Source organism: Zonotrichia leucophrys, chromosome 3 (genome assembly GCF_028769735.1).
Source record: "Zonotrichia leucophrys gambelii isolate GWCS_2022_RI chromosome 3, RI_Zleu_2.0, whole genome shotgun sequence".
NCBI classification, from domain to species: domain Eukaryota; kingdom Metazoa; phylum Chordata; class Aves; order Passeriformes; family Passerellidae; genus Zonotrichia; species Zonotrichia leucophrys.
In genome coordinates, this window is record NC_088172.1 from 86,802,735 (window position 1) to 86,867,167 (window position 64,433).

A 64,433-nucleotide genomic window follows, 5' to 3' on the forward strand; every position below is an offset into this window, starting at 1 on the left:
CCCTGTCTTATTTATGACAGTAGCAAATAGCTCTATTCCCTTGCTGGTTATTGCTGTAGGACAGCAGTGGTTCTACAGCAGGTGAAATAGAAACAAGCTGCTAATATTTATGTCACTGGATCAGGCTATGGATACAAGATTTATGCAGAAGTTCTATAAAAATATCCAAGTAGCTTTTATATCTTCTGCAGCAATCCTTTTCCAATAGCAAACTAAATATCTCTTTATTAAATATGATCCTATGCTCTAAGTTGTACTGAGGAAAAAAGGCAGCTCTCCCACTGCTGAAGATGAGAATGTATTTTCACTGTAAACCCAGATTTGTTCACTCTAAAACATAAATAAAATATTTTAGCTCTCAAAACCACTCAGTTATTTGCAAATCCAAGCTAGACTTTGTCAGTGTGGAGTGGGATATGTGGTAGCTTGGTAAGAGAGCTGTTTGCTGTACTTTGAAAAGCCTGTGCTTTTAACAATATGGAAAGCAAAGAAGAAAAACAGCTTTCAGATAAAACCCTTGCTTTACTAGAAAATGTCATTACCTCCTTTGATATATAAAAAAAAAAATGTTAGTGGGCAGATTTCCTAAAGCAGTTTTTTACCCCACTGCTTTAATCACTGTGCTTACCACACCTAATCGCTCTTCTTACTCCAACTAACTGCCCATTAAATAATGACTGAAAATAAAATTGTCAATAACAGGACAGAAAATAAAGCAAGTAGGATGTTGCATACTTTACTGCTAACCCTTTTACCCTCTCCCCGGCTCAATACCCTCCCTCCTCCCATTCCCCTCTTGTTTTGATGTTGCCTGCACTCTCAGCTCCATGGTGCACTGACACTTGCTCACTATCACAGCCCCTACCTGCACCCCCACAGATCCAAACCCCTTTATTTCTCCACCCCTCTTCCATTATGCACCAGGAATTTGCTCTCTAAGTGCTTGGGTCCCATGGGGCCAGACTGTCTCTCAACAGCCCTTGCCTTCCAGGGGGTTTGGGCAGCCCTGACATTCCTGCCAGAGGAGGTCATCTCCTCCACTTACCCCATGGATCCCACACACAGTCACAAGTGGCAAACTAGGTCCTGATCCCTCTTCTAATGTGAGCAATATCATGTGCCAAAATGCTTCTTCCCACCCTACCCAAAATGATGCTTCTCCCCTTCTTCCTGGTTATTTGACCTAAGGAGCATCATGAGAAGCCAGCTTCTGGGGTTTGTCTATGCAGGAACACCTTTACGCCGCTGTGTCACCATCCTCACGTAACACAGGAATAACGGAACAGATGAATTTGGGAATCAGACTGATGCAATATGTCTTTGTGTCCCCCATCTGCTTCCTGCTTTTTTTCTTTTTTTTTAAATATTTCTCCAAAATCCACAGTATTGATAATGTTCCCTTGAATTTTTTGGGCCTGTCTACAGCATATCCAAGCAAAATGCCATCAAGATGATCATGAGGGTTTCAGAGGAAGGTAGAAACAAATCTGCCCTTTTTCTACCACAAGATATGTGGTTTCTACAGAGATATATGATTCTAAAGGGTTCAAGACTTTCTCCTCTTTCACTTTCACTGAAATTAATATGCATAAATTGTCTGAATAACTACAAACTAATGTGTTTAGGGACTTAGTTATGCATGAGCATAGAATGTGGTGAGTTTTCCATGCTGTCTGACCATTACACCTTTACTTGACCTTTTTCACCTGTCCATAAGAAACCACAGGCATCAGCTCTCTTTGTGGTTGCCTTTAGCATCTCAACTAACCTTGAAGACACTTTTTGATCCTTACTCTTCCAGTGATTCATGGTAGAGAATACAGGAGTGAATCCCTGGATCTGACAAGGCTGTGAGCAAAACTCCAGCTGGCCTCAGCTGCACTAAGGTCGGGCTGCTGGCAGCCCTGTGGGCACGTGCACAACACACACATTAAGACTACTTGGCACTTTAACACTAACACTGAGCTACTGATTCCAGCTCTTCCACAACCCAGATGTTGTTTTCCTCAATCTGGAAAAAAAAAATTATCCAAGTTTTGAGTAGCAGTGGTAATAGCTGCAGATTTTAACTCGCAAAGGGACAAATTTTGCCTGTGTTTACTTCCTGCAGAATGAAGAAGCAGCTCTAGATGCTCCTAGAAAATAAGAATATAGTAAACATACTTTCTAGCCTTTTTCTTAGGCAATGAAATTACTCATTCCTGCCTAGTACAAAGGCTTAGCCCCACAAGTAATTTATGCAAGCAATCCAAATTATGGAAGTGGTAAAGGCATGGATTTGGACCACAAATAAAACTCTCCCAAACCTCATTGAGATCCCAAATGATTTCCCTGCTTCCAGGAGAGACCCTGCATTTCTTGGCTCTCAGCTTCCCTGCAGCTGCAGCACCATCCCAGCTGTGAAGGCCACACAGTGGCCAGCTGTGCTGGGAGGGCTGTGCTTCCCACAGAGCCATCCCTGTGCACCCTGCTCAGAGAGCTCTGGGACAGATGAGCAGAACATCCCGGGAAGCCACAGCCACCTGGGGCCACTTGCTGCATGGTGTCACTGAGAAGACTCAAGAGTGGGGTTTTTCATTCCAGCTTGGGGGAGATGGTCAGATTCTAAAGCTTGTTATGGAATTCCATTTTTGCCTCCTCTGAGCGAGTTATTTTTCTGTAGGAAATCACTTTCAGCTCTAGCGAGGTGTCACTCTGCAGCAGCCCTCAAGCATGGCAAAGCACAGAAGAGCCAGAGCTCAGTGAAACCAGAAATGGTCAAAAGCAGGACAGGGTATGAGGGATGCTTCACAGGGCATGCAGCTGGCAAGGCTGGATCCCTTTGGATCTTGGCTCAGGAATGAGTTGTAAGGGACCTGAGGCACTTGCACAGAGAGGGCTGGTATCCCTCAGGATTAAAGGAGCCTTGTACCCTGTTGGACAAACATGTAGGAGCACAGGACAGCCAAGGTTCCTCAAAGGATGCCACAGACCCAGGTCTGGATTGCTGGATCAAGCTCTGAGAGCTGACAGGGAGTCCTGGACCACTGTACAGGAAAACATCCTTCTCTTGCCTTCTGCTAAGGGCTGTGCCAAGCCCCAGAACATGGCTGACATGGTAATGGGAGTGCTGATACTGGAGACTTCATCTCTGCATCTCTCTATTTTTTTAGCTTGCCAAGAGCATGATTAAAAGCTTTCCTCTATTATAGTAGCAAAATCAGATGATCCTGACATTTACTGATGAGGAAGCATATGAGGCTACACACAACCAGTACCAAAATAAACAAAAAATAATTTTGCAGCCTTAATGACAGATTCACTTATTCTGGCATATCTTCCCAAATTTGGTCTATAACTTAAAGAGAGGCGATGTTTAAAAATTCAAAACAAGAAGTGCAGGCTACCCTAGGACAATTCTGCTGATCTTTCAGCAACATAATCAAGAGAAGAATGTAGTCTATGAAGTATTAATATTTTTAGAATTAAATATTTGTTGCCTTAAAAAAAATATGCCATTTGATACAATTTATCCAGAGAGTAGAAATATAATAGTACTCCAAATCAAAACACCAAAGCTAAGAATAAAACTTTAAAAAATACATTTAAAACATACTGTACTTTGTTAAAATAACAGCTAAATGCCAGTTTATCTTTCTGTATAGGAATAGCTTAAACCAGCAAAACACTACAAAAATATTTTGTCTTTTGTATAGGGAACTATATTAACTCTACTTTGTGAAGGGAGGAAAAAAAAAAGATTTTTAATTAACAACTGGAAATTGCTTATTAACCTCAAAATAAATTAATTTCTTTATCTGTCCCTAACCCACATCACTGAGATGGCAATAGTAATTAAAAAACAGATAAACTGTTAAAAAAGTCCATAACTTAATGCACACAGGCAACCTGAGTTCTTAAGTGTGCAGCGATAGAGATATTAAAAACCATCACACTGATAAGATTCTGCTTTAAAGATGAGACCTCATATGCCAACTTTCAACAGAGAGTGATTTCTTAAAGTCAAGCCATAAACCCTAAAACTGGGATTTCATGGCGACACTATAATTTATAATACTTCTGCAGTTTTCAATTATTCAGATGCTCATGGCCCAACAAATTGAATAATGAATGGAGTAATGAATTGAACCCTGACAAGATGATAACAGAAAATATTATGAGTAGTCAATACACAGTGGAAACCACTTATAGAAAGATCCCTCAAAGAAACTACTTGTTTGAAGGACACATTTTCTCTTGAAATCCAAAAGACTTGCGGGAAAATGTGTGCAGGAGTTGCCATTAACAAATAACCACTGAAGGCATAAACCTGCAGAACTGTAGTATATTTCTAGTGACCAAACTGTGAATCATAATCATAAATAGACCAGTTATATTTTCAGTGGATGTAGGTTATGCATTTCATTATTGTTTTTTTTTTTTCCTCCCTCTAATGCCACAGAGAGAGAAAAAGAATGGCCATATAAATTCTTAAACACTTTAGCTGCAGGCTTAGCCTTGGAAGTGTGATGATATTCCACAGATGCTAAAGCACACAGGTCTTAACAGCATTTAATACATTTGCATCTACACTGCAAGCCAGAAACATAAATAATAAAAATGATAAATATACTGTTCAGAAATGGGGAAGGTAATGCATATTTGTATCTCCCAGCTAGTATTTAAAGGAGAAGTGCAGGCAACCAGCAAATGCCATGTTAAAAAAAAATACACAGCTTTTAAAAAAAATAAATTAAAATCAACAAAACAAAAACCCCCAACCTAAAACCAGATTCAAACAAAGCAATATTCTACATTAGCAAAGAGAAAGGCAGCTTATCCCACATAGTGAAATTTATGAGATATTGACAGTTTCAAATGAAAGCAAACAACACTGCCTTCCAAAAACTCCCCCCAAACTTCATGCCAAAAATCAAAATAAGCCTTTTATGGAAGACTGGAAAATACTGGGCTAACTATAAGAGAAAAAAATACTGACTCCATTTAGAATAGGTCTAAACACAAGGCCAGTTATTTGTGGCATGTTTTGCTTGAATCCATGCTTGGTCTTCAGTGCTGGGTCAACACATTTACTGGGTTCACCCCAAAGGCCCACATAGCTGTAAACAGTGTAAAGGCTGGAAATAAACTTAACAGCTCCAGACCCTTTTTGGCTGTACTTGTGGACTACCTAAGTTGATTCAGTAAAGAAAACTAGAAGGTTTCAAAACCCTCAAAAAAAAAAAAAAAAAAAAAGAAAAAAGAAAAAAGAAAAAAAAAAGAAGATAAAAAGGAAATTCAGAAGCCTGGAGGTTTTATATTCAATACTCAAATATTATAGTGGAGAAAGAAGTGTCCTTGTTTCTGTCATGCAGTGAAAATGCCTATTTCCAGCATTCTGAAGAAAACCCCACAACCCAGGAACCATTAGCCAGGTGGCAGAGCCCACCTTTCAGTGACACCTCCAGGTGCTCTGCTTCTGTATGGCCACCTCTAATGTGCAATGACAGTTCACCAAAAAGCTGCATCAGCTGGGAAAAACAGATCCATGCCTCCATCTCCGACATGGGCAGAGCTCCCAGCACGTGCAGCTGCCAGCTCCCAGCCCTTTGGGAAGATCCCACGCCCTCACAGTCGTGTGAACTCAGCCCAGACCACCTGGGCAGTGGGATATGGCTGGGCTGGTGCTCACTCAGCCCAGACCACACAGGCAAACCCCTCCCTGCTTGCTGAACTTAAAAGGAGGAGTTAGTTAGCTCTCAGCATCCAAACAATCCTGTTCTGAGGTCATGGAGAAATTTGGATCTCTGCTGTAATACTGTAAATCCACAATTAACCACATGGATGGAAGAAATAAGCAAATACAAATATGTAAACTGTGTGTATATGATTTTTCTTTATTGTTTTCCTCTCATAATAGAAGGAAAATCAGTATATCTGGAAGTTTGGCCTAGTGCTTTTCATTTCCCACTGAAAAGGCAAGCCTGTTTTAACAATGATTGGGCTTTGAGAATGAGATGCTGTGACAAAATCACAATAATTACACTGAAAAATCACTTACATTTTTATTTCAGCATTTTCAGCACCCTGCTGATACTAAGTGACCTCCAATCATATTATAAACATTAAATTGCACCCTTTGCCTTTCCAGTCTTCTTCAAAATTTGTTTTTTAATAGGTCTGCCACTATTCTTTTTCCATGAGCATTTTTTTCTAGTATTTAACTCATCAGCTGTGACAGCTTGCATTGCTTATCAAATCCAATATCCCATTATTGAAATCATTATCTAGCCATAAAAACACATTGATTTGTGTTTGCTGTTAATATTTTAGAGCTTAAAGCACATTTTCCTCACCAGAAGCATGATTTGGTGGTCAATTCTGTCATCCTTGCTCATCCTGAGCTGCTGCAATGAAGCCAATGGAATGGCAAGACTTAGTGTAGTACAGGGGTATGATTCTTAACCAAAGATAGAACCTTTGGAAAAACTTTGTTTGAATTATTGCTGTCATTCTTAAGCTCAACTTCTATTGAAGGCAGTGGGAGCTGCTCTAGACAAAGCCTAGTAACCAGTTTTATACAGGCTCAAATTGTGCTCACCTTCTTTCATTTCTCTTCCCCTCAAAGCAGCTGTGAACTGGAAAGACATGCAGATTTCTTGAAAAGGATATGGGAAAGCTCTTTGCAAAAAGTCTGACCTGGAAATAGTCTGTCTCACTTGAAAATGAGCCCCCTGAACAGATATTCAGCTGTTCTCAAAGGGATGCTTCAGTAAAGACTTCTAAATTTCAGCCTGGTACCACCAGTATAATTTTGGTTTGGTGGGGCCCTGCCCCCACAAGGCAGGGACTTTAAGGAAAGATTTAAAGTCAGGGATGTAACATTTGGAAAATGTCAGCCAGCTACTAACAGAGAAAAATCATCTAAAATATGTATTTCTGAAGCAATTGCACTGCTAGAACTTCTTTACAATGTCATTTTCTCCAGCTGGGAGCTGTAATAGTCTTTAGAATCTTTGGGTTTTTTAATAGATTTATTTTCTCCCCTAGAAAAAGCGCCTCTGTATCTTCATTACTGGTTTGTATTCCTCACCCCTTGTCTGGTGCCTTTAAAAATTAATTTCCTTCATGGAAAAAAGCATTAGTCCTATGTTGAATGTGAAGAGCCCCAGGGAGGGCTCTTGTCTTTATTTACTCTGAGACACTGGAGTGCCTCCCCTGCAGAGACAGGCTGAGGGAGCTGGGGCTGCTCAGACTGGAGAGAAGAAGGTTGTGTGGAAACCTCATAGCAACCTCCCAGTATCTGAAGGGGCCACAGGGAAGTGGAGAGGGACTCTTCAACTGCAGAAATAGGACAAGAGGGAATGGCTTCAAACAGAGATAGGAAACTTAGCTTAGAAGCTTTCCTTACACAGGAAATTCTTTACTGGGAGGGCAGTGAAAATTGGAAAAAGTTGCCCAGAGAAGCTGTGGATGCCCCATCCCTGGGAAGTGTCCAAGGCCAGGCTGGATGGAGCTCTGGGCAACCTGGTCTAGTGGAAGGCGTCCCTGTCCATGGCAGCAGGCTTGGAACTAGATGTTGTTGAAGTCCCTCCCAACCCAGACCATTCTATGATTCTGTCTGTATAGCCTCTGGTGTCTGGGCTTCCATTAAACAATTTGGGTTAGAAATTACTCAAAACTTTATTATAAAGGTAATTTGTTTCTATGCCTTAGCCCACACATTAGCAGTAATATGAAAGGCACTTAAACAAGGGTAATATTTAAATTCTGTTAAAATTAGTGCTCCAATATTCCACAAACATTTTGGGCTCCCCAGACAAAAGACATCTTACAATTGTAAAATTGCTATTTTATCATAGTTCCAGTACAATAAATCTGTACAACAAATCTTCATCACAAAACCTCAGCTCCTCTAGGGCCTAGCACAACTCGCTGCTGGTGTTTCAAGACACACATCCTGGAGCAACATCAGAGTGGTTCAGTGGTTCTCACCTCCCTACACACCACAGAGAAACATTTATGCAGATGCTAATATATGGGTTATCAGCATAAATCCACTGCTCAGTATGGGAAAAACCTCTAATTCACCTACCAGGTTTCTGAAAGCTCAAAACTGAAACTATTCCTGATATTGCCGCCCTATCCAGCAGCTCTGGCTTCTCCAAGACCTAAAACATTGGATGAGCCTACAGATCAGACGGGGGCAGCACTGCTGCCAAATCCTAGCTATGTGAATTCCATGTTTCCCACTTAAAAGCATGGCCTGAGTGCCTAATCCAGCTAGTTTAGGCATACATTGCACCTCTATTCTCAGCTGGCCCCAGGATGCTCCACCAGGGAGCTGGGCATGGCTGTGCTGACAAAACAAACACTGCCTTTTCTTTTTTGATGGGGAAGTGCTGCAAAGCATGTAGGTATCATCATGAAATGAAAAGGCTTGTAAAATCAGATGTTATTTAGGACCCCTTTCAATATGGTGATTTTTAAATTTCTGTGAGGAGCGGCAACAACAGCTGTGCTGAGAAAAGAGGGGTTTGCTGCAAGTACTGAAGAAGGATACGTGTCCTTGCTCAGAGGCAAACACTGAGGCACCACCAGCAGTGACTCCAGAGGTGGGCAGGGGGACTCTAAGGAGCTCACTTTCTTTGGTCAAGCTCACCCTTTATTTGATCACTGTTCAGTCATCCCTATTAACTATTTTTCTTTTACTTCAAGAGCTCCTGAAGATAATCCAAAGGGTGTAGGTCATGTTATTCACTGAACACACACACATTGATACTCACACAAGACAAACAACAAAATCAGTAACAGCAGTGAACTTCTGGTGCAAAACAAATGGAAGCACGGGTTACAATTTGACATGAGGTAAAGATTCACTCTTCTTCTACAGATCCACTCTCAACCCAAGTATGCTCCTTATCCTATGCCTTTCTCTTCCAAGAGTCATCCTCACTTACTGTGAGTGACAGTTCCTGTAGCCTTCAAAACAAACAGTGATTGTGTGCCAAGCCAAATTCACTTATGCAAAAATACTAGGGTTTTGGGAGCTGTTCTGGTTTTGGGGGATAGATACAAAAAGACACTTTTTGTAAATACTGAAAATGCCTCTAATTAGATTGGTTTTAGCTGCCTACAGACCTAATATGATTCAGCCCCCCAAGAGTCCACTTCTTGGCCAGAGCAGACCTTGGGGTCCTTGCCCTTCAACAGTCAGAAGATATGCCACTGTCCCCAAGCAGTCTACTCCCCTGAAAGTTCCCTAAACTTCATTCAAGCTTAAATGCCAAATAAACCTGGTACTGGTATTTTGTAAAACTATTAATATCATCAGCATCTAACAACCTGATAATATGTAATTGATCACAAATTTTAAACATTTCTGTAGGAATTGCTGCTTTATATTATTGACACATCACTGGTAAAACTTGTTGCTTACATGGCAGAATTAAAAAATGAAAACTACAGAAGCAAAAAGACAAGCATTATTTAAAACTGCAAAAATTATTTCAAGTATTGTGGTAATGCCTTTTGAATTGTTAAAGAAAAATGAAATGCTCAACTATCTTTTATTAAACCATAGCTTCTACAATATCTACTTTTCCATAAGATTGTCTCGTGTTTCATTTTACTAACTCTGAAAACACTGCTGGAGTTAACTAATAAAATAGAAAGCAGTTTGGATTTTCTAAATCATCCTTCACAGTTAAATTTACTAATCCAGTTAAAACTGCCTCACTTCAAAGCCTAATGTGTAAAACATTTTTATCTCACGTGCTAAGAAAGACCAGGTTGAAGAACACTTTTGACTTACAGTCAAACTTGATCTACTAAACACACAGCTCCACTCAATGACAGCCTGGTTTGGAACAGATTTCTTTGTTTTTGGAAATCTAGTGTCACTGAAAAAATGCTTTAAAAGTGTGTATATACCAACTCAAATATGTATATATAGTCCTGCTGGACACAGTGAGATTCCATGTATTTAAAGCACTGCTCCTATGGAGCATTTTGCTGAATGAGAGCTGTACAACAATATCAACATCTGGATTAAAGGATAAACATCCATAAAATTAATATCTAAATCAAAATTTTAGCATGGTTCTAACTGCTTTAAGCACTTAGATAGCATTATGTACTTGGACAGTCATGTATGGGGAACACATATCTGGCATTTAGGAGTAAATGTGGTTGGAATCTGCCTGATTAGGAAGGGGACATGGAAATCTGATGGACAACAAACAATGTTAATTTTGGAGACAGGGGTCAAAAGGATATGTGAGTGTCTCCAGCTTCACTGAACACAACGTGCAGAATCTGAACACCACCTGCAGAATTCTCTTCTCTCTCTGCAATCAGACTACCAAGACAAGGAAAACATCCTTACTGGAGTCCTAAAAGTCACTCTCCTGTAGCTGAAAGCTCTGTGTGGCAGAGCAAGTATTTTGCCCATTGCTCTCTAGCTGCCATTTCACACACCTGTGCCCATCCGGGCCTTCTCTTGTCATGGAGACAAAGCCCAGAGCTGAAGAATGCCAAGCTGAAGAGAGAAGACCACCAGGATTTCTGTGGGACTGGGTTCTGAGCACTTAACCACCTCCCCTGCTGCTCTCCAGCAGGTCAGGCTTCAGGAGGAGTCAACACAAAAACCAGAAGCGTTTGCACATTTGAAAGTTATTTTTTAAATACTAAAATAAACAAGGAAGGTGGGGGAAAGCAGAGGAAAAGCTTCCTCTCTGATCATTAGTGTAAACCTACTTCTTGGCACACTATGGGAAATTAGTAGCTTTTAAGAAAGGGCTTTTAATTGCTTAATCTAAGTAATGTGGACAATGGCATACGTGTTTTATTTTAGGGTCTATCTAGCCCACTCAGAAAATGTAATGGACCTAATTTTCATTTAGTATAGGTCTGTGCAGTTCCTAAAACATCTAAATGGCTATTAATTTAATCAGGTAATTTAACTATAGCTCTAGAAAAGGCCACCAGCTAGTTGTCACGCAATGATTATGAGGATGACATTTCTATCCCATGATGCCAGAGGCAGACTTTGATACATCATTTTCTTTTTGAAGGTTAAACTCAGATAACCTGCCTTTGGCATTTAATTAGCTACATATTAAACACTCTTTTAATAATAAAATGATTAAAAATTTTATTGCTTCTCAAATGAGGCCCTTTTAGATAGATTTAATGACTTGGTTAGAGCACTGTAGTTTGTGAACCAAACCTTAGTTAGACCAGTATATAGTATAATGATATGCTTTACAGCTTGCAAAATCTGTATTTTATTCAAATGACTGCCATAATCATTTTGGGTAAAACTTATAATGCATTCTTCTGTATTTTTAAGTCTAACTGTTAAATGTCATTGAAAAGTAACTGAGAACCAACTGATTTCAGGATTTAAAGAAATGATCAAATTCAGGTAGTTACATTAAGCTGCAGCAGGATTAATGTACTGTATTTTATACAGAAATTGTTTATCCTTTTAAAAATCATTTTTTCACAGTTCAGTATCTTTAAAAATCCCCTCATGTTCACCTAGCAATAATAAAAAAAGCGTGAAGTGGCTGACAGTCTCTACTCTTTATTTGGTATAAAAATATAAGCAATTTAATGAAAACTGACAACAAAAAAAGATAATATTTTTCCATTCCTGCATGGTAATAACCGTGTCATGACTGCAAAATAGCTGTAAAGATTCCATGGGCTGTGCCCACAGAGCAAATAGCACTATGAGGCAAAGCAAGTACATGGCATTTAAGAATATATATATACATATATATATATATATATATATATGTTTTATGTCTGTGCGCATATAGATTTCTCTCTATACTTAAACCAAAAAAAGCACCTCATCTACAGATTAAGGTAATTATTAAAGCTCAAATTTTTGTGGCCAGAACTTTGGCCTGCCAAAATCTCATCACCTTCACAGCCAGAAGTAGGTCATCTCCTCACAGGCAGTTAGTTATTGGCAGAGACGCATAATGTAGGAGTCAGCCTACCATCCAGTCCCCTTAAAAGTGGTCCCTCAGGGAAGAGGCACATTGTCAGGACAGCTGGATAAAGAGGGAAGTTCATCTCCAAGTCTGTCAACCTAGCACTTTTCATGGGCATAAAAACGAAGGAGAAAAAACAAGAGCAAACCCAATGAGGAACTGAAAAGTGATATCTTTTAAGCTGTACTGCCTTGTTTCCAAGTCTTTGAAAGATTTCTCTGCTGGAAAAAAACAGTCTGTCCTCAACATCTACTCAATTTGTGACAGAGCTGGAGCCTTTTTAAACCTGCCCTTTAGAAGCAGGAAAGACAGATTTTTTTCCTTTGCCAAGGTCTATTTGAGAAAGGAAAACTGGGAGTCATCAGGTTTGTGGTTATTCCCTTTTAATTTTCAAACACCTTCATCCCTATCCAGATGTAAATGAGGACAATCTACAAGTTACTCTGCTTACAGACTCAGCTGAAATGTTGCTGGGAGAAGAAATCTACTTTTCCCTGCTCTTCCCATGTTTCCTGTGCCAGAGCAGGCATGCACCAGTGTCCTTCTCACCACTGACATCCACACAGTTTAGCACCTCGGTTTGACACAAGGCACCACAAACAGATCAGGGCAGGTGTTTGTGCCAGGGCCACGAGCACATCACCAGTGCCTGAGCAGCCTCTCAGGCAGGGCTACCTGCCCTGTCCCTCAGTGGTACTTGGGCTTGCTGTGTCCCCTGGTAACCACCAGCCCACCCGGGCTTGTTGGCTGACCCCGGTTGTTGCTGTTGGACCCAATCTGCTCCTCTTGTTCAGGTGCTGTGGGGCTGAGAAAACCTGAGCTTTTCTCTCTCTGCTACCATTGCCTGTGGTGTCATCAGCCCTTGGGAAGCAGCCTGCTGCTGATGAAAGGTGATGAAAACCTTCTGGGCAAGTTGCTGGTCAGCACAAAATGTTGGGCTTTGGTTTTGTGGCATACTGGGGGTTTTTTTGGTAGGTTTTGGTTTGTTTTCTTTATGCCAGGCCAGGTTTGTTTTGGTTTGTTTACTTTTTGACTCCTGGTAACTGTTGAGATCTCCTGTCGATGGTTTCGTGCTGATGTACGGACACTCAGAGCATGCACCCTCAGAGCTTTTGTAGGCCAGACCTCATTTCAGTGTTTAACATGCCTGCATGCCTCAGCATGCGAAATCTGTAAAAGTGTAAGAGGTGCTCTGCACCTCACTTGGTGAGCACTGAACGTGTGAGATGAGATAAAACTTTAGAAGTACTGTCCTGATAACCCAAAAGCAGTATCATGTAGTGCATTTACGTTTTATAATCTAGACAAAAGTGCTGCCTCAGAGTACCATGACAGAAATGTTTCTAGTAGAAATTGTAGTAGATCAAAGAAAAAAGATCTGATTATCTGCTCTTGGGCATCCTTACAAAGGCAAATGGAGAACATGTTAAATACCACCATTTCACTTCACCCACATGTTAGTAAAATGCTGTTAAGCCACTGGAAAGCAGAGCCATTACCAAGAAGTAAAGGTTTTAGAAGCTATTTCTTATACCTAGCAGACTTTTTGCTTAAAGAGACAATTTATCACTGGGGAGATGACATTCACATTGTTGCCTTTGCACCATCCTTTTGTGAAGGGTGGGAGAAAAAAATCCCTCAGTTTGTCTTCAAGCAGGTACAGATTCCCTCTCCAGAAGAATGATGGTGGGGAAGAAGACAGGCCAAGGATTCTCTGAAGTACTAGATCTACAAGCATGTCAGAACAAAAAAAAAAAAAATAAAGTAGTCTTTCTAGTAATTTTTTTTCAGTATAATCCATTTTAAGCATGCCTTCCAACACTGCTACTCTTTCCAAGATAGTTTAGTTTTCTTGGGTTTTTGTTGTGGAAGTTGAACCTTCCTTTCAAACTGCCCAACTCTGCAAGCTACTGTTACTTGAAAGCAGAGCAATAAAACAAGCAGCAAAATCTGCCTTAAAATAAAAATTCCCTCTTCCAGTCATGCATGTGCCTGCTGGGATCATGCCCACCTTCTGCAAAAATTCCTAGGTGTATCAGCTTCCATATTCTCATTTTTCTTTGTGAATAATGGCTATCCCTTTTCTTATGTTACACTTCTGTGCTCAGCTGTTCAGTTTCTGCTTTTTCATATGATCTTGACATCATGGGATGACACTCCAGTGTATTATTTTGCTATGCATCTATGCTGCAGGTGAACTAGTTAGTGAAGAAGGTTCAGGCAACACTCTCTCTTTTTACTCCTGTTTTGAAACTATTCAGAATTTTCACTCTTTGGGTTCTGCAGAAGGACTTTCTAATGTAGTGGATTACATGGCCAAGGGCAAAATCTATACTGAAATACAAATTTTTAGCCTTTCTGTGCCTCTTGCAGTGCCCATCAGGATTAGTCAACTGAAAACAGGTTAGAAGCTGTCTTTCAGCAATAGCACCAAGCTTGGGTAAAGGCCTGAGTGCAGGAAACTACTTCTCTGCAGTGATGATCATGTTTCACCCAATTTATTCAAATACACCAGTTATAGCTAAGCCAAAGATTGTATTAAGGATGCCATATTAATCATTAAGTCAAGGTAGCCACTTGTAGCAATGATATAAAATTTTTCACTTTCTCCTGGGCATGTGATCCCACTCTCCCCTGCACCCTACAGAGTGCAATAAACATCTAACTTGGCAAGGTGGAAGATTTCTGATTGCACAATCAGCAGAGCTGGCTCACTCAGGGATCTGAGAACCCAGAGCTGGCCTAAGGGAACAAAACTGTGACTGGGACCAGGATAGTCTCCTTCAACAGCAGTGAGCCTTCTGCTGTCATCAAATTATGTCCTACATAGGAAATGAGACATAAACACACCTCTCCAGCACTCCTTCAATAGAAAGATAAAACACAGATGTAATTTGTTGAGAAAAGGCAGTGATCCAACTTTGTAAAAACCATAGGGTAAACACCTAACAAGACTGTAAGCGTTCCAGCACCATCACATGATTTTTGATGACACAAAGAGATTTGCACTAGCACCTTATACTTTAACTCCAAGCTACCTGCCAAGTAGTGGCAAATACAAAGTGGACCTGAAAACAATTTCCATGTTTTCTTGTACACTGCACTTAGAAATGGCAAGAATTCCAAATATTCAAAACCACATTTCTAATTATTATTTAAAACCACCCACAAAAACAAAACCCAAAGCTCTGCATATGAAGTTATAAGCTCATCTCATGATTAAGAACGGGCAAACTAACTATTTGTAAGAGAAAGGACACCAATAGCACTGTGCCAGCAATGATCAGAAGTACAAGGCTTAAAACAAGGATGATGAGATGCTTCCATACAAAAGTTTGATGCAAAATATCATGGGGTGAATGAATCTTTCCTTTGACTTCAATGGCCTTTTTGTGAGGAGTGAAATGTCTGAATTTAAGAGGCAGGTTTTTTGCTAAGATAATTAGAAACAGAAAATAGAGCTATTAGGATTCCAAGTTAACTTCAAAAAGCATATGAATTTGGAAAAAAAAGTAATCTTTGAAATCCCAGGATTGGTACCCCATCATTTGCAGAGGAGTATCTGGTTTCCTATCTCATTGTCTACAGATGGAAATATCCCCTTCCTACTCTTACAACACTTATCAGCTTTATATTTGCTTATGTTATTTAGGAAGTAGAAGGTGATGAAAACCACAATTAATTTTATATATTTACTTATGAAGAAGTCCAGTGAAACTATACATATAGTTTTGTGGAAACCGAAATAAAAGAAAAAACACAACTATAAAGAAAATTAGACAATTAAGAAGACTTTTATAATCAGAAAGATACATGGTTTGACCAATAAAATTTTGACATAACTGTTTTAAAAATATTTACTGTTTAAAAAGTTAAATTCACACTATTAGTTTAGCATCACTTTTTGTGATTTGAAATACCAGAAGTCAAGAAAAGATAGTAAAAATACATTTTTACATTTCAATATTCTTTCTAGCTCTGAAACTAACAGCGAATTTTAGTGGTTTTCAATCTCTGGGCTTTTTTATGTACATTTTGGCAAGATGTTATGCAATTTGCATTGCTTTTCTTTTAGAGAATGGTTTTGTGGCCAGAGCTAGAAAGCAGCTGAGCTCAGAAGACAAATACTGGTTTGGAGTTCCACATATTTATAGCATGTAATGCTCCTGGCAGAATGAAAACAAACTCAAGAAAGCATAAGGTTGTTAAGTTTTTTGTCATGTTTTAACCACAGCCAGCACTCAAGTCCCACACAGCTGCTTGCTCACTCCTCCACCAGAGGAATCAGGGAGAAAATTAGAAGGGTAAAAGCTGGAAAACTAAGGGTTAAGATAAAGATAGTTTAAGAGGGAAAGCAAAGAAAACACGAGCAAAGAAAAAGCAAGGAATGAATTCATTGCTTCCCACAGGCAGGCAGGGGTTCAGCCATGTCCAGGAAAGCAGGGCACCCACCATCATACTCCAAAATCCCCTGAAAAACAGAGCATCCCTTTTATGTGAAGTTCTGGTTCAGCCCCTGGTGGCCATAACAGCTTCTATGAGTTAGAAGATCACCATGAAAATAAGAATCAGGATGTGCTTTCTTGGCATGACTCTATTTAACCGCAAAATAAGTTTTTCTCTTCAAATTGGGTGGACAGATTCTACTGAATACTATTTATTTACAAATGACATAAAACTAGTTTATCCATAAGGATTCATATTTAAATTCATATTACTTTTTCTATTCTGTGTATGAACTCAGAATTATGTGTTCAATTTGTTCCTGAGCCCAATGCCTCATGATCAGAGAAAATGGAGCAATATACTCTTCCCCCATATGCTTTGCCCTGTGCCAGAAAACACCTGATCCTTTTGTTTCATTCCTGACTTATTTTTCAAAATAGTAAAGAAGTGATCACTTGTAAGTGTTTTAAATTATTAGGCATATTTTGATCAGACATTAGTCTCATACAGAGTAATGAAAGACCAAATTTGACTGCATTTGTGGCAATAATGACTCAGGAGCACCAAGGAAGTGATTCACTTTCTGCTGATAACCCCACTGCCCAGTCTTAATACCCCTTAACCTCCAATAGTAACCCCAAAGAGGAAAGCTTTCCATACAGGTTACACATTCTCAGTAGGAGTCGACTGAGCTCAGCTGCTGGGCTCAGCCACACATACAAAATTTTCTTTACTAAAAATTCTTTGCCTGTAGGAGTCCCTGTTGCAGAGGAAAAGTTCAGTGTGCCCCGTGGAAGGGAGCACTTGCTCCCTGGAGGAATAATTTACTGATGCAGAAGGCCAAAACAGAAATTGCTGCATTTCTACAGATATAGATAGACTTCCCACAGACATATACAACTCTTCCTGGGTTGGGTAACATCAAGGATTCTTGGTTTTACAGAACCAAGTAAAATCCAGCCCTGCCTGAAAACTACTACCTGCAAAGCACAGGAGCTTTCCTTTCCTTAGGTGAAGTACATGAAACTCTACTCCCTGCCCACACAACCCCAAAACCCAAAGCTGTTGTTTCTCTGCACACTTGCTGCTTTGCTGTCACCCCTCAAGGGCAGAATCTCGGGGGTTTCATGTAATTTGTATGAAAATGTAATGCTTTCCAGCTCTTTCATTTATGTTATGCAAAGTCAGGATTCTCCTCTGCAGAATTTAAAGCATACCCAGTGAAACTTGACAGGTAAGGGAGGGTAGGTGGAGGAAGGTCTTAGAGGTCTGAGAAAGTGAATATAATTTACAACGCCCAAACCCATAAAACCTCATTAAATATGTAGAGGCAGCACACCTAGCAGGAGAGGGAACTGGGTAGGGCTGGCCCCAAGCGCAGAGGACGCGCTCCAAGAGACTCCCCGGTGACCTTCAGTGGGGACAGGACTGCCTCAGGGAGCTCTCCTGTACGCTTTCCTGCTCAAGTCTTGTGGGATGCTCTCCAGCAAGGCAAGCTGCTGGGAAACCTCTCCATTGACCCTCCCCTGCATCAGCAGTGGGTGAGGTGTGGGGTCTGTGTGTACATCTGTCCATTGCGCCACTCCTTTGCTGGCAGGGATTGCTGGGGTGAATGAGAAATCATTACCCTGTGCATTACATTTAAAAACCACTTCTGTGATGTGCCCCGATTTTTTTGCAGTTTCTGCTATAGATCTGATTATCTAGTGTTTTGATCATATGGGTAGGGTGTAGGAAATGTAGCTGTCCTGTGAACTGTGATCCACCACAGCCCAGGAAAGCCCATCACTGGGCAGAACTCAACTCTTGTCTCATTAAATTCTTCCCCATGTCCTCCCAGCTATAAGAAGACCATTATTAAAATGCTAAGTCTAGGAAATGTTCAATATTAACAAATAAATTTTTCAGACAGATGCTGGTTTGGGACTTTCCCAAGCATGTCACACTCAGTCTGCAGATGTAGCCCATTTCCATGGTCTCAGTAGGAACAAAGGGCTTTAAAGACCCCATACAGACAGGTACAGAGCCAGATCCTATACTTCATGTGTTAAATCTTATGTCCATTGGTCAAAAAACAAGAACCATTTCCAAATATTTTTAAATGCCTAGTGTTCTCTAAAAGGAGGGCTAAACACATATAATTTACCATGACACCAACTGAAATCCATCCTTCTCCTTCTAGTTCACTACCGTTCTTTTTTCCCCTCTCTCTCCTTTCTGTTTCAGTGAAAAAGAAGAAATATTCCATCTAAAGCATGGCACTCAGCCTCTCAGCTTTACCATGAATATGAAAAACAAATGCTGAAAAGAAATGTACCTGGCTCTATGCAGGTCTCTAAAACATAAGATGCAGTGAAAGAGCTGTCACAAATCTTACTGCAAGTATAAAAAAAATTCCGGGGTTTTTCCTTTGCATGCTTCACATCTAATCAATTTACAGCCTGACAGTATTCCTTCTTTCTCACTGTATAAAGGCCTGGTATTCAAGCATTTTTGAGTGATAATTCAATAGGATTAAATTACACTCATGTGACAGCTCAACCTCACTAATGAGGTACATTTCAGTAAACTGTTGACAGAACTGTCTGGAAGGCTTCTTTAATTTACCAACATGTAACAACATGGGAAAAGCATTAGTCAACTAGATGAAGATGAATAAGCACTGGGGTCTGGGGGCATTTTGCATTAACACATGACAACCTAAAAGTGTTTTTGTCGTTTGCTCTTTTTAGCCCAAGGCAGTCACTGAATAACTGGTACCTGTTAGTGTGATTGACTTACCAAAGCAACAGAAGGGATTATATTTACAAATGTCTGTGTGGAAAACAAGCCAGAGAAATGTCTTTCTTTTTTCTTAAAAGATAACAGTTGTTCTGTGGGAAGATGTCTTACAGCTACAGCCAGGCTGAAAGAACATTTAAATCTCGTCAGTCTGCCAGCAAGCTACATCCATTATTTCATTTCAGAGGTTCTTTTAAGACTAGAATTTTTTTAAGCTTGTTTAAAATACATAATTCCATAGAGCTGTTGACTAGCAATAGTACATACAACTTTTACTAAGCAGAAAATGTAAAAGGAAGAGTAAAGGCTGCAGAGACAAACTCTGTGGCCTCAAGCAACACAAAACTCTTCATATGCACCAGTTTCTGCATATATACTGATATACTGCTATTAGCAGGCTTAAATAGAAGCTGGGGGGCACTTAATGAACTGATGACATCATTAAACTAAGGAGAGACTTAGGGAGACTAAAATGCAAATGAAAGCAAAGACAAAACAGTGCCAGTAGTTTAAAATGTGCAGCTTCCTATAGGTGTAAATCAGTGCAGGTGATTTTAAAGATGTGATGCAAAGTCTCTTGCCCAATGCACTCAACTAATGTATCTGCTGCATTTATAAAACTAGAAAGGTTAAATACTTGCAAATAGCTTAAGATTTGAGCAAAACAGGTTGCACCATGACTGATAGGAAGTAGTCCACTGAAGGAAAAGTCTGCCTTTCCATTTATTCAGGTTGCATATTTAGAGTGTGTGTATGTGCTTGTGTGTATTTTATTCTGCTCTTCCTTGGTATCAACTGGTGCAATGCTCACAGTTCTGCGAGTTTTGCATCCTCAACAGGGACTTTCTGTTTCAGAAGAATTAAAACTTTTCTTGATGGAGGGGAGAAAAAAGACAACTGAACCAGAACACAAGTTTTCCAGTGTAATGGAGACAAGGTAAGCATCCTAAAATAAGACTGTGGTAGAGGACAGAGGGGCAGCAGGAGATCTTGTAGGCTTACCAAAAGAGAAAAATTCAAAAGGTGAATTCACTTGAACAGGAAGCAGACCCCAAAACCACATAGCTGTCTGATTATATTGAATTTGAACAATATGAAAAGAAGAGAAACAAAAGAGGCATAAATGAATCTTGCCATGAGTAAAGTTGATGAGGTTAAATGATAGATAACCACTAAGCCTTTTAAAAGATTCATCTTTTCCCATTTGGATTTATGCTAGTCTGCAGCTGAGGGCTACAATAGCCTTAATTTTTTCCATCTGCACTGGCTCTACTACCTGACTACCTAACTTCTTTCATCTGTTCCTTGTTAAAACCAAACTTTATCTCACCAAGGTAACCCTATTGTCTGTGACCACAAAATGAAAAACCACAACTTTTAACACCAGTGAACAGCCCTCCCCAGTCTCTTCAGCATTTCAGACTGGTAAATATGACTGATGAGAACAAGAGGGGCTACGTGGGTAACACCTGAGGAGTGGCATAACTGCTGTGGGCTCATGCTGGGTGTCCCTGCCACCCCCCCTGTCACTGACACCCCGTCTCTATACAGCAGCACACACACAGAACAACTCAGGCACAATATTAAGGACAACCTTAAAAGTGTTCAGTAACCCACATTTTGATCCCTTCACACAAGTTACTTCCTACAAGAATAAAAATACTGAAGGTCTGGGGGTGGCAGGTGCTTCTGTCCTCCTCTGCAGGCAATCCTCTGCTCTCCTTCCCTCTGTGACCCCCTCTCTTTCCAGCTGGTGTTTTGTATGGGCTGTACTCACTTTCTCAGCAAGTAGTGGGGAGCCAAGAACTTTTGACTGCATTTGCAAAACTGTTTTGAAAATGTATGGAGAAATGTCTCAAATGACAAATATCCAGAAAAGGAAGAGGAGAGGGGGAAAGCGATTCTCATATATAAAAGAACTGAGTTAAAATTGTTTCTGAAGAACCTTGCACCTTGCAATCTCAGTGATGGCTGATTGAAAGCACTGATGCCACAAAAGCAGAGTAGAAAATAGATGCATGCTGTGCTGATAATGTATCTTTTTTAACAGTCTGAGTCTCTGGGGCCAAAAAGGGCTGGTGCATGACTTTGTCTCTTCCTTTTTTCCCTCAACTCAGATGCAAGTGTATTTATTATTCAGCAATCTGAAACCTTTTTGTTACAAAAAGTTAACTTTTTTCCATTGAGTTTTACTATTTATTGGAAAGGGGAAATACACTGTTGTCATGACTGCAGTGCCAGAGTAGCTCAGAGTCCTGGTACATTCATCATCACAGAATTACTTGAAGGACTATTACCTGCTCTTTGGGAATGGCAGACTTGAGCTCAGAAGCTGGTGCATTCAGACTCAGTTATTTTCTCAATATTACATAAACTTTTCTGCCACAACGAGGCCCTGAACTTGGGCCACCTGAGGTTGTCTATATGGAAAAATCAGAAATTTATAGAGTTTTCTTTTCAGACAAACCAGCTTTTGAAAACACCTAATTCCCTTCTTAATTGCTTCTTAGGTCTACCAGATGTCCACAGCTACCACATGACACCTTGAATAAACTTCAGGATGATATTATCAGGCTTATTAAGAAGTCTATTGATGGCTTTAATTGTTTTTCCTGTTCTGCTATTTTATTATTAGTAATTTTTAGCTATGGTGTAATCAGTAAGTGAGACTGAAAAGGCTGATGTCTATTGGTGAGACAGGAAAAGGCTAAGAGCCCTAGCACCCAAAATACCATGAGAAGAAATTGTCTAGCTTGTTGAAAACACAGGGTTTCCTTTTTTTTAAAGCACAAAACCTTCCTAGCTAGTCACCAGTATCCTTAGGAATAATTTCAACTGGTTTCCAGGGGAAACAGGCAGGAATCTTGTAAATTCATTCCTGCCCATGAATACCTGACCCCTCGCAGAAACAGAACTACAATTGTAAGGAGAGGTTCTCTTTCAGAGACTAGAGGTCATAGGTTTCCTCCCTTTTCCCTTCTAGCAAAAATACTTGGAATAAGTAGGACTTAAGAAACTAGTCTGATCCTCTGTAATGAAAAGCAGCTTTTTTTCAAGTCCATCTCATGCATTGCCAAAAACACAGAAAAAGGAGGGAAAGTTAAAACACTCTCATTACACACTCTCATTTACTTTTGGATGACAGAAGGCAGCTTCATAGCATACATGAACCTAAACCACTTCTCTTCCTTGATGAGGCAGTATTTAGGGACGTCCATGGGTTATGAACTATGTTGTGTTTTCTCTCACACTCCATGACTTTCTTAGGTACAACAGATGCTTCTAGGGCAGTGAGCTGAATGAGCACAAAGATCTAAATCCATATAGGCTCTGTAAGTACAGAGAACCACAGAATATTCTGAGCTGGAAGGGATCCACAAGAATCATCAAATCTAGCTAAGTGGATGACCCATATTAGGACCAAACTACAACCTTAGCACTATTAGCTCTCAGGAACTACGTGCCAGACAGCCAGCACAGGATTCACCACTGGGTCAGACTGACACTCTGGCACGTGGACAGAATGACTAAGTTTGTACTCGATACAGGGGAAGAAACTGGTCAGTGAAGAACTTGAAATAGGACACTGGGGTGTCATAAAATCTGTTTTTGAGTGCTTCTTCCCTGACAGAACCAACAAGCACACAGCCTGAGCTTGTTGGCTCTGCTCAGCCTCTCCAGCACCCTCAACAAACTCCACAGGGCACACAGAGCAGAGCTCAGCAGCCTCCCTTGCTCCATCCTAGAAAGGAAGGACAGCAAGGCATCTTCCTGACAGTTTTACTGTGCAGTTCCAGAGCTGGATCCTGGGGCCATTTCCTCTCTGTGTGGCAACATCCATGGGTTATTAATTTACTATATGCCCATCACTGTCTTGATTCTTTTGTCAAGAGTGCCACAAGTCAGTGTCCTTTTTCCAGGACTGTAACACAAGCACTGCACAGGTGGCAATGCCTTTGGGCAGTGACATCTGCAAATCCTGCACTTTCCAGTCCACAGGCAGGGCAGGCAACTGTCAGAAATGGCAGTCAGCTCCATCCTGTCCTCTTTGGCTCCAGTTCCTGGAACACAAGTCCCATTCCTACCTCTGCTGACCAAAGGTAACCTCTGGGGCAGAGGTGATGGGTTGGAGGTGCAGCACCTGCACGAGTCAGTGCTCCAGGGTGGCTCCTGCCTGCAGGTGTGGGCCTGAACAGCAGTGGAGCAATGGCCACAGGTAACACCCATCTGGAGGCATCTCATAGACAACAAACAACTGAGCAAATAGCTCAGGTCCCACCTTGTCCTTTAAAACATGTCTTCATTCATGTTTGTGCAGCACCACCTAACACAAGACAGAGATGAGGCACCATCCCATAAAAATTGTAACTGTTTTAAGAAGTACAGCACCTGTCCCAAAAAATCCACATTGTTTGCTTGCCATCCATGGCCTTGAGCTGCCCCAAGAGAGTAGCAGGTGGGCAGAGCACGGATATCCTGCTCCATCTATGAGTTCAGGGAGAAAAGCACACCCTGAGTTGCTGCTGCTGCTGCTATCACTCTGCTCCTGCAGCTTGGAGCACTGACAATTCCAGGTCTGCTGCCCTTATCTGCTACAAGATCTGCCAGCCAAAAGATGACACACACGTCTTGTTATGACAAATTGCTTAATTACAAGTTTGGCAATATGTAATACTTTGTATTTGCAGCTATCGTTAAAGCTGAAGAAAATGAAAAAAAACATCCATTACCCTGAGAAAAAAGTCTACTCTTACCATAAATTTCTGATAAAGAAATGAAGTAGGTTCAAGTTTAATCACATCAGCAGTAAATCAAATATCAAATTTAAAACAACGAATTACAAAGAGCCTCCTCACAGTCACTTAGCATTGATAAATTAGTAATGTAATATTAAATTATTCATATCTTTTTTTTTTCCTTAGGACTATAATGATATACTGTACACAGCACTGATAATTTACTTAGGCTGAGTCCATTCATTTAATTATGCTGCTAAACTTGGTAGGCCAATTGGTCATCATGAGAGTTTCCAGGCAAGCTAATCACAAATATATAGAACATGTCCCTTATTGTCCCCAGCGGCTAAGTGCTAAAATGCTATTTAGTGCTCAGAAGGTTAATGTCCTGCTTATGTAAATTGTCCAATTTAACATTCAGCAGCAGTATCATAAATTCTGGCTCCAGGATTTCATTAAACGTATGTTCAAACTAGTTGACCTTAAAGGTTAACAAGCACAAGTTAAACAGGACAATTATTTAACTCGCTTCTTATCAAGAGACTGAAGCGCTCCAGCCATTTAATAGTTATGCATACTTCACAATTAGAATTCTTAAAAGGTCTCTGATAAAGCGGCAGGTCATGAATTTTCATAAGGATGTCAGATAATAACTATTTATCTGCACTTGTTTTTCTTTCTTATAAACTTAAACTTTGATCTTAACATTCAATTAGAAATGATTCCACAGAGAAAGACTAGGTGACTCAAGGAGCTTGTCTTCACGTTAATTTGAATCTAAATTAAGCTTTAAAAACATTGCATCCATATTGTCTCCTACAGAAATTAATTCAGAAGTTAGCGACCTATTCTTCATGCAAAAACCACTTCAGCCTTTCAGCGTCGGGCGATCGAAAACCGCTGAATGCCAAATTATTACATCAGGTTAACAACTGCATTTTAATGCAAATCACAGGAAGAAAACTCTCCCTATACATCATGAAATAATTTGTATCATACACAATTAACTTGCCTGGTACTATGTTAACCAAAGATGAAGACAGATTAGCTGAGATCATTGCTTTTTTACGCTGCCCTATTTCTCACTCAGCCTCTTCTCCGGAGGCTTTGGTGAAATATGAACAGCAGCAGCCCCTGGAAGTGGCTGCCACAGCCACTGCTACCTATGGCAGCAGTGATGCATTGAGAGCAGCTCCTCTGCTGACATTTCAAATCCCAAACACAACTTCTAAATGCAAAGGATCAAGTCATAGCTTCAGGGATACATTAAAACAGTAAACATACACGAGAAATCTCTGGAGCTGACAGTAACTATATTCCAAGGAAGTCATAAGAAACCTTTTTTTTTTTTTTCTGAGCTCAAAGGTACAAGGTGATTTCACTTTCAGATAAAATAGAAACTACAGTTTTATAGTTATAAATCATGCAATTGCCACAGTATTTTAGAAAGAAAGGAAATGCAAGAGAAATTTAATGGTTATTTGAGAGCGAAAAAGTATTTTCCTTTTTCAATATGATTATGCTTTCACCTAGCTCATAAGGATCTTTTGAGAACAAAATTTTGTTCCTGAGGGTGTCTGCTGAAAATAGGATCACAGGACATTTTAGAGCTAGGGCCTAATTTTTTTCAGTAATATATATTAAGAAATGCAGGTCAGTGGGAGTAAGTCCATGAAGATGGGAAGTTGGCTACCCATTTTCCAGTGTTCAATTTAAAAAGTTTTCTATCTTAAATCAGAAAGCTACACTGTTTGGCAGTTAGGAAAAATAGTCAAGAATAAAGTTACGTCACCTAAGCCTTGAGGGGAAGGGACTAAGACTCTGAGAGAGCTGCTACCTGCTGTACATTTAAACAGCCCAAGGAAGTGTGATATATTCTAATTTTGTGAAATTAGCAGATTACTTTGGCTTGCTTTGCCAGAGTTTTGTTTCCTAAAAGCACTGTAATTTAATGATGGCAAAGCAGCACATGATGAATACTCATTTGTCTTTCTAATGGTTATTGAAAACCTTGCAGATATAAAAGAATTTTCTAGCATCCTGAAAGTGACAGCTTTTTATGACCTCATGTGTGGCTCCTTTTCCAAACTTCATCTTTTGCATTCTGGCTTCAAATTCTTCCTGAAAGAGGACATAAATAAAAATGAATGGCTAATGGACTAAAAACACTTATGATCAGGTTTTCATAACGAACATTATTAATGGCTTCCTTTGCACATGCACTGACATATAGTGCAATACTCATTTCTAAAGTAAGATTTAGAGCCCTATTTGCAATAAAAAGCTAACAGATGCAAATAAAAAATGAGAGATTCCATTACATAGCTACACACAATGGATTTCTATTAAAGATAAACAGAAACATTTTCTTCTAAAGGCAGAAAGAGCTTCATTAGAAACTCACACATGTATGTAGGATTCACATTTGTCTCCTCAGACATGAGTATATTTCTTTTATTGTTATCAACAGTACTAAAACCTTGGGTCTGGTTTTGAGTAGCAATGGACACACATATCCTATTTTGGCTCTTCCTAGAGTTGTGAATCTTCACACCTGAAAAATCCAGTTGACAGAACACAGATCATCTCCAAACAATGCAAAAAACCCACCAAACCCAACAAAAAAACCCCAAACCACCCCCCCCCCAAAAAACCCCAAAACCCACGAAAACAAGTAAAAATAAGTGCATATCTTTCTGCCAGACTTCTAGTCTTTTTCCCACATCACACTACTATCACCTATTTCCTTTTAAAGGGCAACAATGAGACAGAAATGAAATCCAGAAAAGAAAACGGGCAACTTGAAGAGTTACTATTATATAAAACTCATCAGTCTGTCCAATTATTGGTTAAGATCACCACAAATCCTCTGGTCTGGCTCCTCACAAATCCAAGATTTAGGTAAATATTTTTGTCCCTGTTTAGAAAGGCGAGTAATTTTTCCTGCTGCCCCCGTGGGACCGCAGGCAGCCCCATCCTGCAGAACAAATGAAGATCCTGCCAGCCTGGGGAGGTTCACTCAGGCAAGGAGGCTGAACAGCCCCAGGAGCCTGATTTACTGCACAGGACTTTATCTCACAACAAACCCAACAACACTTACAGAACCCACTGCTTTTGAGGTTAAAAGTAAAGCTCATTTCTCTGACTCCAAGCTCTTTCAATAATTTCCACAGACCCATTCCAAACATCCAAACTCATTGCATCAAAAGAAATTCAGGGATTTACCTTGCGATAATTATTTCTGTTGGAGCTGCAGTGAAAAAATAAACAAACAAACAAATAAATAAACAAATAAAGCTATCTGAGTTTAGTTAATGTCAGCATTCAGATGAAAACTGAAAGACTACTTCTATAACAGGTTTGTCCATTAGCAATTCCATCATTAAGGTACATCCCTAGAAGCAAATAGGCAAGATAATGAACTTAACAAACAATGACTAGTAATTATGGTTTTGCACAGGCAACAAAAATATTGTATGTAATTCTTTTTTTGCCTTGACACATTGAGGGATCTGCTACTGAACTTGGGGAACCAGGAATGCACTTGTCTTTTACTAAAGATGAAAGACTCCTAAAACACTTTGAAAAAGAATCCAAATGTTAATTGGGAAGGTGCCCATTGTTAGAACACAGGAAAACTTGATGAAGACAATTGAAGATTGGATGATGAATCTCTCCAGCAAGTGTCTGAACAGAATGGGCTTCTGGCTTGATAGAACCACCTCTTCCTTTAACTTTTTTTTCAACATATCTAAACACTCATTCGCTGAAGAGTTTAGGTCCCTCTAAATATGCCCCAGGCCTGGTAAGACTCTTGATCAATCTCACCTCATTTAAATGAGTCCTAACTACTATTGTTGGCCAAGTTCACATTCAGCTGAAGGAGTAATAACTGAATTCACTGATTTGTAGATGATTTTCACTCTGAGGAGAAGGGAATGTAGAAGGGGTAGGAATTGATTTTTAGGAATAAATTACTTTGCAGCAACACATCTGAATGCAAAGTTTAGTTCTGTTTGTTCAAAGTGTTCTTGTGACCTTCCTTCTAGGAAAGTTCAGGTTCCTGAACGCATACCATTACTTGAAAATCTGAGAATATGACAGGAGACCAGTTGTAAACCAATTCCCATGGTGCTTCAGTTGTCAGGAGGAAAAAAATAAAACTTAATAATTAAGTACAGAATATTTGCTGAATGAGAATTATGGCCTTTCATCAGCAATTGGGTGCAAGTAGGGCACCCCAGTAACAGCTCTTGTGCCTGCAACCTCATGTATTCAGGCTCCATCAAGGTAATTACACATTGGCTTAGTAAGCACGATTTAAGAACTCTTGGAAAGATTTTATATTCTGAAAGGTCACAGGTATAGAAGTCTTGCTGAAGAGGGGCTTAGAAGCTTTTTGAAGCTCGATTTTATTTGGTTGTTTGGGTTTGGTTTTTTTTACTGATTGGTGTAGGATAAGTTATGTGTCAGGTGGTATTGAAGGGAGGTGTATCAAAATCTGACATTAAATGAAGTGAAAGAATCCATGCACTTGCTGATCTTGGGCAAACAAGTTTGAAGTAAAGGTCAAGTCCAGCTAAAACCTAGAATTTTCCTGTCTTAGGGTTTAAAAATTTTGAAAATTTTGAAAATTTTGAAAAAATCATGAAAATTTTAAGCTAGTTTAACATGATTTTTCTTTGGCTCTTACACCATTGCACGAGGATATTATCTCATCTTCCTCAATTATCCCAGTACAGATTTTGCTTTGTAGTTACAATACTGTTTTTGGCTAACCCTTCTGCATCTCTATTTTATAATAACTTTTATGGCCAATGTGAAATCACTGCAGTGAGGCTTCAAGTGGTTTTGTGAAGACTGTTATAATAATGAACAAAGTAGATCTGGAAAATTTTGCTCTTTGAGGTAATAATTAAGCACAGCTTACAAATATTTAGGTGACAAATATATAAACCTTTTAACTGAAAATATATATAAACTTCCCTGAGATTATTCTGTAGTAGGAAATGACTCATAATGAGTCACCTTACAGAATTATCTTTCTCTGCATTTTCTTGCTTTATAACTTGTGTCCCTGCACAACCCTCAATGCATACAAACAAAGTCCCTTTTCTGGCACCCTTGTCCCACTTGGACGTTTAATTACAACTTGGGCATTAAGCATTTGGATTTTCTTCTACTAGAGACAGGCTCAAGCCACAATCTCTTGTGCAATTCCCAGGGAGCAGGAGACAACTTTCTGCACTTACCTAAGGTTTTGTGATTTCTCATACATGCAAGCTTGTTCTTCTCCTCACTAATGATTATTGAGAAAACTTAACAATTATCAGCTGTCATGAACATAGCTGACAATAATTTAAATGTAAAAAGCTCCACCCCTAAAGCTTTAAAGGTTTGGATACAATATTCATTGACCATCTCGTTCTCCCACCTGCCCTCCTTGACAAGTCCTTAAACATTTAAAATCCACTCAGGACACATTTTTGGAGACAAGCTCATTTTCTCAGTTGCTCATCGCAGCTCCAGCCAACTCCTATGATGCAGGTATTGATAAAATGGAAAAAATTTGACATGAATTTCTTAAAATTAGAGTCAGTTCATGTTTTGAACTTGATTATTTCAGGTAATACATCACTACCATAATTCATTCCCAGGAAATATAGGAGCAAGAATAATTATTGAGGGTGAATAAATGAATGAATGGAGTTAGGGAAGAACAAACACAGAAAAGTTTAATATTTAGGTACATATTAGGTAAATTAAGTCCTTTCATCTCTTTTTAATTTTCTTATATTGATGAGACAGAAAATAACAATTGCTCCTCAACATGACACATAAACTCTCTCAAACCAGGAAGCTGTTTATCAAATGACACTGCAGTATTGGTTGAAAGCTGATATGTAATAAAATAATAAAATCAACAACCACACGCAGAATAAATTATGTCAAATAATAGGGATAATTTCAAATTCAAGCACTTTAAGTTCAGAAAACACAGATTTAAAATTATCCAGCATCAGTTCATGCATACACAGGGTGCAAACCTGTTGCATTCAGTGGGCAAGATTTCACAATTAATTTTTAGAATAATTTCTTAGTCCGTGATTCTGAGCTTGGGGTATTTTAATGTACACAAAAGGCCTTGTCTGTTCTGTTTTTCATTGCTGAGGTAGCTAACAGTTGCACAAGCACTCAGCTAAGTCCATGAACATGTTTATGTTTAAAATTACAGGCATAAAGTTTTGCAAAAGTCGTATTTACCACTCTGTGTCTCCCTCCTAAAAACTGTACTGGTGTTTGTGAGGATCACGGATCAAATGAATTCACATGGAAAGAAGCTGAAAGTTTCCACCTGACCTTGCTGGGAGCTAGACTAGAACTTTCCGGAGACAAAACATTTGCAGAGGACCAGGTAGTACTTTATTATGATTTATTAAATGTCAGTTTATATGAGTTTTATTGAATATGAGATTAGAGCAGTAGTTATTATATGACAGCACAGTGTTCTGTGATTTACTCATGAACTGCTCTTTTTTTCTTCATCTGCAAATACCCTGCAGAGCTGAGGGGAAAACATGGCATCAGCTAAACCAAAGAAATGGAAATGGGAATAAACATATTTAAATCTTGAGGCACTGGAGAGTTTTATCATGCTCATCTCCTCTCTGGTGTTATTGATCTCTCTTAGTGCAGGAATCAGGCTATGAATATGACCTACAAATGTGGCAAGGATTTTTAACTTTATTATACTGGCTTGGAATTCAGTCTTCATTGGAACAGAAAGGGCAATTATTTGGGGGATGTGTGAGTCAAGGCAATTTGTTCAGAAAGGGAAGAGGAAGAGAGTGGTAGCAGCCAAAGAAGAAAGCTGGAAAAGAAAAAACAGCTGGAAAGTTCTGAAACACTTAGTGTTCAGCTGGGATAATATGTGCTCAGACCTTGGGAAGCTGAGGATAATGGCACATGAATACTTGAGGGTTGCTACAATTCTCCATTTTCACAGATGCCAGTAAGAATTTCTAGCACAGAACAAGGGGCTACATTTGTAATTTTCACATTAGTTTTTAATTTCTATTCTAGTGAAATTTGATCAAGCATGAAGAACTTGATCCAAAGACTGGAGGCAGCAGGTAGCTACATTTATTTCCAGACCCATCCAATTAAGCCAAAACTGGAGCCCTGCCTTAAAGGCTTTTGATGCCCTGCACCCAGGGTATCGAGAAGCCCCACTCTGGGATGAAGATCAGAGCTGAGAACTACAGCCTGACTGAACTTTTTTAGGAAGGGTAATCCTGCCTGCCCAGCAAGAGTTCCTTTGCACAGAACGAGACAAGCCTGTGGAGGCTTTCCCACAAGAACTAAGGGCAGTGCAAAACTTTTACTGCCTTGCTAAGCACAAGGTATGTTACTCTGCCCTTGTTCTCCTTTATACACACTCACTGCACATTTCCCTGTGCCTTTGTGTTGAAGAACATCACACAAACCTCTTTCCTAGAGACAAACTGACAACGGACTTATGCAGATGTTGGTCACTTTGTTGCTGGGATCCACAAATTCATTGCAACTCTAGAACACACCAGGACACAGGAATTGTACAATTCCAAAGAGAAACCAAAGGGAAGTTTTGTCTTTATTTGTTCTCTGTTAAAAAGACATAACAAGACAGCTGGGGTTATTCAGCCTGGAAAAGAGAAGGCTCTGGGGAGACCTCTCAGTACCTAAAAAGGCCCAGAAGAAAGCTGGAGAGGGACATTTCATAAGGCTGTGTGGTGACAGGACAAGGGAGAGTGGCTTCAAGCTGACACAGGGCAGGTTTAGACCAGATATTAGGAAGAAATTCTCTACTGTGAGGGTGCTGAGGCAGTGGCACAGGTTACCCATAGAACCTGTGGATGCCCCATCCCTGCAAGTGTTCAAGGCCAGGTTGGATGGAGCTCTCAGCAGCCTGGTGTAGTGGAAGGTGTCCCTGCCCATGGCAGGGATCTGGAACTGGATGACCTTAAGGTCCCTTCCAAACCAAACCATTCTATGATCCTAAGAATTTGCTGCTGCTATTTCTGTAATGAGCAATACAAAGTAACTGCTTCAACTGAGCTTTATTGTTGATATTTAAACTTTTACCCAAGGAAAAAAAATAAAATTAACATATTTAAAATCTTAGGAAACAAAAAGTTAGGACTGCAAATTCTTGCACCATCCTTTTACACTTTTACGTTGGATTTTTTCCTGATGGCCGTGATGCACACATAAATAAGTTTTGTGCTGTTTCATTAGCCAAGGTTTAGCTGCAGACCTGTACACACAGAATTCCAGCTTGTGCCTCTGCTGCTCTACAGCCACAGTTCCTCATGATAAACTGGGATGTAACTGCTGCTTTGTCTGGTTTGGAAAGATTCTGTAGTCTGGTTACATCTCCAGCATTCCTCAGACCACAATTTGAACACAGAAAACATTCAGACCAGAGTGATGGGAGACAATGACAGTCATTTGAAATGAGGTTTGGCAACAGATTTTCTGACAAATGCTCTGGGATAATGCTTGCAGAGAGAATTGTGCTCCCGGAGATGTGACTTGTTAATTCAGTCTGAGGGAAGAAGATTCAGAGCCGTCATTTATTGGAACCTATTACAGGACTTAATCTGAAGATTTTGACATACTTCCAAGACAAATAGGCTACCAGGAGTGAGACATGTTCAATAAGGTGTGTATTGTAGGAAATGAGGGCTGTAATTGCCATGCTGAGAGAGCTTGTTGTCTATGCAGTTTAATGACCTTCCCCTGGCAGTGTCCCTTCCGACACGATGGGATTCAGAGATGAATCATGGAAAGGGCACCATAGCATTTGAGCCCCACGGAGTAAAACATTAGGAATTACATCTCCTGTAATGCTTGGGCCTCTTCATTAAACATCATGGGGGTGTTTGTAGTTTCCTTGTTTCTCTGCACATCACAAGATTTTCAGCACAAGTTTTCTCTTTGCTTGTAATAGTGAGTTGGACTGAAATTTGTACCGGATAGCTCCACTCAGCAGCACAGATCATGACAGAAACAAGAAGTCCAGTCCTGTTTCTCCTTAGCATTTAACCAAGACATACTTAGCCTTTTAATCTTTCCTTGTGAAACAGTTTCCCCAGTCATGTCAGAATATCTGTCACCATTTTCTGACCTCTCTCCAACTTCTAATTTTCCCACCTGATACTGAGGCAGGAAAAGAAATTTGCTATCTTAGCTGCAATCCACATTATTGAGGAAAAATGGTAGAATGAGATGCACAGACATAGGTCACTTATTGTGCAGGGCTGCAACAACAAAATACAAAAATATAAGGTGTAGAAATTAAACATTTCTAAAACCTGAAAAATACTGAAGACTACTCTACATGTAACAATTTCCCCCTGTACTACCTATATTTATAAATGTTCTTGTGGTTATTTCTATGGTGCTACTTTGGGGTTCCAAGGAATGCTGGAGTTTCTATCCCCCAGCACATTTTATTGCTGCAAGAACAGCAGGTCTTCATAACTAATTTTCATTTCTTTAGGTTAGAACGCTTTTATGTAAGAAGTTGCCTAAGATTTGCTTCTTTTACAGTTCTGACATTCTAGGTGGTGCTGTTTTCAGGATGTGCTTCTTACAGAGGCACCAATTGAGTGGTTGGATGCTGGCAGAGTTACAATCTGGCCCTAAAATGTGAGTGGCCGTTTAGTGCTTGTGAAGTGACAGAAAATTAGGGTTACTAAGTCTTCTCTCACCTAACACAGAAGAAATTTTGTTTTCCTGCATGCGGTGGATGGTCTGCTCTTCCAACCAGCCAGTGCTAACAACAAATACCCCCACTAAGAGAGAGCGATTTCAGCACATCAACCAGAGTTTGCCAGCGTTTCCAGCCCCTCTTTTGGGGCCTTACAGCAACGTTTGAAAGCATGGCTAAGTTTTCTCTGGTTTCTCTAAGTTTTCCTGGGTACACCAGCATTGAGGTGGAGCCTTCAAATTCCTCTTCGCACCAGGACTCCTATATGTGTATATATATACATATATACGCACACACATATATATATATACACATATATAGATATACATATATATATACACATATATAGAGCATTAATTTATTTTTATCGTTGCCATGGCCCTCCACAGCAGCCCTCCAGGGAGGAAGCGAACAATGAGCTCAGGCTCTGCCGTGCTGGAGCGGTTCCCAGGGTACCCTCCATGCTCCAGGTGAGCGCAGCTTTCGGGGCGCAGGGAGCCCCGGGAGGGCCCGATCGGAGCCTGGAACAGCCGGAGGTTAGCGCAGGGCTGGCCGGAGCAGCGGGCAGGGCCTGGGGGCCAGGAGGGGCCCATCCAGCCCCGTTCGCTCCATCCTCGGGCCCATTTTGCCCGCCGGAGCCCCCGGCCCGCCGCCCCCCGGCCCCCTCCCCGGAAGCGCCGCCCGCCTGCCCGGAACCTCGGGAGCCGGAACGCAGCTTGGCGGCGCGGGGGCTGGGCCGGAGCGCGGCGTGGGGCGGGCCGTGGGGAAGATGGCGGCGGCCGTGGCGGGCCCACGTGGGCGCGGGGCCGCGGGCATGGATACGGACACGGACACGGACAGCGGTAACGGCAGTGGGAACGGGGCTCTCTCTTCTTCTGAGGCATCGCCGGCCGCCGGTGATGACCTTGGAGGCCTCTTCTTTCTCTCTGCCCCGTGCGAGCCCGCCGGTGGGTCCGTGGCTCCGGACCCTAGGCCGAGGCCGGCGCCGGTCGGCGTGGGGGGAACGGGAGCTCAGACCCCGGCCCGGCCCCTGCTGAGCCCGCTTCCAGCGGCGTGGCCCGTGGCTGCCATTGCCGCGGGGCCTGCTGGCTGATCCTGCGCTGGCCCTTGGGCTGTTCCCCCTCAGCCCGGGGGTACCGTCCCCAGCTCCTGAATTCCCTCGGCCCGCCAGAGGCTGTCCCCGTTCTGGGAGCGAGGGGAACGGCTGTGCAGAGCTGCCCGAGTTCCGTGTGTGCCAGCCGGGATCTGCTTCTCCCCTAGGAAAGCCCGGGGACGCTCTCGTTCCAGGGATTAACCCTTAGCGCACCGTTCTGCACCGTTCTCGCCTCCTTGCGTGTTGTGTACCTAACCAGTTGTGATCACTTCTTCATTCTATCCTGTGACTGCCCTTCTTTTTCCTCTTTATTCTGGAGGAGTCCTGGTTGTGGCCGTTTGGAGCTGTGGCTCCAGCAGTGGTTCTGTTTGGTTTGAGCGCCAGAGTTGAGCCCAGAGGGAGGCGTTGTGTGGGAGCTTCTTTCAGAGCTCCTTGCTGAATGTTCGCTGTGTTTAACTGTGTGTCTACACCTTGATCACTGAGCGAGTCTGAAAGAGTGAGATAGAGGGATGTGTATGTGTATTTCACAACAACACACACAGAAACAATTAAAACTTTTTATATTAAATCTGTGCTAGATATCAGTCTTTCTTATTCAGAATAGGGCCCCAGATCCTTGACTGATACTCTGATGCATTAAAGAATAAATTATGGCAGGTAGTGGAAACCTTGTTAATTTTTCTGTAATTGTTGAAAGCAAAATGTTGTGGTATTATTCTCCTACTTTATTGGCAGAAGATGTTGTGTGAAGGAAATGATACATGTTTTTGAAAATTTCCTTTTAATAAGTCTGATCTGTTTCTTATGGCTAACTGCAGAAGTTGGTCCTAAGCAGTGTGGGGGATTCAGGTTTGGACTTTCTGTAGTTGTTGTCACAAACAGGGGCTGATTCCTTGTTTAAAAGCTAAAGAGCAGCATGGACAAGGCCCAGGGGTGAAAACTTGACGTTGTTTTAAGTCTAGGAACCAGGACGTGGCTCCTACATGTCATATGTCGTGTGGTGCTGCCGTTCTTTATTTGCAGGCAATGGTTTGAATTTATTTTTTATTGGAAACTCAGAATGTGGATGCAAATATCTAGAAGGATATAAAAGGATGCTTTTAAATAGTTACTGAATGTGTTGAGAAAATTCGCCATTTCTAAACTTCCAATTTGTAGTAAGGACTGTTGGAAAACACTCCCATAGTTTATTTTGAGTGGAGCATGACATACCACTTGGTGGTGGTAAAAGTCATACTGATTGAGATAATGGCCAAGCATTCAGTCATTATTTCTCTTCCACATTTGTTTTGTAACCACAGACTCTCACTTCTTTCCATCAGGATAACCAAATGCTCCCCAAGCCTCTAAACGTGCCTGGGCAGTAGAGGTTTTGTTTTAAATTGATCAGTGCCTCTGTTTTGCTGCTATGTTGTTTGTTAGGGTTTTTTCTAGTTAATCACCTGCACTGTTAAAGACTTCTATTCTTGCAATTTGACCCACTGAACTGAGTAATGAGGACTAGCTCTTCATGTATTTCTTGTGCTATCAATTTGGCTGTTTTCAGCTGTCTTAATTCCAAACTTTGGTATTGTAACTTCAGATTCTTCTTTATTTTGAAGGGCTCATAGGGGTAAGGACGTTTGACTTTGGGGGTGTTTTATTTGTGTAACTTGAGCAGTGGCTTACCCAGAAAAGCTCAGTGCCTCTGGTTTCTTTTGAGCTGCCTCTCTTGATGCTGTATTCCACAGAGCAGTCTCCCCTGGGTTCATTATGCTTGGGTGATTGTAGTTTTGCTGGCAGTGTTGTCTCTGAGCAGGTTTTGCTGTCACGTAAGAAATGCCCCCCAGCTTCAGTTTAATTCCTGTGGCTGTTGCAGTCCAACACCAGATGTCACTGTTGCAGTTTCTCTGGGAGTGTGTACATACATATGTGCACATATTTGTGTGGATAGGCATTCATAAGTTACACTTTTAAAACTGGAAAATAGACAAGTTTTCCCACCACAATTACCAGCCCCAAATATAAAAATTTTCAATAATCTAATTATAAATGTCCAAGGCTGCCCTCTCCCTTTTGCCCAGCCTCTTTCAATCACTTTAAATCATCACTGAGGTGAGCAAGCATTGCACTGCATAGTTTCTAATAAATTCAGTATAATGGTGTGTGCCTGCTTGAGGAATTAATTGTAACAGCGCATTTACAGTAATACCTCGCTCTAAACTTGGATAACATTTACATGTGGAGCAAATGGAACTAGTGAAGGATTCTAAAAACAATTTCTGATACTTTTTTTGCTTATTTTCTTTTTTTTTTTTTAATCCCTAGGTTCTGAGTTAAGCTCAGAACTTCCAGACGACAGCTACTCTTCGGGAGGTGAAGCCGTGGATGGTGATGATGAAGATGAAGCAGCAGCCCCTGGCAATGTGGCTGAAGAGGCAGCAAGCTCCAAAGATGGCCCAAGTTCAGGATGGGCAGATGCCATGGCAAAAGTGCTCAACAAAAAGATTCCACAGAATAAGTCCACCATCTTGGCCAAGAATAAAAGCCTGGAGAAGGAAAGAGAGAAAAAAAAACAAGAGAGGGAAGAAAAGAAGATGAGGGTGAGAAAAAGATGCAGTATTCCATGTGCAGTGACTGTGAGATGGGCTACATGCAAGATAGTCTCAGAGCACTGTCCCAGATCTCTCAGTTTTGGAGTCTCTCCTTCACAGTGATCTTGAGCAGATTAATTTTTTTACTTTCTAGTCATGCTGTGTAAGGTTTTTTCTCTTACTGCTTCTTCTGGGTCATCAGGCAGGCTGAACATTGGCAGCAGGAGTGTTCCAGTCTGTCAGCTTAAGGTGTTTTCTTTTTTGAGGGGCTGAAAGCAGCTACTTTAGCTTGATTCTCTAATTGGCATTGTTAATTTGGGGTGAAATTCTATTTGTTGGCATCACAAATTGAAATAGTTGTCTACCATAGAAAGTGAGGGTGAGAAAGAGAAGAAAACTGCTTCCATTTAAATTGTGCTGTGACTTCCAAAATCAAGGCCTCTAGGTTGAGACTGCAGTAATCATTGATGTGGCTGTGCATTGTTATTTGCTCCCCTGAGTCATGAATAGAAAATAGTTTTCTCATTAGAAAACTCCTGATTGGAGCTTTCTATTCCCATATCTGTGCCCTAAATTGCTTCTGGTTCTGAAACTGGTATGAAGAAACCATGTTGGCAAGTAAGTCATTTGTTTGTGCTTTTAGTGGAACTTTTAATTCCAGGCTCTGATTGATTTCCCTTCAGGCTAGAAATACATTAATATTTCTAATGTCTCATCCTACCAGTTCTGTTTCTGTGGGATAACCAGGTTATTCACCTGACAGTTTGGGACATGCTGCAGTTGGGCCATGGCTTGCCTTTTAAATTCAGAGAGCTTCACTACAGCATCTGCACAGTTATGGTTGTCCTAAATACCTGCTCTCATCCAGTAAATATGTGAGAATACTGCAGAACAGAAATGGGCCACAGGTCCCCAAAGTGACTTGTTTGCTTTAGCAAAACTTGAAAGCAATTTGCCTTTCATTGATTTCTTGCTGATGAAAGGTAGGATAGGGCAGTTCTTTTGATCAAAGGCCAAAACATGGTCATAAACTCAGAAATTCATAGTAGTCTGCCTGTAATTGTAAAGATAAGGACTCTGAAATTCCATTAGAGACTTCTTGCATAAAACAGATTTAATGGAACATCACCAGGCTTAAAACACTGTTAAATTGTTCAGAGGGGGAGAAAAACTTGCTCCTAAAGCAGAGGCCATGAAATACAGTGGTCTCCTATTGCAGCAGAAACAAAGCTGATGGTTTCGTGTCCGCTGGTAGGAAAAGGGGATCAATTTGGTTTTGAAATGGAGAGCCTCCCAAAAATAGACAAAAGCCAGTACTGTACACATGACTTGTTGTCTGGTGGCCACTTGGTGCTCTTCCTGTGTTAGAGTTCTGCCTGTTGTACTCTTTGCTGAGTGTTGCTTTGGTCACAAAGCCATACTGGGACAAGTTCTGTAGGGGGAAGTCAAATTCTCCATGTTCAAAATGTGACATGCCAGTCTTGATGGACCCAGGATTTTACTATGTATAAATTTCTCTGTGGTCAGCTTGTGAAGTGTGGGATTTGAAGGCTGTCTTTGAATAATTTCGTTGCTCAAGGCAGTCGGTGTGAAAGCATCTTTTTCCTAGGCTTTTGTTGCTGGAAGTAGATGACTGAGGTCTGAGTGTGGCCCCTGTTGTGTCAATGCAAGAGACTTGTCCAGCCCTATATTGGAGTTCCTTTTACATTCAACCAGACTGAACTTTGCAGATACTTTTTTTCCTCCTGCTACATCCTCTGTCAGGTCATGCTGCATTCTCAAATGTCCATGTTGTTTCACATAACAATATTTATAACGCAGCTCGATAAAAAGCGGGAATGGGAAATGATGTGCCGAGTGAAGCCAGATGTTGTCAAAGACCGAGAGAAGGAAAGAAATCTTCAGAGAATTGCCACAAGGTATAAGTTTTTCTGAATGCTTTCCTTAAATGTATGTATATCTAAAAGAGGAGGAAAAGGCCTGTGCAGGTAATCTGTTTCCAATCAGGTTGAACTCTTAAGAAGTGACTAGCAGGAGCCGAGAGATTTATAGACAGGTCTGCATTGTACAGTATCAAGTTCAACAAAAGATTTCAGAAGCTTTATGAAAGAGTAAAAATTTAGATGGGAATCTAATGTTTGCTTAGCAGAAGTGCTTTGTTGGATCCCTTCATTTTGTTAATTTAATGCCTTAAAAATGCAGAACAGTTGTTACTACTGTTCTGGTTTTTTGCTTCTCCACAGAGGATTCACCAGATCCACAGTTGTGAAGTTCAGCTGCCTGTTCACATTGTGGTAGTTTGGTGTCACAGAACTAGTTGAACATTTTGATGTGCTGCCTGTATGTCCTTACTCATTCCTCTGCCCTATCCTCCAGCTTCAACTGCCATTAAGAAACTTGCCTAAGTAATTTAATAACTGATTTTAGGACAAATAACATGCTCCCAAGGATGAAACATGCTCAAGGATGAAACAGATCTCAGTGCCATGTTATCAGGCTTACTTCAGAGTCTGAATAGTAGATTTGTTTTGTTACTGGTTCCTAGCAATAGCTGTGAAGGAGGAGTAAAAATTGAAAGTCCTTTATATTCTAGTAAATGTTACTTCTTAACCAAATTGAAGTTCCAGGTAACCATTTTGGGGAGTTAGAAACCATCCAGCATCTGCACTGATCAGTTTTAGTAGGGGCCTCATTTCTGTGGAAGGAACTTGAGTTAAAAGGTTTGCTTTGTTGTCTTTTTCTCTGTCCCAGAGGTGTTGTACAATTATTCAACGCTGTCAGGATGCACCAGAAGAAAATGGAAGAGGAGGTGAAGAAAGCAGGGGGCTCTGAGAGGAAGCGTGCTAAACTGATGTCTTCTGTTTCAAAGAGAGATTTCATTGATGTTCTAAGAAACATGGAGGGGGCTAAAGGAACCAAGGCTGCTAAAAGTAAACAGGTAGGCTTCATCTGTGAGGAAAAAATGCTTACAAGGTACCTTCTCAATATAAAGACTCTCTGTCAATCTGCTTGCTCTTCATAAACCTCTGACCCAAATGGCTGGGATGTTTTGAGACTTTTGGAAGGGAACAAGTAGCCTATTTTCCCTGTCTTTTGACTATCAAAGTACAAAACACTGGAAGCTCTTCTGATAAGACATGGAGCCTTTTATGCACTTAACTTGGTTTAGCTGTGTTTAAAAAAAGATTATGAAACACTAGATTTTCTCTTGGATTTTACACCAAGCATGGAACAAACTGCTAGATTCTGGTGGGTTGTGACATTTGGAATTTGGCCAACAATAGTTAGCTCCTTGAAATCATCAAAGACCTGGAGGCTGTTCATCTTACATGGTATATTAGACTGTACTTGTGTGTCCCCAGAGTCTGGTCATGTCAAACTCGCTTCCTTTGGGTGATTATGGTGCCTGAAACTGAAGGATTTGCCATACAAAATGAATACCACAACAGAAAGAAACACAGGCCTGTTAAACCTTATATGTAGGCTTTTCTTTCCCTGATTCTCTGTGTGTGTTGGGCTGGTGTGGCTTCCTTGCTCTTGAGATGTTTTGGAAAGAAATACATTCCACTTTTCCCAAATGTGTTTGAGACACAGCGTAGTTGGACACATCCAGCTCTTCATCAGTTCTTTCAGCTCACCAAGTAGCTCAGGGTTGAAAACAAGTTGCCCAGACAACTCTTTCTCGTATTTCAGGAGCTGCACGTTTTTGAAGCGTATTTGTGTTCAGGTTTGAACTCTGTGCTTGGTGGTGGGTGGAATACTGCAGTTGGCACAGACACACTGCACTTAACTAAGTGCTTTTCTGTGCCAGGAAGAAATACTTTAATCAGTTGGGAGACAACATTTTGTCATATGTTTTTTGTTTGTGTGCACTTGGGGGACATGCTGAAACACTGCCTGGCATGGAGTGCTCATACAATTTTCATGCAAGTGTAATATTAAAGTATTTTTTAAATTCTTTGGATAATGAGAACAATTTAGCTTGGTGCTGACACTTTATTTCTCCTTAAATAATTCCAGCTTGCTTGTTTGGGTGGGGGGACATGTGTATGTGTGTGGTTCCCTTTTTTTTGGTTCATTTGTTTGTTTCTCCTCCCTTGGAATAGCAAAATATTGGAAGAATGGCAGTGCCAACTACCATTGTAGTCAGCATTAAGTCAATATCTGAGCAAGAACTAGGACGTTTGTTTTGTGCCACATTGTAGCAGGGCAATTTTTTAATTACTAGGTCAGAAAACACAGATTGTAAATGTTTCTATGCTAAAGAAAAGTTTTATTTTGGCAGCATCAGTAATAGCATATTTCCATTCAAGACCTCTGGAGATGTTTTAGATGCTGGCTGGTTAGTCTTGGGTTTGAGTATTAATGTAGGTGCTGCTTTCACATTGCTTGTGCACAAAAGCTGGGGTGGGGATTGGGATTTTTGGTTGGGTTTTTTAATTGAATGTCTGCCTAGGCAGACCACCCCCTTTCCTCTCTCCCTTGTTTCAGTGACTCTTCAGCCTTTGCTTCAGTGAGTCTCCATTCAGTTTAACACTGAACCAAACTCTTCAATAACTCCTTTTCAAGCTGTTCCTAATCTGCCTTATTTTCTCTTGAGAACATATCTTACTCATTTAGCAAGCTCCCCTCCTGGTAGTTGTTGAGGGTTGAGGTTGAGGCCAAAATCTGCTCTTCATTCTCTTTCTCAGAATTACACAAATATTTAGCCACTGAACACTTCTGCTGGCCTCCACTGTTATATCTCTGCTTCTTGGTCTTTGAGAGTGTTTCAGAGAGTAGGAAGCCTGGATGAGGTTTTTCAGTAGTAAATTCCTTGCAGCAGGGTTTCAGCAGATTGCTTGTGCCATCTGAAAGCTTTTGTTTGTTTTGTGGGTTTGTTTTTAGCAGTCGAGAGTATAGAGTGTATTCGTTTTTAAAAAGGGGGGGAGATACATTTATTTATCTCAGCAAAAACAATGGAAGAGATGCCAATCCCAAAATCCAGGCACTCTGCCATCAATTAAAAGGCAGTCCAGAACAATAAAAACATTACCCCACCCACATAAAACAAGCAGTCAGCAGGAAAAATATCAGAAAAAAGTTTTACCAGTGAAAGCAAACTTTTTTTGACTCAAGCCTTGTGCTGTGACAAGAGACTTGACTGTATTTTGAGAATGGGTGAAAGCATTTTCTTGCTCTGCAGGAGTTTTTAAATGTAAAATTTGCTTTGTATTTTTAAAAGTTTGGCAATTTCTTTCAAGTGTCAGGGGTTGTTGAAGAAACCCCTTTTAAAGTTCTGTTGATTGACTATTTAGCCAAGTATATTTATGTGTGAAAAAAAGAAATTAAATGCTGTGTAAAGGCCCATCTGCAGCAGTGTAATTTCAAAGCAGCATGACCACTTTTTAAATTTTGTTCTCCGTTTCCATCAGCTTTATGCATGCCTGGGAAGGGCAGGTAACCTGTGCCCCACTAGAACATTGTTCATAGTCTTGTTTACTTTTAGCCATTGGCCTAAATGTTACTTGGCATATACTTACCAACTTAACTATGAAGGAAAGACTGTTAGGCTGTGTAAGTTTTCCTGTGCCCTTCTTGTGAAATTGTAGCCCTTCTTGGAGTTCTGTGTGCCCAGCTGGGAGTAATTATTTTTCTGAGCTGGAGCCAAGAGCTTTGCCTTTCATATCATTTGCTGTTTATCAAAGTATTTCTTAATCCTTGCTGAGCCAGCTGACTTGTGTAATATTTTTTCCTGTTTTTTTTCAAGTTACTGTGCATGATGCTTGCCTCTGGGTAAGATCATCTAATTTCTCTCCCCTCACCACCTTGTCTGAAGCCTTGCAATGTGGGAGAAAAATGTAGTCATTAAAAAAAATAATAAAAATCCCACTTGTTTGTGTTCGGATGGGCTTTTTTTTTTTAAGTTTTGGGTTGGGCTTTTCTATGAATCGTTCATTGGCAGATATGAGAGCTTTCAATTTGTTCAACAAAATTCTTATACATCAGCTTTTCATTTCAGAATGTGTTGGTCATATCTTCTTGTAAGACACTACAAGAAACTTTAATAAACTGTAGGTTTAGAAAGGGTATGTTCAAAAGAGCTGTTTTTTCAGGCCTGGAGACTGAAGTTATTTTTATGTCTATAGAAAGAATACAGAAGTAGGTAGTGGCAGTAAAGGATTCCTTGTAGGAACCTTTTGTTTTCTTTAGGTCCTTAATACAGGGTGCTCTTAGGAAGTACCCTTGTTTCCAGGGTCGAGTGAAGTTTCTGTTCTAGAATTGCACAGATATGTTGGCTAATCTAGCAAACTACATGAAGTCTTGAAATCTTAATTGTAAGAAAACAAGGAAATTCAGAAGAAATTCAGATTTTTTCTCCACACTTGCTGTGTATTAGTTACAATTTCATCTTGACTTTTTTAATTTGTGCTGCTCCCTGTTAGGCATTTTACTGTGTGGTAAAACATTTTTTAGTGACACATAAACAACTGGCATGAAAGTTACAGATGCTCTTTATGACACATATAACCTGCGCTCATTGACCTTTCATTTTTTATTAGGACTTTGGTTTTGCTTCAACTTGTAAACTTTCTTAAACCAGAGCATTTCAGTGGTGAAAGTAAGAGCAGGATTTCCTAGTCTACTTCAGTAACCATGATCCAAATTCTGCAAGGTAATCTTTCTGTAAGCTCGGCTCAGTACATGACCCCAAGGTACAATTTGCTTCCTGTGTTGGGATGGCATCTGGAAAAAAATGGTATGTTGGTCTCAAAATACTGCCTATTTTAAAATAAATTATTGATGGGAAGGAAGATGAGTGGAGAAGAATATAAGTGCTATTTCATAGCAGTGATTGCTCATATGGGACTTAAAGTGCTTTTCCAGAAAAGTTACTCCTACCTCAAGCAAATTTTATAAATGCTCCAAGTATCTGGTAGGTAATTTGTAAGGGCAGTGATTAGAGTCAGACTTACTATAGATTTTTCTTCTGTTCATGAGACTTTATTTTAAGCCGCAGTTTGAAGATTGTTCAAGGGCAGGAGGAATGTTATGCTTCCAAGTTCGACCACTGTTCTTGCTGGGATACAAGGATTGGCATGGGAGCTTTCATTTTTTAAGCTAAAAGGGGGTATAAATTGTGCTTTCCACATTAAAAGTTGCGTCAGTTTAAAAACTGAGGGTGACTGCATTCTTATCCTTGCAGCTTCTTGAGTACTGGCCATCAGCTTGGTCTGTTTCTTTCCACTGCTTTCACAGTGTAGAAATGGGGAGGGTGAAAAGAAAAAACAACAACTGCTTTCATTCATATATTCCTCTTTGGAGTGACAATAGTCTGAACAGTTGCTTCAGTCTGTATTATGAAATTGTTTCTGAAGTGTGGATGAAGGCAGAGATGACAAGGAAATTTGGAAAGGTGTATCAACACCTCTTTCAATCTTAACAGGAAACTTCCTGAGGTGATAATGGCATTGCAGAGTAGCACGAGTTTATTACTACAGCTGTTGTATGCTGGTTTTACAGACCTAATTGAAGGAGTAACCAGGCATGCATGTATTCCAGCAGATTTGAGGGGGCAGCCAAGTATTAATTTAGTTCAGCTGTAGCCAGAGTAGATGTATTCTCCCAGTTTTAATAAATGTCTTCCCATCACATGCACAAAAACTTTTAATTTGGATTCCTTTGGATCCTGCATTTTTATCTGTTTTTCCTAACTGAATGTACATTCTCTTGAAGGTTACCCCATATATGTTTGGAGCTGATGCTTTATATGAAGTTTTTTGGTTTTGTACCAGAAAGTTGCTGACAACTAATTGTATGCTGTATTCTTAGAAATATCCTTAGGGATAAATGCAGTGCAGCCTGCCACCAGTTTGCTATATCCTATATTCCTTAGGTTCTTTAAGGTAAAGGGTTGTTGTGCAGTACTAGAGGTTGTTTGATTATGACATTTTTACTTTGAATTTGTTTAGAAGTTGTATTAACTTAGAGAGTTTGGGTCATCAACAGGATTGGGTTTTTAAGACGTGCAAGCTCAGTTCCCTGACTGTTATCATAGCAGGTAATGCAAATCTGTGTTAACATGGGAATGTAGACCTTTTCCAATATTTAAATGTAAGTTTAAATCTGTCAGCGTTTCAATATTTAAATTTGATTGATTCGGTGTCAAGAAGTTGACACTGTAAATTCAACTCCACATAAGACAATTAAGGGTCATGTGAAGGGCGGTATTTCACTAGCTTTACTATTTTTCCTGTGGTATTATACTCAGATATCCCTTTCTGTCCTCTTTATCAGATATTTGATCAGAAATCAGGAAGGGAAAAGGCTGTGATTTTGCACTTTGTTCCCATCTACCTCTTTTTTCATCCTCTTGCTGTTCTGTGTTCCTGACAGGTTCTTTCTCCCTGCACCTGAGGGCCAAGCAAGTATCCTGTGCTTAAGGCAGGAGCAGCCCTGACAGCTGTTTGCACAGAAAGGCCGGTCCCCTGTGTGTCATCATGAGTCACTCTCAGTTCAGCTGAATGCTGCCTGCTAAGATGCAGATAGTGTGTGATCAGTGAGGACAGATATCTTAGAGAATTTGGATGGTAAATGCTTATTGCATTTACTGAGGTGATGACCTGAGTTTTGGGGAGGGCCATCTTTCAGATGTTTATAACTTGTCCAGATCCAGGCAAATGTTCATGGAGATAGCAAAAGATATGTTGCCAGCTCCAAAACACATCCCTAACTGATTTTTCAGTTTAAAAAGAATGAATGATGCAAGGTATTAATGGATTCCTGTAGAAAATGTCTCTTTCTTCCTTAGAGCTGAAGACAAAATACTTTAAGTTTGTCTTTGTGTGAAAAGGAATGAAGTGGTTATATTTGAAACATCGCAAAATCCTTCACCATGAAGCAGTTGAAGTTTGGCAAATTTTTAAGTGAATATAAACAGGGACTTGTGATTGAAATGTCAGGCAATGCTGAGACAGCTCCATCTGTCAGATTTGAGAGTAACTTGCCTTGTTATTTGTTTATTAGTGCACAGGATACTATGATGTGTTTTGTTTTCCCAGAAGATGTTGCAAGGCTTTTTTTTTTCAGTAAAACATTTGCAAAACTTGTGGCATACATCTCCTTTTGATCTTCCTGTGAGTATACAAAGCACAAAGAGTCAAATCCTATTAGACTTTTATCTGGTAAATCAAGTTGGAAGCCTTTTAAAAGCAGCTCTCCACTCTTGGCTTTGTTCATAACTCTTATAGGCAGGGCAGTGTACTTAGAGAAAAATACATCTAAACATTTCATAAAGTTTTATAGAAAAATGTTCTCTGGAAGTAGGAAGGTTTGGGTGGAGCTTGTCTATCTGAATAAGTTTGTTTTCCCCATCTGAGCATTTGCTATTGGAAATTATCAAGGAAAGTGATTCCTTTACTTTGAAGTTTTATTAAGGTATAAAATGTTGTGATTTCCAGAGTGTGTGTGTTATAAATGACCTCTGTGAGTACCTACTCATCTGTTTATCTTGGTCAGTAGACTTCAGGAGTGGTGGATCAAACTCCTTCCAGCCTGCAATGGTTAGAGGGTTGCTGAGTTCAGTAACTTTTTTTTCAGAACTGTGGGAAGTTCCAGCCAGTTTTTAATGAGTGTTTCTGAAATTTACTGAAAGATTAGAAAATGTAAACCAGGTTTCTAAAACCTGGTTAGTATTACAAATTATACTAAAACTGCCTCTTGGAAAGGTCTGACCTCTTTTTGGTTTGCTGCTGAACTTGGGACAGTGGTCTGCAGGTGGTCTGTGTCATTTCTTCTCCACCTGCAGCTGTTGGGAAAGCCCATACAGAAACACATACAGAGATGCAAAGGTCAGAAATGCAGAGAAAGGGTAGCCAGATGTTTAAGATAAGGGATTGGGATCTTGGGCAGTTTACATCTTCCTTCATGAGGCTGCTTTCAAAAAGCAGCCTGGGAGTGTTGAGGGGTATGGTCTGTTCCTTAATGAGCTTGCCACTCATACATGGCAATGTGAGGGGAAATTACAGGAATATAAGATCAGAGAAATTTGGATTTGGAGACCTCTAGGATATGTCTCAAAAACCATTGAAGTAAAAGCAAGGGCAGTGACTGTAGGGAGGTGAAATCAGACAAGCTGCTTAGCAGACATGAAAACATCATTATTTCACATTGCGTAAAGCTTAGTTCCTTGTAGACTCTGTTTTGGTGTTTTTTTATTCCTCACCCTCCTACCTCAAAGTTTTTTGGATCCTTAACTTCTTCTGGGACTCAAAAGTGGAAATCCTGAGTTAGGAAGAGGCCTTTTCTTTGCCCCACTTCCTTCTCATCAGCTGTTCTGTGAGATGATTTCTCAAGTGCTGAAGGGACAGGCATGGTCATTTCTGTAGCCCTTACTGTTTGAGACAACCTTTTGGGACTCACTCCCTTATGCCTCTTGCTAAATGATAATGAAAGACAGTGGGTGATTTTAGCATCATTTGTTGGAAATAATTTGAGTGATATTCATATTATTTAAAAATTTGCAAGATGCTAATTTATTGTAAAAAAATCAGAAATACTCCAAACAGCTGCAGGTCTGCATGTTTCTTTACTGGGCCAGCAGGCAAGCTTTTATAACAACTTGCAGAAAATTTTAGGTACCCAGCTGAGATAGTGCATAAGTGTCTTTCATAAATGGGTGACATCTGAGAAAAATCTGCTGTGACTGGAAAATGTTTGTCTAAAGTAAACTGTTGAAAGACATTAAGATGTGACTTCTGAGGGACAGCACAGTGGAGGCCTTTATCTTGACTGTATAATTTTTACTAGGTACTCTTGCTATATCTGTGCATTTTCCAGGTACAGCTTGGTGGTTCAGGAACTGAGCAGCTTGCTCCTGGCGTAGCATGCCCTTGCTACACATCATGCTCATTAAAACATGGGAAGGGAGTCCTGATGCCAGTATGGCCAAACAGGTCATGCAGCAGCATGTGGTGGAATTCCTTGTGCAGCACAGGGGTTTCTGAGATGGCTGCTGTCGATGGCTGGAGTACAGCGCAGGCTGAGGCGTTCCAGAGCGTCCTGTGTGCAGAAGGGCCCTGTGTGAAGCTTGAATTCTTAAAATATTTTTGCTTTTCCTGACAGAAATAATAATTTATGAGGTTTCTGGTGAACCAAGCCTGAGGAAATCTGTTCTCTCATAAGCTTTTTCTAAGATTCTTCTTTGCAACTGAGCATTTAATAACAACGCTTCTGAATTTTCTTCGTTGCTTAGGCCCAGGTTTATGCTTGTTTTTAGAAATTCTGTAATTGAGTTCTGACCCCTCCAAAGCTGGGCCATGTTTAAGCCTCTGCGTGCCAACCCAAAGCATTCCTTCTCATTCACACATCCCCAGTTGTAGTAAACCCTAGAGGAGGATGTGAGGATGGGGAGATTCCTCGTGCAGGTCATTACGCTCTGGGTGGTCTTCTGGCTGTGCTCAAAAGGAAAATCACTATTTGTTGTGCTTGTAGTAATAATTCCAGTGTGTTACTTACAGAGAAGTTTGAACAGAAACAGCAGGTCTCAAAACACACTGTAAAAAAATTTCATTCTTAGACTTATTTACTAGAATTGCCAGAGTAGATTCTGGTGTATGTGAGAAAGCTTGTGATCTGGGTAAATCCCCTGTCCCACTGTTGGTACCCACAGTGTAGTGTCACTTCAAGTACACCAGGGCAGTTTAGTTCAGTCACTCTGAGTTCTCATTCAGAGAGAGAATGCAGATGGGCATTGAATAACTCTCACCCTAAGGAATAAATGATTGTGCAGAGTTATACTGCAGTAGAATAGATTTCTTTTGTGCAGCTCACATGTTCTGCAAGCTGAAAATGCTTCCCAGAGTGAGTTGCTGTGAGAACTGAGCTCAGAAGTTCAAGATAATATCAGTGTAGTTTGTATTCTCAGTTTGCACATTTGTGGGGTTTTGGCTGTTTGGGATCAGGCTTACATAGGAACCTTTCTTAGAGTCTTGCTGCAATTCAAATCAGATGAAGTTGCCGGCAGCACTAATGATCAAACCCAAGTATCGTTTTCCTGTTAAAAATCATTGCATTTTGTTTTCTGCTTACATTTCTGCTTTAGATACTTTGGCTGCAGTTTTTTTCATTTCTTCCCAGCCTGGAGGAAATTTATTTTCTTAGCCTGTGAGCTCGCATATTGCTGAAAATTAACTTAGGAGAAATGATTATGCTGGTGTTCTTTGCTTTTCATTCCCTCCCCCTCCTCTGCCAAGTGGCGGTTTTATTATTATTATTATTGTTATTTTAAATTCAGATTTAACACAGCTCAGTGTATGCCTGTGCTGCCTGATTGGGTTTTTTTGAGCTCAGTTTACATGGACTTGCTTGGGGATGAGAACCAGAATAGAAGCAGTCATTCAGAGCAAGATGCAGGCTGACAGGGAAGGTAATTGTCAGATGTGTGTGAGAATGTGTTCTGGCAGTTACGCTTTTTAACTTCTTCCTCATGACAAAAGCTTCGCTGTCTCAAGGTCTTAAATGTTTGTATTGAGCAAAACAGAGGAACCTGGGGAGGCAGTTCAGATTAATTAGACACGTTAGAATTGTTTTCTCAGTGCTTAAAGTTGTTGCTTGAGAGATATTTATGTTAGAAATTCCTTCCCTGACAGGTACAAATAAACATTTATTGTAGGTGATGGTAAAGAGAGATGCCCCTGCAAGCTCTGGCATTTCATTTTATACACAGAGCAAAGGCATGGGGGTCCAGTGTGCTGATTGTAATCCCTAGGTCTGAAAAATGTTCCTTTTTGAAAAGCCTGGAATTCCTGTCTTCTTCTGGACACTGCTCTTGGGGAATCTCCGCGGTGCTGTAGGTGTGTTTGTTGTTCTGCAGATGCAGAAGCTGGAGTTGCTCAAGTGACCCAAGCTGGTGGGCAGTGGAGTGAAATGCTGTCTTTTGTCTGATTTCAAGGCATATCTTCTTTTAATGCCATTACTTACCAGTAGGCACTGTGGACTTTGGTCTGCTTGAGTGTAAGGTTCTGAAAAGCTTGGGCAGGTATCATCCTGCTTGAGACAGAGAGGATTGATCCCACACCTTGGTGTCAGTGCTGTCTGCCACAGCTCCAGTGTTGAGTTTGGCAGTCTGAGTTGAATATACTGTCTTGTCATTTACCAAGAGCAAATTTTGTAGCTCCAGTTTTTTGTGATGGTAAAGAAATGAACAAAACCATGGAGATTTCTAACTTGATCTTATAGCTGCTGTTGCTACCACAAGGCTTTCATAGACCAATTCCTTTAAAAGCATCCAGGAGGCAGTTCCAGCCTGGATCCTGCAAGGGTCAGCTGCTTGTTCTAAGTGACAGAACTAATCTTAGTTGGAGCTTAGTTTGGACCGCTGTTGGGTGGTTTTATTAGGACTTGGCCAAGAATTTCAGTTCCTCTTGTCCTGGTGCAGATTTTAGGGAGTGTGTCTTCAGAGCAGAATTAGTTCAGGAAGTATGTCCCCACTGCAGAGAGGCTTTAGCTAATGCTGTGATAGCCTAGCAAGTAGGCAAGTTTTTTTGTTTTTTTTTAAATTTATATACTCTCTTCAACTGCACTATGAGTCCATCAGAGCAAGTATCAGCACTAGAGTAACCACAGTGCATGCTTTGGTCTGCTTTATTTCAGCTCATGATAACAAGTTCATCACCAGCAATTAGTAAAACAACAGTGACTCTTGAGGTATTTTACTAATTGCTGCCTCTCAGACCTTTGGAAATAGGTTGGCAGACCCTTCTGGCAAAGAAAACCCAATTCCAATGTATAAAAGAGGAGAGGAAAAAAAGCAACACGAGAATTTTTCACTCCTTGCCTTACTGAAGGATTCACATTATGTAGCATTACACTGTGTTGTTTATATAATCTGCTTTGTTTTCATTTGGGGATGTTCAAAGGGGACTTCAGTGTTGTAGTGAGATGTGCATGAACAGCTGACTGGGACTTCAAAAGCATTTGTGTTGATTGAAAGTTGGTTTATTTTCCACGTGCCAAGAATCAGTTTTGTTTTATTTAGATGAAACTAGATTATGGCATTGAAAACCCAACTGTATTAACATTCTTAAATAAAGCAAGTTGGGAAGTGATGTTACAGTTCAACTAATTGTTAATTATACAAATATTGTCACTGCATATTTTCTTAAGACTTTGGGAATGTTTTGTGATGCACTAGATTTGGAGAGTTTTTATTCTGAGGGGAAAATAAGCAGTAAATGAGTTAGGAATGAAGATACTAAATAAGGCATTTTCTTCACTTGGAGGCATGCTTAAAATTGATTAAATATTTGCTTTCAAGCATTTAATCTTCATCCTTGAGGCATGAACATGCTACCTCTGTCTTTCTCCTTTAGGCTTGTTGTAAAACTCTATTCAGGCCTTTGTGGTATCTTACAGAATGGGTAATGCTATGGAGGATCAGCATCCCTCTTTTGTTCAAGTCCTGCTTTTGTCCTGTTCTTCACTTGACATAGCCAGAAAGAAGGGCTAATGGTTGCTGAATAGTAGCTTGGGATGAATTTGAGGATTGAGCTTTTCAAACCCTGAGCTTGCAACTGTCATTGCTGATAATAATCTACTCCTTCTGTGCTGTTAAAAACCAAAACAAAATAAGAAAAAAAAAAATCCCTGTTCTGCATATCTGGAAAAAAAAAGGAATTCTGTTGGGTTAATTATTGAAAACAAAAAATGTAGATTGTTTTGTAAGAAATATAGGATGTTTTCTTTTAAGTATTTCAGATTCAACTCTCTTAAATTTCACTGTTCTAATGATTTATCAAAGATCTGGGATTAAAAAAGAAAGAACTTGGTGATTTTTGTGATTTTTTTTTTCTAAACTGTTCTCTACTCTGCAAAGACAAACATGTACAACTGCAATACAGTTTAAAAGGAGGAAAACAATAGTTACCCTCGCCTTGCATCCCAGAACAGGCAATCTGTGTTTGCACTATCATAACAATGCAGATAAATCTTGTGAAAATTTTAAGGTCTGCCTAGGGACCTGCCTTATCTGTAGCTCTTTAATTCCAGGTAATTGATTGCCCCTTCTGAGATGATTTTAGGTTTACTGGGTGTAGCACTTGAAGAAAAGTGCTGCAAGAGTAGTGAGTGGTTAGGAGGCACTACCCTTGGGAAAAGGGGAATTGTTGGATGGGAGAAGCCATTAATGAGAGCATCTTTGAAGGCACAAAAGCAAACCCTAAACTGAAACCCAGTGCAAACATCCTGAGGAACAGCTGTGTAGTTTCTCTTTATTTGAGCTGGGCCCTGGGAAATTCCGTTTGGGAAGAAATGTGTTAAGACTTGCTATTCTACTTTTGTGACGGCAGTGTTTGATAAAGAGCTGCAGAAGTCACATGTAGCATTTCTGCTTTGATTACCTATTAAAAACACATACCTTGTTTGGTAGGCATTTTGCACTCAGATAACTTCTGATGGGGTGATAGGACATGTTTTATTTACAGTAATGGACTCGCATTCTTCATTTCTCTGTTCTCCTGAAATCAAATTCCATATGCTGCTCTATCCCAAATCTTGATTCCCACAGGCTTCAGCTAAAACATGCAGTGGTATCACATTCCTAGAAGCATGGCAGAGAAGAGGTGTGGACAGATGTCTACAGTGATCATACATTTACTGCAGGTTCTGCATCCAGGAGGCAAATCTTGTCTGCAGAGCATGCTGAGGTCCCTTCTTTGGAGCAGGGGAGTGGGGAAAGCCTCCCTGGGGTGCCAGTGTTAAATTTATTTTCAAAGACCTTGCAGAATTAAATTAGTGTTTTCAGTGCCCCTAATTCCACTTTGGTAGGACAGTTTTTTGCTTGCCTGCTGGACACTGAGCCATGTTATTCCTCAGAACTGTTTCGCTGCTAAGGCATAAACACTGAAATAAATCCTTGCTCAGTACATCGAGCAGCTCTGGGTATTTTCCTCCGGGAAGGACGCAAGCACAGCTTCCAGCTGTTGTGTGGAGGTGTTGCCACAGGATGGGGCTGTTGCACTGCCAAACGGGATCTGTCACCTCCGGGAGCCGCGACCGAGCGCTGCTTCCAGCGCTAACCTGAAACCCCGCTCCCGGCCCTTCTCTTCATTGTTCACCAGCCCATGCAGCGGGCCTCGAGTTTATCCACTTCCAAGAGCTAGGAAATTTGGAGTAAGGTGTTGTTGGCTTGCTAAGAGTAGATCAACTTTGTTTCTTTTAGAGGCAGCTTTGTACCATATGACAAGCCCAGGTAGTGAGGTAATAATTCACATAAAGGGGATTTGGTTCACGTATCACCGAATATGTTAAATATTAAATTTGGGGGGGTTAAGCCTTTATTAAATCCATATTTGTGTTTTAGAAATGTGCCAAGAAGTGTTCTAATGAAGCAGCACCTGGGGGTTAATAAATGATATCATGAATCCATTCTGATTGCCAAGAAAGATTTTAATAAAGGAAGCCATGCCCAGGGTTGACTGTTTCATCCGTGAGGAATAATTGTTTTGTTTCCATATTTCTTTTATTGGTTGGTTAAAACAAGTTTGCATTTTAGCATCAAGTCATTTTTGGTTGTTCTGCATGTTTCAGTACCATTTGCACAAAGACCTGGCCCCCAGTCTGCTGATTGTGGGAGGTGTTATTTTGATTTCATGGAGACCTTGCATCTTTTACTGCCTTTCACATTTATCTCGTTGCTCTGTTCTTTCTTCTCTTCCCCTCAACTATTCAGGGTGAAGTGAAGTCTGAGGAGGGGCCAGAATGGAATATACTGCGTGATGACTTCATGATGGGAGCATCTATGAAGGACTGGGACAAGGAAAGCGATGGAGAGGGCAACACTGAAGAAGGAGGTGGTCTGAAACAAGAAGATGACAGTGACTGAATGAAAATCATTCAAGATAATGTTTTATCTTCTTAAGTTTGTTTGGATAAAAAGTCAGCATTCTATGAATGTACAACACTTGGAGGATACCTCTTTTAAAAGGAAAAAAAAAAAAGACTTACACAACCTTGGAGTGTTTTCTCCTCCATGTCAAACTTTTATTTAATATAGCTCCATTTGCTATACTGAAATCCTGAAATATTTTCCAAAACAAGTATAATTTTCAACATATTTCCAAAACATTTTGTACAGTCAAAATAGTGGCACTTGCCCAATGAAAGATAGATTTTGCCAAGGTCATTAAAAGTTTACACATTAGTCATGGCAATTGATGTATTAGTGTGTCTGCATTTCCAAATCACTGCTGCACTTTGAAAAGTTGTTGCAATTTGCAATAGAAATGGCTTACAATAAACACAGAAATGCCCTCACCTTGTAAAGTTATTGGGCTCCTATAGAGTCTTTACTACTTTGGCCAGAAAATGTTCTGTAGATAATAAAGGAAAGTAACCATTCATGTGATAGTTCTGGTCTAGGAGCATTAGTTTGATTGGAGACAACTCTGGAAACAGAACTGTAAAGACAGAGACTTGACCCTACTGATAGGGTTTAGTATTTATATATGTATATATATGGTTTTTCCATTGCCAGTCTGAGATTGTATAGGCTAAGAGTCTGGTAGGAAAGAGCAGTCATTGCTATTTCACTGGGGAGGGAGAGCTTTTCTAACAATACCACAGAAAATGGTGTTCAGTGTTGCTTCATGTAGAGTTATGGTGTTCTGGCCTTTTTCAGTGAGGAGCCAGAGCTCTGAGATTGATCCTGTGGGTTTAGGCAGCTCTAATGCTAAATCCTCAGGTGTGCAAAGGGTCAAACCAAAGCCCTTCCTCTTAGTGTGGGCATAACAGTAACAAATTTGGAAGTCATCTGTCAGAATAACACAATTGCCTTTCTTTAAGCTACAGCAATTTCTCCTCAGTAGTTGTTGGTTGCAGAGGTGCAGAAGCTAACACACATAAGAATATATTTTGTGTAAGCATATGCAGGAGGAATTGTGTGGTGATAAGGGTGTTCTAAATGAGAGGCTGGGGTTGAATTCTGCTGCCTTTGCTGTTCCAGACTGACTGTCTGATGCTGTGTCATTTGTTTAACTTTGCTATCACATTTCCCCATTTGCTACATGAAGAAAAAGCTTTGGGGCCCATTAATTGATAGTTAAAATGCATGGTACTGTTCTGTCCATTTCAACAGATGCCTTACAGACAAACCTTTCTTTGTACCTGCTTATAGGCAAGATATGATTAGGAGCTACTTTGAAATTTTCAGTCTCCAGCATGGAAATGTGCAGTAGGATTTAGATTTTTCTAACAAAGGCATTGTTTGAACTTCGTGTGTACTGCAGGATAAAAACTATGGGTACAAAATGGCAGAGAACCCCATCGCAACAACTGGCAATCATTGTCTCGTCCCTAGCCTATTCATCTGGTATATATTGTAGCATAATTCTTCCAGGAGAACTCCAGGCTAACAGCAGAAATGTTTAGATTTTCAAGCTGTTTTGAGTGTTAAACATATTAGATATCTGAGGAGACATTAGTTTGTGGCCTGATATTTATTATCACAAATGAAGGCATACACCCAAAATACCAAGTGGCAAAACCACACAAGTTTGACATATGGTTATCCCATCTTCTGAAGGCTCCACATCTGTAGAGCTGTGCAGTGAGAGGCACCATCTCATGAGTGCAGTGCAGAAACTGCTGCAATGGGGCTTGAGTCCATGAAGCAGCATAACAGTCTAACCTGACACTGCTCTCTCTCTCTACAGAGTTCAGCTGCTTTCTGTGGAAAAATTACATCAGCAGCCTTAAATCTACAGTTGCTCTCTAGTTTCATATCAGCAGTTTCTTTCCATAATCAAACTTCTGGAAAATAATCTTAAGTTTTCCTTAGGAACTGTGACATCCTGAGGTGATTATTAAAAATTTCAGAATGCTTTCCAAATACTTTTAAAATGCTTGGGTGTTTATTTGTGTATTTTTGGAGTAATGTTTTGATTATGCACTGAAGTGAATCTTGTGTGTTTAAGAAAAATGTGGAATCTATCAATATTGCCAAAAGTATTTTGAGCTTCCATTTCATTTAGAGTGCATAGCCTATAAGGGGAGAGCATTTCTTGCCTTTTAAGAAGCATAGTAATTACATTTTTATATATATATTGAGTAGGTTTTTAAATTTTATACTGTACCTTGTCTTTGCCTTGTCCTTTTTTTGTGCCTTATGCCAAGCTCTGAGAGTTGCTAAAATTGCTAACTACATATTTTGATTTTAGACTGCTTTATTTCACAAGTTCTGTTTTTGTTGACTAGAAGTTCAAAAGATCTTCTTTGGCCCAGGCACCTTCCAGTCTCTTCTCTGGGCTGCCCTACCCCCTTTTTCAGTAATGTTCTTCCTCTTCAACAGCTACCAAGAACAACCTTCAGCAGCCTTTCCCAGCAGTCAGAGTGCTCACTCTGTTTTTTCTGCTCCCATGAATATCTCTGCTCAAGCAAAGTTGTGCTGCTGCCCTTCATTCCAGAGAGCATGAATCATCTCAACTTTGTATATTTCTGTACCTATCTATATAAAGCCAATAAGGATGGGGTGGTTCCAGTTTTGTTAGGCTTCAAGCCAACTCCAGAGTATGTAAAGTTTAATATTCTATGGATTGCACGCAAAGCAGGAGTTTTGTTTAATAAGAGAAGGCACAGGGTCAGCTCTTCCCCATGTCTCTTGTCCCCTGGTCTAATTTCTCCTCACATTAATTGCGCTAACATTTTTTCAGCAAGGAAAGCATGAGTTGGCCTATGGAAAAAAATAACTGTCTTGCCCCTGCTTTTCTTCATCCTCCTGTTAGGGAAACACTTTGAGAGTGGTGATGGAATAACCTTGTTGTGCCTGATGCCGCTGTACCACAGCATCATCTCTGCTGAAACCTGGAGGGTAGAGCTGCCACTTCTGCAGCTGTGAGGCAGATCATCCTGGGTTCACAAGCTGAGCAGGACAAAAGAGCTGGAAGCTGCTTCCTAGTGAAGATAGGGCTTTTTTGTCTGATTTGTTTTAAAGAGAGAAATTAAATGTTTGGAGGCCATAAAAGTTTTTTGACTATCTGATGCTTCCAGAAGAAGGTGGTCTGTAGAGCTGCATCTGTTCAGAGCTGGCTCAGTAGCTGTCTCCAGGGAGGAAGGCAGAAGTCATCTGGCACAAAACACTCTGCACAACTGAAAATGACAAGCTTCTCATTCTTATGAAATGAGTCCTGGCACAGTTAATATACACACAGAGCAGTCATCAGTGTTGTTCACTTCCAATCCCTGCAAATTGCTCAATGATTTCTTCAAGACTTGCTGAGGTAAGGAGTGAGAGGGCCAGGAGAAGGCTTGAGGTAGTGGAGGCTCAGGATCATGTTACACAGATTGGGTCCTTGTGCTAAATAAGTTGTTAAACTCGGGAGTCTAAGACCTTAGACACTGGAGACTGAAGAAGGTCTTGATTAACAGATGGTGGAAGACTGTACATTGCATTTACTGCTGTTCTAAAGCAGTGGCTTCCAACCTCTTGCAGCTTGTAAACCTCCAGTGTTTCACCTCTGTAAGTGATCTAGCAGATAAGGGCTTTTTCTTAACCATTCTTCTTCAGACTTTTAACAATGGCTGATCCTTAGACAAGGCATTTGTTTTCAAATGCATCTTTTTCAATTGCTTTTCTGTCTTAAGGGACATATTAAAAATGAAACTCCAGTCAAACTGAGTACCTTCAGCACGAAAGGTCGTGTGTAATACTCCATCTCTTGAAATCACTTCCTTTTGCTTAAATCCATGTGTTTAACCTGTTGGATACAAAATTGTTAAATTAATTAGGGTTCTTTCATCAAGCTTTTGGATGTGAACTCATGAGCACAAGCAGTTTCCAAGAGGCACTTTAGGGGGTTATTTTAGGAATACTCATAAAAAGCATTATTTCTTCACAATGCCACAGTTGGTTCAATAGCCCATTCTCTCATGCCAGTGCATGAACTTTTGGAGCATAATTTTACAACATTTTCCTTGTGTTTCTTCACTCTGTTTTCGGTAAATATGGTGGTGTTCACTGTGAACTGCTAACCAGGATCAGACTTGCACTGAGGTTTTCATACCACTAGGATTTCTTACTTAGATAGTGTTCTCAGAAGTAGCTGAATAAATTATTAGAAACAGTTCACCTACAAGATAAGCTAGTTACATTTCTTATCAGAAACTTCATGCCATAATTAAGAAATGGTTAAAAATAAAACCTGCTGATGTTAGTAGTTCTTTAAGTCATGTGTTGAAGGCATGTATGATCATAAGTAGAAGGTAACAGGGGGTTGTTTGCCATAATTTAAAAATCTGAAGTACTTAAAAGATTCAACTAGCCAGTTAGGAGCCCATTGTAAAGTGCATTAGGAATATAATCATGGAGATTGTGACTTAAGCCTCATAGCTATTCAATCACTCTGGCTTTGAACTTTGCTTTTCTATCCTGATAAAGGAGAACATTCTAATCTTGTTCAGAACAGAAAAGCTTAAAAGTGTTGCTTGATTCAAGCAACAAGATAGTGACAGGCTTTCCTGATTATGTGGATTTTGCATTGACTTTCAGGTTGAGTACAGTTTATCTCAAGAGGATTTTCTTTGGTTTTTAAGTGATCCATAAATTGCAAGTTTTGTGGGCAGTGAAGCAGCCTTTAACTTAGGGTAGCCTATGTCCAGGGACAAGAGCTGGCCTGTGTCCATTTCAGAAAGGGTGCCTGAGGTCAGGCAGCTGAATGAAAACTGTCACTGGAGAGTTGGGAGTTGAGCCTTTGCCATACCTGCCCATGGCTCCTTCCCAGCCACACCTCGCAGGGCTGCTTGGAGGAGAAGGGCAGTCAAACACACACTGTCAGTCTGCAGCACAGGCTACTCTGCACCCTCACTTACAACCCCAACGAGTTTCACAAGAGTTCACTTTGCACAGTAGTGCAATATTGCTGCAACGGTGTAGTTTTGTACAAAAGGTAACAACAGTGTGGTTTTTATGTGGATTTTTTAAAGGAGTGAAGTATTTGACAGTACCTACTGAAATCTGGTATATCCTTATGATTATCCTTAATTAAGAAAAGACTTCATAAAATTCTGAATTGTCTCTTCATGATTAATAGAAAAAGATTGGAGATTTTTCAGAACTTCAGACAAGATCCTCAATTTAAGGATGCATTACTCAGCCAAAACAATGAATTAGACCCAAGTATAAATATACTTCCAGTGTGAACATTGACCAAATTGGGAGGATGATATATTGATACTCCTTCTTGTGGATTGTGTTAGAAAGGTTCTGGTCAGGCCTTGGAAGATGCTGAACATCTTGCTGATGTTGTAGCACTGCAACCAGCAGGTCAGACCAGGATTGCCAGTGCCACTGCTGTTCTCTCCATCTGCTATGTTTTGCCTTTTTTTTTTTTAACTGCTGGACTTATTTTAAATTTTAGTGTCATTTCCTAGAATTAAAGAAGTGGAACATATCTTATGTGAAGAAGATAGACACATTTCCCTTCTTACTTGAACTTTCTATGTCAATACTGTGCCTCCCAGACACAGGCTGTTGTCTTTATTTCTCATTCACTTCAGTTGTTGCTGAAGCACATTGCTGGACTATCTGTTTCATGGTGAATGAATTGCTTTTAATTTCACAGGACCGCAGGGATGAGCTTGTGGACTCAGGTCCTTTATGTGAGACACTACTGCGTCTGATGCACATTTGCAGCCAGTTTGTAGGCATTTTTACATTCTGATTTAATTGTTGGTAAGGTGGATGTTCAAATGACACTGGAATTTGTGAGAGGAGGCATTTCAGCTGTCAGTCAATGTCCATGATGGGGAAGCTTAGAGACTGGTCCTTAGAGCCCAGCTAAAACCAGGGGAGTAACCTATTTAATTGCATTCCTATCTAAAAGATCATTGATTGAGGAGAAGAAAATATTGAACATCTTTGCCACTGCACAGAGGTGGCCTGTTCAAGATCCAGCTCTAAAATAATCTGGATATGGATCAAAAGTACTGATACAGAAATAGATCTTTCTGTTCTAATTCTAGATGGGGTCACGAAGCTCAAACCATCTGTCTGGGAGGATGTAGTTTGATCAGCCATTCAGGATTACTGCATTCATTGATTTCAGTGGCCAGGCATGGAAGATTTGTTTAAAAATTTGTAAGGCTGAAAGGCAAAGACCTCTGCACTAATCTGATGGGTGCAGCACAAAATCTTGGTACTGCGTGAGCTGTGGTTTGGTTGTGGGTTTGGTTTTGCTTCATGAGGTAATAAGAAACAATGCATTGCTCTCTGTAAGCTTTCTAGGGTGTTCTTGAACATGTGTTGCTTAAAAGCCATTAGGGAAAAAACATTTCTGAAGCTGTGTTAGCTTATTAGAGCTTTTCATCTGTGCAGACTGCAAAGCTTGTGAAGAAGTCAGGATGTCAGACCCAGAGCTATTTGATTTTGTAGCTGCAGAATATGATTTAAATATGGCATTACTACTGGCTGGCCCATTACTGAAGTTGCTGCCAATTAATCTTGCTATACACGTAACAACAGTGCAGTCTGGGTGCACATTCTAACTTGAGTTACATGGTTTTAATTTGTTGAATAAACTACAGTGGATGCTCTGTTAGGAATCCAATATTTACAGATATCATTTGTGTGTTACTTAATGAGGTATAACCCAAATCATCACCATGCAGTTCAGAAATAGAACGCAACAGCTGTAATTCTGAGAAGGAGATGCAGGTCACGAGTTCAAACCTTGAGATTAAAGGGATGACTTTTACCCTACTGTCTTTACTTTGTCATGCTTGCTATAAGTAGATGTCAAGGCCCTCTGGTTTATGAACCACTGAGCTTATATTTCTCTGTCTTATTTTAATTATTTTTATTTTTAGTTAGTGAATCTGATCATTTGCCTCTGCTGATATTTAAGTCTTACTGACTTAAGTGGAAACAGGATTTCCTGTGGTGATTAAAACCACAGGTGCTAGGATTAAGGAAGGCCTTTTCCTCAGTGGCATACAGACTAAAACTGGAATGATGCATAGAAGATTAGTGTGGCATCCTCAAGGCTGACAAGCAGTTTTAGGAAAGCACGGGAGGGGATCAAACTCTGGGAGATGTAACCATGGGGAAATTTCTTTGGCAAAGTTTTTATGAATACTTGAATCTGAACTTATTCAACTCTGGAAATCAGCTGTTGGAAGCAGAAACCTCTCTGGATGCAGCAGTGATGTCTGCAGCCTTTATGGGAAATGTGTATGTTTTTAGCATAGGGGGTTTAGGCTGTTGATGCTTCTCTAGACCCCTAATGTCTGGCTGTACTCTGTGGAGACAGGGTGCAACTTTTCTGGAGAGAAGCTATTTTAGGAGTTGAAAAATGTGAAGAATAACATAGCACTGAAATACAGACTAATGGTGATGAACCTTTCTATTCCCTTTTCTTCTTTTCCATAAGAATTTTTTCCCTTTTCCTTCAGATTTTAGTCATTCTGGCTTGAGGTCCTGTCTAAAGTTCCAGTGCTGTTGTTTTGGAGTTTTTCTGGTGGTCTTTGGTAACAGGTTTTTTTGGGTTAATTGCATTCTAGATGTCTTTTATTAAGCTGCAGTTTTAAACACAGACTATACACTGCTGTGTGGACATTACAGCTTTGTGTTCTTACTTGATGGTGGAAGATGATGCCATTCCATAAGTTCTCAGAGATGACACCTGAATGGCTTTTTGGATCAGATCCTGTTGACTACTCGTGACTGTTTCCACTGAAATTATTAAATCCATTTGTAGGAATGAGAACTTCTTTTATGTAGATAGATATTTATGTATGAATATATATATTTATAAATACACAAAAATATATGTGTGTCTATAAATAAATATTAAAATAAAAGTTCTTATTCCTGTTTGATATTTGTTCTATATATATTTAAAAGAAGTTCTGGCTCACACAAATAAATTATCTCTTTATGTATATATATATATATCAGAAGCATACCTTTGATTTGTAAGTTGACAAGTAGTTGCATGTGTATATATGGGTAGCAGTCTTGCATGTCAAACAGCATGTTCTATAAAATGGCCTTTATCTTCTGGAACAGGAGTGCTGCAGGAATGGGCTGAGGTTGTGTGAAATGCAATCCTGGGCCAGTGGGGCTGCTTGTGTTAGTAAGGTCAGCAGGGTTTGCTCTCAAATTCATCCAGGCGTTACAGCGCGCACTAATGAAATGTGCAGCACGGAGGTATGGACTTCTGCTTCACTAAGGATAATAAACAGTAAAATCTAAGGTTTTATTGTAGTATATATTACGATTTTCCATTATTTGTCATCTCCTCTTTGCCTCACCTTTATTAGGTGTCACCTTGGCTCTCCAAGTTGAACCTATATATGTGTATTTTTATAAAAAGGAGAATTCAAAAGTTTTTTTTCCCTAGCACCCTGCATCAGAATGACTGAGATTCTACATGACCACAGTTATGGCTACAGATTTCTGTGCGTGCCACAAAGAATTAATTGTGCAATCATCCTACACTCGTCATCAGTGTGAGAATTTACAAAAGTCACCTCTTAACTTTTAAAAGTTATACCTCTTCCAACAATGTTCTTTAGTTTATGAAATGTGACCAGCCACCTTACTTAATGGCCTGGTCGTCAGCAGTTTTAGAAAGATTATTGCCTTTGTATTTTGCACAGCGCATTTGCGTATAACCAAAACAATCTAAAAAGAAACCACAAATTGTAAAATCCCGACCACGTAATTTTTAACTTAATAGGAAACATGAAACCTTTACATTTAGTGAAGTAACTTTCCAGGTGTCCCTGTTTTTCTAATAAACAGTCAGTGTTTATTAAAAAAAAAGAATATGTAAAAAAGACAGTATTGTATTGAATTAAAAGCACCAAAACAGATAAGGTCTGTTCTTTTCCCATAGGCACACTAAGGTCCCATTCCCACTTTCTGACTTACAAAGCTTCCACTGACAGCAGCCCCACAGGACAAGGCCATTTCATAGAGGCACAGGGAAGAGATAAATGTAAGCTGAGTTAACCTTCAGTGTCTGATAATCCCAGCAACTTTTGAAACTAACAGGCAGTCATCAGTAAAAGCTGTTGTGGAATGAATAAAAACGAAAAAGCTTTGCAAGATAAAAGACAAAGCCATAATTGGGATAATAGTCACAAAATGAACAGTAGAATGTAGAAGCAGAATTACCTCTGTAAAAGGTCATGTTATAGTTGAATTCTGTGATATAAGACTTTATCCAGCTTTGTTGAGTCCCTGCAGTTTGGTTCTGCCATTTCTGACAATTTTTGATAGCCTCTTCCATGTGTTCCTCATTTGAGCAAGGTAAAAAATGACACCTGTTTGAGTCTAGTTTGCAGGACTTCTGTGGCAAAAAAAGCCTCCTTAAATGTGCAAGGGGGAGATTTTAGAACTAGGACCAGATCTATCATGATGTATCTGTTCCACATATTTTCCATTTAGATTACATAATGGAAAGTCGATGTTTATGAATGTGGATGTGTATTTGAATGATTTGCCTAGCAGGTAGGTGTCCCTTCCTGGAGCAAACTGGAGCAGCTCAGGCATGTGTGGTGGGCTTCTGCAGCTGCTGGGGATTTATCCCAAGTGGCCAGGGCTTTTGGAATGGAGTATGCATGCCCGGGAAGTTCTGCATGGCAAAAACATCACCATGGTGACGTTGGGAAGTTTTAGGGAATCCAGCTTTGCTGCAGTCGTAAGGCAAAATGGAGACATGCACCTGGGTAAGCCTGACACTCCATGACACACTAAAAGGGTCAGAAGAGAAGCAAAGGGTTTTTCTCAGGTGAGAACAAACCCAAGATATATCTTAATTATTTTATTTTTTTTTCCTAGATGGTCTAAAGGACACTTAGGAATCATTGCCAAATCAGCAGGAATCCCAGCAACTTTTAAAATCTAGTCGGACTGGTTTGCTGTCAGCCTGGCTGGGTCCCTGGCAGCTTACAAGGAGAGCTTCTCTGGAGCTGGGACCCCCTGCATCTCCCTGGGCAGCGAGGCCAGCTGGGCACTGAGCACACGGGGGCTGATGGCCTCCAGCCGGGCATCCCTGAGGCACACGGTTTGTGAAAGGCACTGCAAAG

The 64,433-nt window shown here is 40.3% G+C and overlaps 1 protein-coding gene across 1 annotated transcript; it reads left to right on the top strand.

Moving 5' to 3' along the window:
- The first annotated feature begins 34,421 nt into the window (after window positions 1–34,421).
- Window positions 34,422–54,675, top strand: RRP15 (ribosomal RNA processing 15 homolog). Its single transcript, XM_064709139.1, has 5 exons — window positions 34,422–34,546; window positions 37,105–37,379; window positions 39,192–39,289; window positions 40,122–40,308; window positions 54,079–54,675. Exons 1-5 carry the CDS (start codon window positions 34,474–34,476, stop codon window positions 54,229–54,231), a joined length of 786 nt encoding a protein of 261 aa, XP_064565209.1. The 5' UTR covers window positions 34,422–34,473; the 3' UTR covers window positions 54,232–54,675.
- The last annotated feature ends 9,758 nt before the right edge of the window (window positions 54,676–64,433 follow it).

Bases quoted from the DNA above. Each gene is read 5' to 3' on its own strand.
- RRP15 (XM_064709139.1), top strand. From the start codon at position 34,474: ATGGCGGCGGCCGTGGCGGGCCCACGTGGGCGCGGGGCCGCGGGCATG. The intron at 39,290-40,121 runs GTATAAGTTTTT...TCTCTGTCCCAG, and splicing joins CTTCAGAGAATTGCCACAAG to AGGTGTTGTACAATTATTCA. The intron at 40,309-54,078 runs GTAGGCTTCATC...TCAACTATTCAG, and splicing joins AGGCTGCTAAAAGTAAACAG to GGTGAAGTGAAGTCTGAGGA.